Source organism: Nicotiana attenuata, unplaced genomic scaffold, assembly GCF_001879085.1.
Source record: "Nicotiana attenuata strain UT unplaced genomic scaffold, NIATTr2, whole genome shotgun sequence".
NCBI classification, from domain to species: Eukaryota; Viridiplantae; Streptophyta; class Magnoliopsida; order Solanales; family Solanaceae; genus Nicotiana; species Nicotiana attenuata.
Window position 1 is genome coordinate 590,612 of NW_017670366.1, and position 72,089 is coordinate 662,700.

At 39.2% G+C, this 72,089-nt stretch overlaps 1 protein-coding gene across 1 annotated transcript; it reads left to right on the top strand.

Moving 5' to 3' along the window:
* The first annotated feature begins 17,681 nt into the window (after positions 1-17,681).
* LOC109238445 (nuclear cap-binding protein subunit 1) lies at positions 17,682-41,390 on the top strand. Its single transcript, XM_019404918.1, has 19 exons — positions 17,682-17,938; positions 18,064-18,123; positions 19,459-19,515; positions 20,435-20,506; positions 22,537-22,599; positions 23,335-23,511; positions 24,444-24,575; positions 25,182-25,248; positions 27,908-28,107; positions 28,559-28,629; positions 28,827-28,911; positions 34,229-34,297; positions 34,442-34,560; positions 34,682-34,820; positions 36,499-36,996; positions 39,733-40,032; positions 40,141-40,316; positions 40,440-40,551; positions 40,909-41,390. The coding sequence occupies exons 1-19, from the start codon at positions 17,855-17,857 to the stop codon at positions 41,014-41,016; spliced, it is 2,589 nt and encodes an 862-aa protein (XP_019260463.1). The 5' UTR covers positions 17,682-17,854; the 3' UTR covers positions 41,017-41,390.
* Positions 41,391-72,089: the final 30,699 nt, after the last annotated feature.

Below are 72,089 nucleotides of genomic sequence, written 5' to 3' on the forward strand. Positions count from 1 at the left end.
TCTGCTTCCCCTAAGGTTCGACTTACATAGTTAATGGGAAATTGCGTACCTTGGTCTTCTCGAACTAGGACACCACTCACCGCAATTTCCGATACCGCCAAGTATAAGTAAAGTTTCTCATCTGCCTTCGGAGTGTGAAGCAATGGTGGGCTCGATAAGTATCGCTTTAATTCCTCTAATGCTTGTTGACATTCTGGGGTCCAGGTGAAATCGTTCTTCTTCTTAAGTAAAGAGAAAAATCTGTGGCTTCGATCCGATGACCTCGAGATAAATCGGCCTAAAGCAGCTATCCGCCCTGTTAGTCTCTGTATGGCTTTTACGTTGTCCACGACGGTGATGTGTTCGATGGCCTTGATTTTATCGGGGTTGATCTCGATCCCCCGATTTGACACCATGAAGCCTAGGAACTTGCCCGAGCCGACGCCGAAAGCACATTTCTCAGGGTTGAGTTTCATGTTATATTTCCTCAAAATCTCGAACATTTCCTGCAAATGAGCCAAATGGTCCTCTATGCGCAGGGACTTAACTAGCATGTCATCAATATAAACTTCCATTGACTTACCTATTTGTTCTTTGGAGATCTTATTTACTAGGCATTAGTAAGTAGCTCTTGCATATTTTAGCCCGAAGGGCATTACGTTGTAACAATATGTTCCATACTTGGTGATAAATGAGGCCTTCTCCCGGTCTTCCGGGTTCATCTGAATTTGATTGTACCCGGAATAGGCGTCGAGAAAGGTAAGTATCTCGTAGCCAATCGTGGCATCGATCATGCGATCGATGTTAGGCAGTGGAAAAGAGTCTTTAGGGCATGCCTTGTTCAAATCCTTGTAATCTACACACATTCTAAGTTTGTTCCCCTTTTTAGGGACTACGACTACATTGGCTAACCATTCAGGGTATTTTACCTCCCGAATGGACCCTATTTTGAGAAGTTTAGTTACCTCATCCTTTATGAATGCATGCTTTACCTCAGACTGGGGTTTGCTCTTTTGTTTCACCGGTTTGAACTTGGGGTCAAGGCTTAGCCAATATGTTGTTATCTCCGGTGGGATCCCTATCATGTCTAAATGGGACCAAGCAAAACAATCCCTTTTTCCTAAGTTCGGAGGTTAACCCCGTTCCCAGGTATACCTTTCGCTCGGGCAGGTACTTGATCAATATAACCTGTTCCAGCTCATCGACAGTTGATTTGGTAGCGTCGGAGTCTTTGGGAACAATAAAGGTTCGAGGGGTCAAAAAATCCTACTCTTCTTCTTCTATCCCCTACTTTCCCGATTCGGTCGAGGCTGGTGGCTGTGATTGCTATTTGGTTTCCTGTTTACCTTTGACACCCGACCTTTCTGTCAATACCGGAACTACCTCGTCAATCGCATACATTTCCTTTGCAGCATGCTGCTTCCCGTACATTGTTTTTACACCGTCCGACATCGAGAATTTCATCATTTGGTGGAGAGTCGAAGGGACTTTTCTCGTATTGTGAATCCAGCGCCTTCCGAGTAGGGCATTGTATCTCATGTTGCCCTCGATCACGTGGAACTTATTATCTTGAATGGTTCCATCCACGTTCAGCGGTAGAGTAATCTCCCCTTTAGTTGTTTCACTGGCCATGTTGAAGCCGTTTAAGACTTGAGTTGAGGGCACAATCTGATCTCGTAGGCAGAGTTGCTCCACGACCCTCGATCGGATGATATTCGCTGAACTACCTGGATCCACTAAAACACGCTTAACTTGAACTTTATTTAATAAGATAGAAATTACCACAGCGTCATTGTGTGGTTGAGAAATGCCTTCTGCTTCTTCATCATTGAATGATAAAGAGCCCTCGGGCACATAATCCTGGGTCCGCTTCTCCCTAGTAATTGATACCTTAGTGCTTTTGAATACCGGCCCTTGTGGAATATCGACCTCGCCGACGATCATATGGATGACATGCTGTGGTTCCTCCTGTTCATTTTTCCTGTTGGCGTCCCTGTCTCTGAAATGATTCTTGGCTCGATCGCTAAGGAACTCTCGAAGGTGGCCCTCGTTGAATAGACGGGCTACCTCCTCCCTTAATTGCCTGCAATCGTCGATCTTGTGACTATGCGTGCCATGATACTTGCATATCAAATTTGGGTTTCTTTGGGAAGGATTGGTTTGTATGGGTCTGGGCCACCTAGTATCTTTGATCCTTCCGATTGCCGAGATGATGCCTGATACATCGATGCTAAAGTTATATTTCGATAACCGAGGTGCCTCTACGGGATCGACATGCTTATCAAAACCATTTTTGCTCATAAGTCCCTGAGAATTTTATCCTCAATCATTTCTTTGATCATTCCGAGAGTGATTGCGCCCCGAGCCACTGTTTCTCCGATCTGCGGTATATGGTTGATATCATTCTCTGTTCGACCTTGTCTCCCTATCGATGTCCCTCGGGGTTTTAACTGCCAACCTGTTTGGATGTACTGAACCAGAAGGGGCTCCTAATTGGCCGTCCTCGACCCTGATCTTCGATTAATATCGATTGTGCACATCTGCCCAAGTTACAGCTGGATACTCGACCAAATTTTGCTTCAACTATCGTGATGCTATCGAACTCCGCTCGTTCAACCCCTGAGTGAAAGCTTGAACGGCCCAATCATCTGTGACCGATGGTAAATCCATGCGTTCCATTTGAAATCGGGATAGAACTCCCTCAGCATTTCGTTATCCCTTTGTCTTATCTTGAAAACGTCCGATTTTCTTGTTGCGGCCTTTATGGCCCCGGCGTGTGCCTTCACAAAAGAATCTGCTAACATGGCAAATGAGTCGATGGAATTCGGTGGCAAGTTGTGATACCAAATAATTGCTCCCTTTGATAGAGTTTCCCCAAAATATTTCAACAAAACGGTCTCGATCTCATCGTCTTCTAAGTCATTTCCCTTTATCCCGCATGTGTATGAAGTGATATGTTCATTAGGATCGATGGTCCCATTGTATTTAGGTATATCCGGCATACGGAACTTCTTAGGAATGGGCTACGGAGCTTCACTCTGAGGAAAAGGCTTCTGCACGAATTTTTTTGAATCCAAACCCTTTAAGATCGGGGGTGACCCCGGTATTTGATCAACTCGGGAGTTGTATGTTTCCACTTTTTTTGTCATTATCTTCGATTTCTTTTCTCCCGACTCAATTCTTTTGGTGAGCTCCTCGAGCATTTTCATAATTGTAGGATCAGTCCCTGATCCGTTACCATTCGACCTTTCTGGCACTGGCTCGGTACGACGAGTGATTTCCGGCTCGACCACAGCCGGAGTTCTATGTTGACTCTGAAGCCGAGCAATAGCGTCCTGCTGAGCCTGTAGCATCTAGAATATTACCTAGAGACTAACTCCTCTGTATCCTACACCATGTGTTCCTTGGACACCAGATCGGCCTTCCCTGCGCATACTCCCTTTTGGGTCTACGCCTAAATCCGCATTCAAAGCAATATGCTGACTGATATCGACGATCGATACTCCCCCGAGAAGCCGGTGGCACCCTGGCTCTTGGAGCAATTATGTTATCCTTTTCCCCGTGAAATCCAAGACCATCATCGCCATGTACAGGTGCGTTTTGTGAGTTTGACATGTTTTAACCTGAGAACAAAAATTCTTGACAAGAACAAATGTGAAAATAACGTGTGTTATCAGAATCAACACTGAAACAATCACTATTATCCTTAGCCCCACGGTAGGCGCCAAACTATTTACCTAGAACCCGAGTAACAATTAATTTATATTGTGGTTTTAAGGATATGTGAATTAATCCAATACCAATTGATAAACAAGGAATTAAATAGATAAAACAGAGAATGAAATAAGTCAAACCAGTGTACAAGCTAAATCTCGGCCTCAACCTTTGACAGTCTCGAGGTGGGTTAGTAAGAACAGCAAATTATAAGGCAACTCTCATGAAGAGTAAACAAGAAAATGATGAATGTATATTCTCTTGTCAATCAACCGTCCGTTACAAATGAATGGGCTCCCCTTTATACAATAGGGAGTTCTAAATATGGTACACTTCTAATTACAGTATGAAATCATATTGGACAGTTGTCTAACCGCCAAGGACCAATCCGTTCCGAAATTCATGCCGTGATCTTCGGGCCGTTGCGGGTATCTCGCTCTTTCTGTTACTAAATCATAACGGTATTATCTCGAGTAGGCCTTCTTCCGACCTCGGCAAATGATATCGACCTCGACCTCGATATTGGAAAGGAGCCTCGACCCCGAGCTCGGCGTCCTAGCCTCTCGACGTGGTATCACCTTTTCCATCGAAGAACGAAATCGGGTAGCCTCGATTTTCACCGTATACAATAACAAAGAAAGTCTGCATCGTGATGCGACGTCAAATAAGGCGCTTCCTGGGAGGCAACCATGGTTTTATTGTAATTCGTAGTGCCACGACATTAAATCAAGCGCTTGTTGGGAGGAAACCCAATTTTCTTATTTTCTTCTAGTTGTGAGTTAGTAAAAAAAACATGTGGAGGCAGCAGCAAAGTCAAGCTCGCTTCGCAAGACCGAGACCAAGAATGTTGAGGAGCAAAATTGTGGGAGCAGCGAGTGTGTCTTACTTCGCAAGACCGGGACCGAAAGAGAGGGAAAAAATAGAATGGGCATCGAAGTACCCATGGCTTCATGATACCGAGATCAAAAGAGAGAAAAAGAAAATAGAGGGGGCAGCAAAGTGCCCATGGCTTTGCGAGACTAGGACTAGACACAACTAAAAACACTGGCACATCATCTCTCTTAAACCCTTTATCTTTCTCTTTCTCACTTAAATACAAACACGCACAGACCCCTCACTCATCCATCACGCCACCACTGTCCACCCCGACGCTGCCCATCAGGTAAGCTCTTTTCTGTGTCGTCCTTCCTTCCCTCTTCCCCAACGTCAATCTTCCTTCTCTCTCTCTCTCTCCCTAGGGTTGCTTTTAGTTTTATTTATTTTTTCCATTTTTAGGTTTGAGTTAAATTTTGTTTGGGCACTGGGGGCTTGTTTGTTGAGTTGTTTATAAACATATTGAGGTGGGAAATTATAATTCCACTGCCTCACTCAAATTGGGAGGGTATAACATAGGCAAATTGGGAAGTTAAGCAAAATTTGTGCACATAAGGTGTTCGATGAAATGCCTGAATGAAATTTTTGGTGAGGTTTAGTGAAGTCTGAGTAGCTAACCTGCCTCTATATATTGGCAATACTAACATCTCTTAAGTGTGAGGTGGTCGTTGAGTGTCTTATGAACTTCAATTGTTCTCTTTTGTCACGACCCCAGTTCGCCCTCCGTGAACATGTCGTGATGGCACCTAGTCCCTACGACTAGGTAAGCCTAACAGTGCGGAAATTAATATAACTTGCGGAAACATTTAATTAAATTAAGCAAAACTAGAAGAAAAACGGTATATAAGTGCCACTTGGCATATACAATCTCAAAAATAAAACACAGAAGTCTACAATCTCATCCCAAAACCCGAAAACTCACGGGAACCACAGGCTAAAAGAAATGTAATACGCTGCTCTAACTTCAGAATGTCTAAACAACTGAGAGAAAAGGGTAGATTAACTACTATAGCTGGAATAGAATAGAGACTCCTGGTCTGCGGACGCGGCAGATATACCTCGAAGTCTTTGCTAGATCTCTCCGCCTCGAGGATAGTGCGCCTGAGTGGAGGTACCTGGATCTGCACATGAAAAACATGCGCAGAAGGGGCATGAGTACACCACAGCGGTACTCAGTAAGTGCCAAGCCTAACCTCGGTTGGGTAGTGACGAGGAAGGTCAGGACCCTACTGAGATTAAACAATATAAAATAAATCAACAGTATGAAAATAGGCAGTAATAATGAGTACAGCAGTGGAATAAGACAGGCTAAACAAAGCAATATCAAATACACAACGGACGGAGTAAACACGGAATAAATATGACTCAATACCAATGGTAACAATGAGGATCTCCCAGGATACTGTCCTGTAGCCCTTTTTCATCAACTGCCTAGTGGATCTCCCGGGATACCGTCCCGTAGTCCAACTATCAATGTGCGGGGGAATCTACTGGGAATCTAACCCGTAGTCCCGAAGTAAACAAACAAGGGGGGGAGCTACCGGAATCCCACATCCGTAGTCCCAATGTAAATGCACAACCACAACCAGAAGATACTCAGAAATGAAGTTCAAAAGACAAGCAACAGGTAGTACTAACCTAGCATGCTTCACGTAGCACAATCAAGGCAACTTAAACAATTAGGCAAGTTGAATCAACTAAATATGCTTTTCTAATCTAACACAGGTTATAATTGCAAGTAAAATAAGGCAAATATGAAGGAACTCAGTCTCAATATCTTCAGTAAAAACCGGATTTTCAACAATTAGATCAAGTACGCGCTCGTCACCTCACGTACAAGGCACTCAAATACCAAATATCGTATCCTAAGGGGAAAGGTCCCCCACACAAGGTTAGACAAGCCACTTACCTCGAACCGGCTCAAAATCAACTAGAAATCACGCCTTTGCCACGAGTATCCGACTCCAAATGGCCCAAATCTATTCAATTCAATTACACACTGTAAATAACATCGCAAGCAACTGATCCTACTAATTAATTCAACGCTAAGGCGTGAAATCAGGTAAAATGACCAAAATGCCCCTCAGGCCAACGTCTTGGAATCGAATAATTTCACATTTTCAGAACCCTCGTACTCTCACGAGTCTAAGCATATAAAAATCTCCCAAATCGGAGGTCAAACACCCACTCAAAACTCAATAGTTTAGCCTATGAAGTTTTACCAATTTTTCATTCAAAAATCCGAAATTAAGGATGAATTCGTGATTAAATTAATGGGTATTAAGCATAAAAGAGTAGAGAATCATTACCCAATCGTTGCCCTCGAAAACCCCTCGAAATTGCCCCCAAATCCGAGCTCCCAAGCTTGTAATTTGATAAAAATGGCTAACCCTCGTTTTTGAAATGTTAAATACTGTCCAGACATTTAACTCATCGCGAACGCGGAGGTGAGCTCGCGTTCGCGGAGAAGGGAAATATAAAGTGCCAAAAATGCCCTTCGCGATCGCGAAGGGAAGAGTGCGAACGCGAAGGCCTGGGTTCATGAGTTACGCGAACGCGTCGAAGGGCACGCGAACGCGTTGAAGAAAAGTGGGCTCAGCCCTCAGAGCCCGGTAGAACTATGCGAACGCGGTGCGTTGGTCACGAACGCGAAGGGTTAATTGCCCCCCCCCCCCCCAAACTACACTACGCGGACGCGGACGGGAGGACGCGAACGCGAAGAGGAATAAACTCAGGGCTACGCGAACGCGATTGAAGCGCCGCGAACGCGAAGAAGAAAGTGAGATCTGCAACTGCTGAAGATTTTCTGCAACTTTTCAAACTCCAAAATGCTCCGTTAAGCATCCGAAACACACCCGAGGCCCCCGGGACCTCAACCAAACCTACGAACATATCCCATAACATCATTCAAACTTGCACCAATCCTTAACCCACCTAAAACAACGCCGGAAACTCGAATTAAACAAGGATTTGAGCCTAAGAACTTCAAATTTCATCAAAACACGCTTTCAATCAAAAACCTAATCAAAACACGTCCGAATGACCTGAAATTTTGCACATACATCCCAAATGACATGACGGAGCTACTGCAACTTCCAAAATTCCAATCCAACCCTCGGATAAAAAACTCACTATCGGACCGGAAACTTCAAAAAATTCAAACTTCGACAATTCAAGCCTAAATGAGCTACGGACTTCCAAAATACATTCCGAACACGTGCCCAAACCCGAAATCACCTAACGGAGCTGACGGAACCATCGGATTCCCATTCCGAGGTCGTCTTCACACTGTTCCGACTACGGACCATTTTTCAATACTTAAGCTCTCATTTAGGGACTAAGTGTCCCAAAACTCTCCGAAACCCAACCCGAACGTCCCAGCAAAACAAAATAGTTGAAATGAACTTAGGGGAAGCAGTTAATAGGGGATCGGGGCGTTAATTCTTAAGACGACCGGCCGGGTCGTCACATCTTTCTAAGGCAAGTATCATTCGCGGCCAACTTAGGCATGACTCACATGTTGCCTTACCCATGTACTATTGAATTGTGCTAATTAACATGGAATAACTATAAAGCTACAGACTGATGCAGAGGGGCCCCAGACGGTTGATTTGAGTACTACTGATGGCACTATTGTAGAGGAGCCAGGGTTAGCCGATGTGATCGAGGTTCACTACCCGTCCTCACCACGACCCGAGTGATTTTAAGGAAGTTTCCGACACCCACTCTACTTTTGATCTTGCTTATTTGTATTTTTGTGATATTGTGCAACTGAGGACAATGCACATTCTTCAGTGTGGGGTCGGGTGTCAGACTTTAATTTTTGTGGCATGTGCTTAATTGCTAGTGATACATTTTGAATTGCATGATCACACTATGGCCATTATAATTATATAATTGTAGTAGTTTTTTGTAGTGGCTTAATCCCGGATTTTCTTTAAACTACGGTTCTTTCCTGAGGATGCCATTTTCTTGAACCGGGTATCTTTAGGTAGATTTTTTTTCAAAATTTATAAAAAATTATGGACTTTTCTTGATGATGGATTACCTAGACAGTTTTTTTGAGGGACGAAAGTCTAAAGAAAAATACAAAAAGATTTTTTTTATTTCTCTTTTATTTTATTTTCTGGTTGAACTGACAATGGAATTGGAAGAAGCTTGAGTAATTTGTGCTTTTGACTTATTTTATATCGAGGCTTAGGTCTGGCGCATTTGAACTAAGTACTTTCTTCATGATCTCTATAATTACATGCCTTGACAGAATGTGTGGCTTTCTTTTCACATCGAGGCTCATCTTTTGACTTTTGTGATTAATTCCCGTGTGCTGAAATTTTATGATGACTTTGCTAGTTGCTTTAACTCGAGAGTCAGGTTCGGACAGTCCTAAGTGAGACATGTGCATTGCGTGAGGTGAGATTTTGGTGTACTCTATGCCATCCTTGCTAGTCTAGAACTTACTCCGTGTGTGAGTCAAAACGAAATGATTAAGTCTTGTAAGTTTGGGAAGTGAAGGCTTTCCTTGATTGACCATTTAGCCTATTTGCCTACTAGTGTTGATATTATCTGTAGTCATCCCTTTTGATCTTGTAGACCTTTTCTTTGGCAACCCTGTTACAAGCCGAATCCCCTTTGTTCTTAATCAATCTTGTTGAACCTTTACCTCTGAAAATACTTAAGTATGTAGAAGAGTAAAGAAAGAGATTGAGTAGCTTTTGAGTGGAACTATAGAAAGGCCGAAAAGGTACACTTGTGTACAAACAAAAAAAGGTACTAGCCGAAATTACTATTGGTAATACTGTGTTCGAAATCAGAAAAACAGAGAACCATTAGTTTAATAAACAAAAACAGAAAAAAAGTAATTCTGAGCCCACAAGTTGCTTGTGTGTCCTTAAGAAATTTAATCCCCTCATTGTTGCCCAAGGTTTTAGATTAATTCCTCCCAGGATAGAACGGAATAACTATTCTGCAATATTGGCAATCGAAACTATAGAATTTCAGCGAACTCAACAGACAGAGCAAGTCACACTTGACACTTATGTTTATTTGAAAATAATGCAAATAGAAAAGAGGGGAGAATTTTTCTGATTTTTTCATGTCTTAAAAATGAGGCCAAGCCTCTAAATTTATAGACAAAGGAAGGGTGAGATGGAGAGGTGCAATTCAAAAGGTGCCTCTTCCATTTTCCATTCACACCCTTTAAAGAAAAACGCAACAATCCCCCACATGAATGGAGAATGGGCATATGTGTAAAAACATGCATGAAAATACAGTGTGATTCGCAAGTAAGGATTAATCGCATCTGGATAAGTAGGTTTCCCTTTGAACTTTTTGTAGTGAACTTATGTCGGATATACTCGGTTAATCGGTAGAATTGATATCTTTGAACCGTCGAGATTTGGTGTATACCTAGACAACCATAAGTCACACAATCAACCCTTAACCGTCTTTGGTTCTCATTGTTGTGTTCGTTTCAGCCATGAACACCACCTGGTTCATAAGTGCGTAGAGAACTGGCCTTACAGAATTCTCCTTGAAGCGGCTTACACTTCACACTTACATAGGTGATTCCTAAACGTGTTATCCCGTAGATACACTATTTGATATACCCTATATCAAACTTAGAAATCATTAAAAAATGTCTTAACATTTTATCCTTGTTACTGAACATTGCCTTCATCACGAGAATGGACTAAAATATTATATTTGACAATGTTGAACCGGTCATGCATAACTTTGTATGCGCTCCTTGAACCTAGATCTCGGACCTCCAAAAATCTAGGTAGAGTTACCGCCATGATGACTTGTCCTCGGCCATAGTCCCATTCCCTTAGATGATTTCTCAACTCCCTCTCTAGTTAGGCCTTTTGTAAGCACATCCGCCACATTATCCTTTGATTTTACATAATCAATTGTGATAATTCCACTAGAAAGTAGTTGTCTAACGGTTCTATGTCTGTGTCTTATGTGACGAGACTTTCCGTTATACATAAGCTCCAGCCCTTCCTATTGTCGCTTGACTATCACAAATCTTTACATATAGGTGCCAAAAGTTGGCAAAATAGAAATATCTTTAAGAAATTCCGGAGCCATTCAACTTCTTCACCGTCCTTGTCTAAGGCTATAAACTCAGCCTCCACTGTAGCGCGATCAATGCACATTTGTTTGGACGATTTCCAATACATTCGCTCATCGACCCACTGTTTAGAGTCGGTTGAAACCGGTGATTGGATTATTTTCATCACCATACCCCTCTATTATCGCGGGATACTTATTGTAGTGCAAAACATAATTTGGAGTATACTTCAAAACTCGTTTCATTATCATGAACGTTTCAATGCAAACTTCCTTATGTTGTAGACCTAATACGTCTCGACTTTCGATTGCATATCATATTATTGACTACACTTGATGTAGTAATAGTATATTATAACAACAGCTGGAATGATTGGCATCAGTTGTGACCACAATCTTTTAATATATAACACATTTATCAATCATTCCGTCATTTTCAAGCATTTGCATGCTATTTATTCATACGTCTATATAATATGCAAATTATAGCACCTTCATTTATGAAACAAATCCAACTTGCAGTGAATTTTGGTCATGTTCATCGGTTGGTTCACCTCATTATAGACCAACGTATTAATACATTCGTTCATCGAACGGTCATGTCCATACAAAAAAGTACAGACATATCTTTCTATGAAAAGTCACAACCTTCAAAGTGACATCATTTCATAAAAGAACTAAACAATATAAATTTTCCAATAAAGAAAATGATCTTTCGAGAAAGGCACGTGACCAACTTCCAAATTAGTAGTTTCTATCAACTAGTCTTCATTAAGACTAAACAACTGATGAATTTAACAACTACTATATCAATGGGGTTCAAAAATTATATCATTTAGACATTACGTCTAACACTGGCTTTTGTCATGCATAAGCTCAAAGCCCCCACATTTTAAATATTTCATCAACATATCATCTTCATATAATCAAAATAATGACTATATGACTTGAAGTATTCTTAGTGTAAACACATTTGTTTACACTCATTAATTTTTGAAACCATTTGACAATATTATTTGGTCAAATCTCGCATGTCATTGTTTGGGTGACTTAACAAGTCGACACACCTTCTTTTCTTTTCGGGGAATCACGAACCCTTCAAGTTGTTCCATATAAATTTCTTCCTCCAAATCTCCATTTAAGAAGGTTGTCTTTAAGTTCATCTGATGGATTTTAAGGTCATACACGACGGCTAACGCTATTAACACCTTATATTTTTGAATAGTACCATCAACTTTCATTTCCTTTATGAAAATCTACGTAGAAGTCAAAGGTTTATTTCCTGGAGGAAGATCAACCAATTCCCAAGTATGATTACTTAATATGGATTCTATCTCATTATTGACTGCCTCTTCTAATATCGTGCTTCCGAGGAAGACAATATTTCTTTAAACGTTTGAGGCTCATTTTCCAACAAGAATGTCAGAAAATTCGGTCCAAAGAAAGTAGTTATCCTTTGACGTTTACTACATCTTGGAATTTTCTAATTCAACATACTTTCCTTTGCTTCTTCCCGATTCCGCTTAGATATTTCACTAGACGACTCACATTTTCTTTTATACGGATAATATTCTCAAATAATTCAGCATTATCTGATTCGATAACCGTATTAATATGAATGTCAGTATTTTACGATTTATGAATCGAAAAACGATATGCCTTACTATTTGTTACATATCTTATCAAACGGAATCAACGGTGTTCGATCCGATTTTGAGTTTAAGAACTTACACTTTTACCCAAATACCCCCCACACTTGGAAATATTTCAAGTGAGATTTTCTTCTTTTCCATTTTCTTTTATATGGAATGGAATGTGTCTTGCTATGGGTACGTGAATGAGTATTTGGTAAGCTGTAAGCATAGCTTCCCCCACAAGTTTTGGGTAAACCAGAACTTATCAAATAGGCATTCATTGTCTCCTTTGACGTTCTATTCTTTCTTTCCGCAATCTATTAGATTGCGGTAACTAAGAGGTGATCGTTTGGTGAATAATTTCATATTCCAAACATATTTCTTCAAAAGGATATTCATATTCAACGCCCATATTACGTTGTTGAGCCAACCACAAGAATTGTTGTTTGTGTCACGACATAGCCAGAATTAATAAATGGTGAAGTTTTTTTAATCTTCAAACCAATATGACACATTAATAAATGGTGAAGTTTTTAATCTTCAAACCGAGTAACATCTGATATAACTAGATCAAATAAACAATGAAGTTTTTAATCTTCAAACCGAATAATATGTGACACAAATCAAATTTAATAAACGGTGAAGTTTTTTTATCTTCAAACCGAATAATAAATTGGAGTAGAAAATCACTAAGATTTTAATCTCCAAAACGAGTATAAAGTCAATTAGACTTTAATCTCGACAAATGAGTAGAAAATCACGAAGACTTTAATCTCAACGAACGAGTAAAAAATCACGCAGATTTTGATCTCGAAGCAGGAATAGAAAATCACAAAGATTTTATTCTCCATAACGGGTGTAGAAAATTACGAGAATTTTAATTCCCTTTCCAAATGGTTTTTTCATCTAAACCATTATAACACTTTAAACAGTTTGATCTCTTTCTCTAATCAAACACATATATGTTCATCTTAACATATNTACACTACTAAACCTATATTAACCACTTTTAAACAGTTTTGATTCTACTTCTTACAATTACAAACTACATATATGTTCATCTTAACATATATTATATTCACTATCTACAAAAATACTTTAAGTATTACTGTCAAGCCTAATTCATGTTTTACAACCTATATATATTTATGCATGTACCCCAAATTGCATATATTAAACAAATTATACAAAATCATTTAGGTCAAAGGAATAACAAAATTAACCGTAAACACATGTTATTCCTATCATACATATAATTCCAAATATATTATATGAGATCATGATGTAATAAATATCCACCGTAACATTTATATCAATTGCATTTCATCATAAACACAAAGGGTCGAAATTCTTAAATTAATTAAAAACGGAGTTAAAAAATTAAAACCCAATTTTATTACTTTCTTCAAGATTCATTGCTTTGACGTTGTCGCTCTTGACATATATATCATAAATCAATGTCACTGCCCCTAACAGGACCTTACTGACTTGTAACACTTTTTTTGACCTTGTTTGAGAAAATTTCATATTAATATCCAATTTTCACAAACCATTAAGACTAACCGACTCTTTCTCACTGTGATTATTTCAACGACTTTGGAGTAAGCCACAACATCATCTATATCTTATAATCCCAAAGGAAGATGTAATATTAGAGTCGTCACATGAGTCTATAACTTTCATGTATCAATTATGAAAGATTCCAATTTTTTAAGAAGATACCAAAGTGGATGGAGAGCCTTGCTTCTTCTACGTAAGTAAATTCAAGTACTTTGTATTCCTTCTCCTTCAGTTAGTAGTTGTATCATTCATAGAAGTCCATGCCACATTATTCTTTCTTTATAGAAAGATTTGTATATTTTCCATGATTTGGTCCATCGTTTTTGTAANCAAATAAATAAAAAAAAATAAGGAAATAGATTTTCCTTCCCAGACATGGCCACCGTTTCTGATGCACAAAAAATAAAATCTCATTACCGTCTTTGCCACCAAACTAATGGTCAGAGACTCTGGCTCTTAAAATAGATTGTAGCGTGTATTTTCTTTCTCGTTACTCTTGGCAAAATAATGTTNATATAAGAAAGATACTAAAGACTCCCTGGGTTTTGAGAAAATCAAAACAATAGACTTTATATCTTGAAATGCAACTAATAGCGTCCTTTCATGTACAGACGCCAAAGAATAACCACTAATGGCAATTTTCAAGGCATCTGCCTTGCTCTACTCACCACCGAACGACTAAAATTTTTTTTTACCCTCTAATATTTGTTTGCTTCTCAACTTTTCTCTGTTGTATAGTCAAATTCCTTAAGATTATTGGTAATACTGTGTTCGAAATCAGAAAATCAGAAAAGCAGAGAAACATTAGTTTAATAAACAAAAACAGAAAAAAAAATAATTCCGAGCCCACAAGTTGCTTGTGTGTCCTTAAGGAATTTAATCCCCTCACTGTTGCCCAAGGTTTTAGATTAATTCCTCCCAGGATAGAACGGAATAACTATTCTGCAATACTGGCAATCAAAACTACAGAATTTCAGCGAACTCAACAGACGGAGCAAGTCACACTTGACACTTATGTTTATTTGAAAATAATGCAAATAGAAAAGAGGGGAGAAATTTTTAGATTTTTTCATGTCTTAAAAATGAGGCCAAGCCTCTAAATTTATAGACAAAGGAAGGGTGAGATGGAGAGGTGTAATCCAAAAGATGCCTCTTCCATTTCCCATTCACACCCTTTAAAGAAAAACGCAACAATTACCAAATTAAGGAGAGTGAAAAAAGGGATAACTGAAGAAAAAGAAAAAGAATAATACCTCCATATCTTTGTCTATGCTAGTAAATATCTATATGTTGATGTGCTTAATGAAGAAGGGCCTAAATGTGTACGGTTTTATGGCAAGACATTGAATTGTTCATGACAAGAAGGTGTTTGGAAGTTAAGTGTAGTGTATTAAAATGCTTAGGAGGGTTAGTCACTATTTTTTCAAATATATCCTACCCGTCCTTTAGCCTACATTACAACCTATAAAGTCCTACTTGATCCTAGACTTTGCGAGCTTAAATTAGTAGAGACTTACACTACGGGCATGCCTATGGTACGAGTTTTGGTGGAATAAGAGTTTATTTGTGAGAGTGAGCAAATTCTTTCGATCTGAGAGTCCTTAAAATATACTTGAACTATATTGAGTGTGTGGACTACTTTCTTCGTGGTTTGTTGGTGAGGGCGCATAATTTGCAAAAGGATTGGTAGAGACCTTGCTTTTTTGAGTTGGCACACGAAACGAGTCATGGTGTGGAATGCATTAAAGTCAATTTGAGGCGAGGTTATTAGAAAGAGCCACATGAATATTTTAAATAATCTCGGCATGAGTTTAAAATTTGAGGAAAGGTATGAAGAGTGTATATGCTAGGTTCTAAGTATTGATACAAACCATTGTCATTGGTGTGATGCTTGAGTATGTTTTGAAAGGTGTTTCTTGCTAATGTGCTTAATTTCAAGTTGCTCGAGGATGATTTTAAAATGTTTAGGTGTGGGGTGGTGATAAAGGGTGAAAAGTGCATGTTTTGAGTGTGTTTGTGTATTATTTCCTGTGTGAGTTGCGGGAGTTCACACAACTTTTGAAATGAAAATATGCTCATTGCGTGTTTCTTATGTGTAGGAACAAACTTGTGCGGAAAATGATCAAATGGGAGAAGAATTGGTGAAAAAAAAAGCTGAAGAGAAAAGTTCCGGACAACGAAGTGAGATTCACTTCGCCAGACAGGGACCGGAGCAGAAGAAACCAGAAAAGTCTCGGACAGCGAAGCGAGGTTCACTTTGCCAAACCGGGACCGGAGCAGAAAAAATTAGCTTTTTCAATCCGAATTAGGAGAAGCCAAATTCGCCTTAACTAAACCTAAACCATATAAATATGAGAGTTAGCCACTTATGGGAGAGAAGACTTGGAAGAGGCAAGAACACGTTTGGAGCAAAGAGAAGGATTCAACTTCACATTTTTCTCCCTTTCTTCCTATTTTCCATTGTTATGAATTCTAGTCTTGTATTTGTACAAACAATGATGAATAGCTAAATTCTCACCTTGGGTTTGATGGAACCTATTGAAGAATGATCTTTGCACTGTGTTTAATATAAATTTGCCATTTACTTTTGTCTACTTGTTCAACTATATTATTTTTGTTGTTGATTGAAGGGCCCTCAATTGACTGTGCCTATTTAGTGTGCACTGCTCGAGAGAGAGTACACATTTAGGTAGTTGTTGAACAACACCAGTCCTAACGTATTTGAGAGATCAATACAGAGGGTTTAAAGGCGAGATTAAATAACGAAATGTTGGTGCGATCGTAGTGAGAGGTGAATTAGTGCCAGCTAACGTAGTTCGAGAGAATACGTCAAGTAAATTATGGTAGTTGCTCGAGAGAGAGATACGACACCTAAAGTACTCACGATCGGTAGAGAATATTTGGGCGAATTTATTGAAAACGTAGCGGGGGAGATTCCGACATTAGGAGAAATCAAAACCCTAATCTTTTCCAATCTTGTCTACAATATTTGCGCTGTTAGTTATAAATTACTGCGTTTTAAATACTTTGCTCTTAGTTAGTAAACACTCAACTCATTGTTCAATATTCCTGAAGGTTGATTACTTGAATTATTGCGAAACTAGTAGTTGTGATTAGTAGGTTAATTCCATGTGGGATTCAACTCCGAACTTGTAAACCAGATTATATTTGCAACAACCGCTAGACCTCTTAGGAGGCATAGTTGGGCGTGATCAGTATACAATAACAACAATAACAAATCCAGAATGGTCCCATAGGTGGGGTCTAGGGATGATAGTGTATATACTGACCTTATCCCTACCTTATGAAGATAGATAGACTGTTTCCGGTCGACCCCCGGCTCAAGAAAAACATGTAAAGAGAAGAATCTATGTAAAGAGAAGCAGTAACGATAATAAAAAAATAAAAAAAGTACTAGATATGCAGCTAGAATTTAATTCAAAGGTGAGAGGGAAGTAAGGGTAAGATATTTTTCCAAAGAAATTTTCACAGAGATTGCAAAGATAGATGAGAAAGATATTAAGTTTTAATTGTTAAAGAAAATGACATAAAACACGAGTATATTAGAAATTACTACAGTCAGACCTCTCTATAATAACATCAGTATATAATAATTATTCACTATAAAAGTTAAAGTTTTATGGAACCAATTTTTATGCTATGTTATAATATATATTTTCTATAACAACACTTGGCTGTAACAACCAAAAATATCTGGAACAAATGAGAGAGGTTTGATTGTGCAATATTTTAAAATTCAAATATTTTATTGTGTTAAGAGGTATTTTCAAATGAGCTTTTGGTCCAAACGGGACCTTGGATGGAGCTGGACCGGGTCGGCTATTTCAGGTCTTTCGCATAAGGATTTTGGTTAGTTGTAAGAAGGGTATATGGGAGTGACGAGAATTTACTGAGGACCAGAGGCAGAAGCGCAAAACCCTGCCTTCCACTTCAATTCACTCGCCTTCTTCTGCATCCACTCGGCATCGTCGCCATTCATTGTTGTAATTGTAAAAAAAGGAATGAGCAGTTGGAAGAGCTTGCTTTTGCGACTCGGCGAGAAGTGCCCTGAGTACGCCGGAAATGCCGACTTCAAAGACCAAATTGTCAGTACACAACTTGCTCTTCTCTGAACTATTGCTTTTTTTCCTAAGATGAATGTTGCTTTCACTTATTCTAACGGTTTTTCGAAGCTTGCTTTTTAAATCCTTATAATTTTGCGATATTGCAGGAGGCATGCTACAGTGCAGTTCGCCGAGAATTGGAGCATTCTGGAGATGATATTTTTCCCGTAAGATGTTATCCTATTCCACTTATTGCTCACTGTTGCTGTTTTTGGGTTTTCTTCTTCTTTTTTATAATGTAGAAAGCCCCTGTGAGTTAGTTGGCCCAACCCTAATTGTGCCCACTCATTAGTAAGTATGACCACACCTCCACTCTGCTCCCCCACTTAAATACCAAGATTCAGTTAGTAGCGGAACTGGTAAGGTGCACCTAACCCATCATACTTCATGCTCTGCGCCCTTATCACTCAGCCAAAGCCCCTGGGAGCCTGCCTCCGGTGGCGGAGCCAAGATTTTCACTGTGTGTGTTATATAAATATTTTTTTGTTACCTAGTTACAATGTGTAACTTTCGACGTTGACACCCTTGAATACATGTGGTTGTCTGCATCTTCTTGCTCATTGTTGTTGTTGTTTATCAAGTGCGAACCTAGTTTCTGATTCATCTGCTTTTCCCCTTGATAGTTTTTGCTCAATGTGTCAAATAGAGCATTATTTCTGTCTTAAGTAGTGTTGGGCAAAATTAGTGGTAATCAACCCTCTTTTTTAGACCACATGTAGGGGCTGGTGCGGGAGGGAAATTGAAAGGGTTCCTCCTTCCTGTAGCGACCAAACATGATATAACCTTAGAAAAGAAAAAAGAAAATGGTCTATGTGATTTTTCAATTCCTTCTCCTTAGGCTTGTTATATATGAAAATGTTCTTGCTCAGCTGAAAGGCGATGCTCCTGGTGGTTATCGTTGGTTCAAATAATAGTTAGATACTGATAAAATGGAGGAAGTTGGAATTTAATGCCGCTGGAACTGCAGTTGAGGTCCAAAGTCATTGCTTCAATATATTTAGAGCTGTTACATTTCGGAATATTTGGGTTCGCTTATAGCATCTTCAGTATAACATAAAAAGAATTTTTTTGATTAGTTTCTTATGTGTGTAGTGAACTGAACTCATAAAATGTCAACGCGTCCTCCATGTGGGGGTTCTACTAGTTGTGAGAAATTTTCTTGGCATGTTGCCCTGCTTTATAATGCAGTGTTTTTGGCATTATGTTTTCATTGGGGTGTTTACATGTGATGTAGTCGGAGAACCCGTCTTTGCAGCTATCTCTATAATGTATCCAGTCACTCCCTTTATTTATGAAGAGTAACCCCCCCCCACCCCCCCCCCCAAAAAAAAAAAAAAAAGAACTCGCATTGCCTAAGAGTTGTTATTTCAGTCAAATCTTTGCACTATTGCTTTCACTAATTAAGAGAGATCAAGTTTATGCTTCCAAGGAGGCTTATTGATATGGGTTGCTACTCCTGAGTTGTGTGCTAAATATGTGCTTTCTTGCCTATACCTTGGCAGTTCCTTCTCCAGTGTGCTGAGCAATTGCCTCACAAGATTCCTCTGTATGGAACGCTGGTAGGTTTTCTTCTGACGCCCTTTTCTCGTTCGAGTTCCCTTTAGTTCATGTTTTTTCCTGTTTCTTTCTTATTTTCTATCCTCTTACCTTTCTTCTTCACATACCTGTGAATGTATATGTGGTGATGCCGGATAGGCAATTGATAGTAAAAATATTTTTAATAAAAGCAACACTGGTTCAGCATTTCACAATTGAAGCTTAAGAAATATGTGCAGCTGATAGTCTTTGAAACTCTTTTCAGTAAGGCTCAAGGTTCTTTTGACATTACCTAATTTTATTCTTCTTATTAGGAGTAGACATATCGTAGATGAATCAGGAACATGATTCGATGGGAGAATATATTTAGGATCTAGTATCATTTAAACAGATTCTTGTTTTTGAGATGGGACGTAGGCAAACTTTACATTGTTACTATATCTCTTCTCATATATTTTCTTATCAATACAATACAGTGGAGCAAAGAATATGTATAGACCATTACTAAATAATCTGTACAGGTTTTGCGCCTTATTGTTTTTTGCTACACTTATATTAGGTGTTGTGCTTGCCAGGAGTCCTTTTGGTGTTGTTGGAAACTTGTATGTTACTATACGGCTATGTGAAATTTAGGGAACTTCTAGTTTTGTAAATCCCATTAATTGTCTTACAAGTCAAGATCACTGAGCATTGGAAAGAAATGGTTTTCAAATAGAGCAAAAAGGATGTAGAAGATTAATACAATTGACTTAAGTAACTTTAGGTGAGGCATATATAATTTTGATTGATCGATTGAATTATTGGGGTATTTTTCATTTCATGTTTGTTAGTTCCGCATACTAATGGTTTTTCTGTTTCCTTTTAACTATTTAGTAATCTTTCTGTCTCTTCTTCTTAGTCTTCTCCTTCTCTCCGCCTCTTACCATGTCTGTCCATCTGCAGGTAGGCCTTTTGAATTTGGAAAATGAGGAATTTGTCGCGAAATTAGTGGAGAATGCTCAAATTAATTTACAGGTCAGCAAGCCCCAACATTTGATTATTTTTGTATACATTGGGAAGAGAGTGACCTTACCTTCTTAAAAAAAGTTTGCTGATAAGGGAAAATTGGTCTTCTTTATCTTGTTTTTACATCTTATATCTGTTTTTATAAGTGAAAGGTGGTCTTCTTTATCTTGTTCTTTATCTTTACTCCATATCTGATATTGCAAACAGGTCTTTTTATCCTGTGGTTATCTGTTATATTTTTGTTCATTAGTTTTGCACTACTAAAACAACTTGCCAACTCATCTGGATTCTTTTTTTTAAATTTTTGCTGCTTTCACTAGTAATACAGCAAACCGGTGCTTAAAATATTTAGAATATGGTATATTGACTGCCTCATGTGGGTAGTGCAGAAAGCAACTTTGTTATATTATATAATCAATTAGGAACTATGGAAATAAAAGAAGGTCTTCAAGACCGAGAGAGATATGATGAGCACGAAGAGCTCAATTTTGTTTTAACTTATAGTTTAGGTATAAAGAGGAGATTCCTTTTTGTATCCACAACTACTATAAGTTAAACAAAACTGAGCTCTTTGTGCTCGTCATATCTCTCTCAGTCTTGAAGACGTTCTTTTATTTCTATAGTTCCTAATTGATTATAGAATATAACAAAGTTGTTTCATGCACTACTCTATTCTCTTTGTTCTCCAACTAACTACTGCATTTGCCACTAGTCTGGCTTTTCTCACCGAACATATTTGACACCCCCCCAAAGACCAAACAACAACACACACACGGCCCTCTCTCTATATAAACAAGGATAGACAAGCATCTCTACTTTTAAGTTGAGTTGAATAAACATTATGGATCACAAGCCTAAGGTTATATTTTGACTTGCAAATGTTGACACCATTACTTGTACCTAATTTAATTCACAAGCAAGGATGACACTTGCAGACCTGAAAGTTGAGGATCTAGACTGTTTTTACTAGGGATGTTGTTTGACACCATTATTTGATCAGTTTTAGGCTTTTAGCCATTATGCTCTAGCTTTAGTATCTGCTAATCACATCCAACCTAAATATAAAATCTGGATTTATGTCAGATTCAGTTTTGCTTTATTGCCTATGCAATTAAGATGTTTGAATTAACCAAGTTGTCTCTTGCTTGCCCATGGATTCAGTGGTAGTTTGAAATGTTGTCCTATTCTGTGGTGTATCATTGATATGGGTCTGGTACGGGTTGCCCAACTCCTAGCTCACTCGGAGATGAATTCTACTCTGTGTTGATGATCTACGTGTTGTGCAAAATCTAGGTCATTAACCCTATTTAACTAGTGTCTAAATGTTTTGGGTTCACAGATTGAAGAGAAGGGTTAACAAGGAAAAAGATGTTTAGTGGTTTCATAATGCTGGTAAAAGGATAATAATTTTCACAGAGAAAAGTATAATGCCTTCTAGGTGTATCTTCTGGAAGATTTTAGTGGAACTATAGATCACTTATCAGAAGATCTGAAGAGAACGTGATTAAAATTGTTTTAATATGTTTGAAAAGGCTCGCTTGCACATGACATATAAAAGAATGGAATAACTACATTGAACAATATAGGCTTATATTCTTTTGTTAGAGAAAAAGACAGTAGTAGAGGAAAGAAAATGCTAAAACCTTAATTTAGTAAAGTCTTAAGTAAAAAAAGTTTAGGTACTGCGGGTATTCTGGTAGAAATATTTTCTTGGACCGCCAAATTTGAATTTATCTCACATTTTCTGTTTCTTATATTTACTAAAGCTAGCTTTGGACGTTGAAACCACCACAGAAATAGTCGGGTTGAAACGTGAATTTGTGATTTTACTGTTTGTATCAAGTGTCAGTGCTGTAAAGTAACTGGATCAACTGTGATTAGTTTTGGTGCTTAGAGAATTCTGTTGTTTATATGCTTTTGGTATTTCCATCGCTTTGTGGAAGAAGGGGTATGAGAGAGAAGTTAGAGGAAGTTCCATCAATGTTAATTTTGTAATCAACAGGATCCGTTCGACAATTGCTGTTTTTCCTTTGTTTCAGGATGCCTTGGAGACTGGAAAGTGCAACAGGATCCGTATATTGATGAGGTTTCTGACTGTTTTGGTATGTCCAAGAAATCTGCCTCCTTTGATTTTTTCATGATCTATTCCAATTCCAGCTAAGTCCTCTGAAGTTTTTCTATTCTGTTTCTATTTGAGTTCGAAAACTAAGTAGTCTGAGAGCAGGGCGTTTGGTCGCCTTTTGGTTAAGGTGTGGAGATATTTCGAAAAGAATGGAAGTATGCATAAAGTACATTTACTTTAGTTATCATCTATAGTTCTGATCTTTGTTAGAAATTATGCCACCACCACCACCACCACCACCAACATACCCAGTATTATCCCACACCATGGGGTTTGGGGAAGGTAGTGTGTACGCAGACCTTACCCCTACCTTGTGAGGATAGAGAGGCTGTTTCCAATAGACCCTCGGCAAATATTGTAATGTTGAGAGTGGGATTTGAACCCACTGAGACATTATGCCAGCATTCAGAAAATTCCTCGAGACCAAGTTCATTAATAACCATAATTTGCATCCTTCCCTTTTTCTGCAATTTTGTTTTGATTTTACTCTGGCAATTAGGACCGGGTAACTAACATCATGTAACATTCGTACATTAAATTGAGTTCATTTCCTTTTTCACTCATTCTCTGTTTAACCTGCAACCTTGCATCACATTTGTTCGTGCCTTCACAGATAATTTTGGGTATAATCTGATGTAGCGAGTCAATTGATAGACAAAATCGTTTTTTGTAGTTTCAGTTATTACTGATTCTAATACATGGTTTCTGTGGTTAGATGTGCAGCAAAGTTATCCAACCGAGTGCATTAGTGGTTATTTTCGAATGTTTATTATCATCTGCAGCGACTACTGTGGATGAGGAAAAAGGGATTCCCTCTTGGCAAGCACGTGCTGACTTTTATATAACTTGTATTTTATCATGCCTTCCTTGGGGTGGAGCTGAACTTGTTGAGGTAACAATATGCATTTGATATAAATACCAAAACTTGACAATTCTTGCCTGCAATTTCCTGATAAGCTTTTTTTTTTCCTGCTTCTACTTTTTCTGGTTACCTTCTTCTTTTATTTTTCTTTCACGAATCCGAGCAACAAAAGCATGAATCTTAGTGAATTCTTGGTAGCAAGGCCATTATGCCACTTTATTATGTTGCCACCCAAAATTGTAACTAAAATATTGAACTGCACGTGTTGGGTTGGACTGATTGGCAATATAGAAGGAAATTAGGGAACTTTATCCCCAGAAAAGGAGATAGGTAAAAGATTTAAGGCAGCATCCGCAATTAGTTTGGTGTTGAGGCACAGTTGATTGATCTCAGAATTAAGACATCTGTTAAAAGGTGCAAAATGTGGTAATGCTTTTCCTTTTCTGTTGCTTACAGTAGTTAGTTAATTACAGTAGTGTCGCCGTGTTTCAGATTTCAACACATTAGTGAGTTCATTACACATTGAGTCTCTCTCTCTCTCTCTGGAAATGGTAAAGTTTTCATTAAACATCGAGTTAGGCCTATATTGTTGCTTTATGCATTTATACTGCATAAAGTCATCATCATGAAGGCCCTGAAGCTTGTGCGTCAACTTATATTTGTATTATTTAATTTTCTTTTGTATGGTTCCTACAGTCAATATACTTTTTTTAATTACGAGGAATTAAGACAGAATAATTCAACGTGTCATGGTGATTGTCAACCATTTTGGTTTTTCTGTTTTCTCATGGATTTTGGGTTTTCAATACGTCTGTATATCTTTTCTGAGGTTATACTTGTGGTTCTTTTTAAGTTTCATATGCGTCATTTTTTTCCTCTCTTAATCATATGCATGTTTTTTCTCATTTACTTTGTTTTTCTCACATAAATCTGAATTATCTACCTCTCATGTCAATTTTCAGCAAGTTCCTGAGGAGATTGAAAGGGTTATGGTTGGAGTAGAAGCCTATTTAAGTATTCGAAAACGTGTATCTGACGCTGGGTTTTCTGTCTTTGAGGATATTGAAGAAACCAATAATGCTGTCAATGAGAAGGTATATTAGTAATAGATTTGAAAACTTTCCCTTTTAAGTTATACTAGCTTGTTCCTTTGCACTGTCGGCTCTAATTTTCTTTTATCCCAGGATAGAGGATAGGAATGTGAAAGAAGAGCAAAGTTTATTTCGTCACTACGAGACTCAGCTTATTTATTTTAAAGACCTTGCATCATATAGCTTATGTAACACAGTCATGGACATTTGTAGCATAGAGACAAAAGTTTAAGATTAGTGGGCAGACATGAATTTCTTCTCTATGTACTTAGCCCACGAGGAAGTACAATTATCACTATCAAACACACCAGCATGGTGTTTAATTATTGTCAGTGGCCAGTTTGAGTCAACTTGAGTGTGCAGCCTTGGCTTTTGTGTCTGTGCTTTCTAGTATATAACAGGTAGTTTCCACTTGTGACCCTTGATGGGTTGTCATATCATCGATTGGATGGACTTGACTGATAGAAAGAAATTGCTAAACATGAGAGATATTTAAGATAAACTTAGTGAAGATTGCTCTTTAATCAGAATAGTTTTTTGTTTTTTCCCTATTATTATTTATATGCAGTTATGTTTGTACTATTAAGAGTTGAAATGTTTGATTTACAGGATTTCTTGGAGGATTTGTGGTCTCGAGTTCAAGATCTTTCTAGTAGAGAGTGGAAACTTGATAGTGGTATTTGTACTTTCCATTAATTTTAAAATTGTTCTGATCCTTTCCACTGTCACCATTACAAACTGTTCCTATTTTGACAAAGAAAAACTGCCTCTCTTCTGCTCCAAAGAAGGCAAAACACTTACGTAAGAATGGTAGGTGAATTAATGACTATATATCATCCATTGCTATTTTTCTCTAAATAACAAATTAACAAACATAAATTTAAAATCCTGTAGGGATGTATAATGAGCTGAGCTGAGCAAATTTTAGACTCAATCTAGTTGATTCTATCCAAACGGGATCTCAGCTAAGGCTTGATAGAGCCACCATTTAGCAGGTTTGATCTCGCATGCCAATTTGTTCAGGCTCGGGATAGACTCTGAAAGGTATGCGAAAGGAAGCAATTCAGTGGACAAAGTTGTGTGTAGTGAAGGCAGCATGGGCAGAGGAAGCATACACGCAGTGGAGGCAGCAGCCGACACTGTGAAATCCCTTGGGGGAGGGAGCAGCGGACTAGCAGTTGTAGAACACGGAGCAGAATCTCGTGTCGCGAAGCTCTGTATTCCATAGATTGGAAGCCAAATGGCCAGTGAGATCTGAGCTAAACCTAAGAGATGAGAGGACTTTGGGTTAAGGCTCGAGATGGATGATGTTTTGGTCTTGAGAGGAGAGATTCGAATTTCAATCTTGGAAACTCTTGCTACACATCTCTTTCTATATATTTATGAAAATCTAATAGGATGGGAATATTATATATATATATATATATATATATATATATATATATATATATATATTAAAAAAAGAGAAGACAAGGACCAGATTGGTTTCCTAGCCTTTCGAGCATATCATAGCCGTTAGAATGTCCCACATTGGTGAGGGAATATGTTGTTGTCTCCTTATATATTCTTGGGCAATTCTCACTTTATGAGTTGCAGTTGAGATTTCGTTAGGTTCAAGATCCATTTTCTCTAATTTTTTTTTCTCCTTGTCTCTTTTTGGTGCCCCATGTAGTTCCTGTTTGTATGGAAGATTGTCTTTTGTGGGGAAGCATGCAAGTTTTTTACTTTTTGTATACTACTTATATACGAGAGATTTTCTCACTAAATAAAATTATTTACCTTATAATCTAAGTTGTTCCGACACGGTAGTTTAGGTGCGGCACCCGTGTTGACACGATACTAGTATGGGTGTGCGATGGGATCTGTACCGGTTTTGGTCAAACAATTTTGGGTACTTTGACCACGAAGGACGGAAAAATTCGAGACGAGATACAATTTGATTCCTGAAATCAAAACCAAAACTAAATTTGAAGAAAATAACATACATTATCTAGGAAATTAATCCTTACTTATCTACAACTTGAGAATAAAAAAGAAATCCACACTTTACGAGCTATACGTAAGTATTCCACAAAATTTCTCATAATTTAGAGATATTTCTATATTTTTATTTTTCGAATTATTTTTAGCTAGATCTCCGCACCTGTATCCATACTAGGATTCGTATCCCCAAATCTTAGAATTTTCATCTCGAAGGATCTGACCTCTAGAGTCTAGATCTGCACCCGTGTCGGACACCCACACCCGTGTTCGAGCAACTTAGCTTATAATATTAAAAAAGTCAAATTTTGCATGGTATTAATGCTAGATTCATTTCTATATCTGATTTACCCAATGCTGTGCCCCATGATATATTGTCCACACTCCAGTTGCCAAGCCTGGATGTGCTAGAGGGGTGTTAGAATGTCCCACATCAAGGAGGGAATTCATTGCCTCCTTGTATAGTTTTATTGGACAATCTTCACCTCATGCGCTATTTTTTTAAGGTGGAGTTAGGCCATGGTCCATTTCTTACAATAGGGTTTAAGATATGCTTGCATTCATATTTGAGCCTCATGAGCTTGGGTGGGAGCTGAACTGAGCCGAGCCTAAATCAAGCTGTGCCAGGTTGTTTGGTGAATAGTTTTGGGAAACAACCACAACCCTTGCATTAAGGTAGGCTGCCTACATTACTCCCGGGGTGCGGTCCTTCCTCGGACCCTGCGTTCAACAGGATGCTTTCTACATTGCGTTGCCCTTTTTGTACCCTTACTCCCGTCAATGAGTAAAACTTGTAAATTGGAATCAATACAGACTTAGCTAAAGACAGAGCACAATGAAAGAAAAAGATCCACATAAGTGATACTTATTAGTTAGGAGTAGGCTTTAAATTTGTTAGAGAACTTTTAATATTATATGGTTTTCAGTATATATATATAAAACTTATTTTCACTACTACTATTATTTTATTTTGGCATGATGATGATATGGGTTGAGCTTAAAGAAAGAAGTTAAGATTCACATCGCCGATCCCAACTTTGTTTGGGACTGAGGCGCAGTTGTTGTTGTTGGTGTTTCTTTTTTGATGACCGAGAAGTCCGTCCAGGATCAACCCTTAGGACCAACCGCAACCTTCGAAATTCGAGGATAATGCGCCTGCTGTTATACTGTTCTCGCTTGATTGTGGGACTTGTGACTTAGGTCATAGATTCAAATCTCGCATCATGTGAACTAAGCTATTAGTGCATGTTTTTGCAGTTCATTTTTCTCTTTCCCATTTCGAAGTTAATGTTGAAAGTGTGACATTTTATCTTGTCTAACTTCTTTTTTTTTTTTTTTTTGTTTGGGAAAACTAGTTCCCAGACCGCACCTCTCTTTTGAGGCACAATTGGTTGCTGGAAAGTCTCATGATTTGGCTCCACTAAGCTGCCCCGAGCAACCAGGTCCTTCTGGAGTTTTATCTGGAATTGCCTTCGGTAGACAAAAGCACGAAGCTGAGTTAAAATATCCTCAGAGGATAAGGAGGCTTAATATATTTCCATCAAATAAAACTGAGGTAATTGATTATTTTATATTGTGATGCTTAAATTGATCCTAGCGAAGGAAAACATGATGGCTGATTCACTCATAGAGCTTTGAATTTGCATATATCCAGCCATCCATGCATATTAGATATCATGAAGTTCTTATTTTGTTATATGTCCTGTGGTTGTGCTACCTGTTTTCCCTAGAATTCCCTTGCTCTACTTCCTCATCCTCCTCTCAGGAAATTTCCCCCCTATTGTCACAATTTATCTTTTATGTAGTGTAATTTTAGGGATTAAAGTGGTTTAATTGCTACTATAGAGCATGCATGTTGGGATTAGTCAATGCTAGTTGGTTTCTATGAATAGATGGCTTATGCCGAGGATATTTTGTTTGACGGTTGTACTGACTATTGGGGATGAGTTACTCTAACTTATTATTTTTACTTGCTCATCTTGCCTATTCTTTTTGTTGTTTTCCAGGATATTCAACCCATTGATCGCTTTGTTGTGGAAGAGTATTTGTTGGATGTGCTTTTATTCTTGAATGGATGGTTTGTTGACTCTCCCAATCTTGGTTCCTTTAATTTTAAGAAGGATTTCTGTTTCATTTGTTGTGTTTGGGTTTAGGGTTTAATATTACAGGTGCCCTTGTGTGTCTATGCTGCACCTAGTCGCTATGTGCCTTTGTAGTATCTGCTGAATTCGACGAGTTTTCTTATTCCTTTTCTTTTCGGTTTATGCAAGCTAGTCGAAAGGAATGCACTTCATACATGGTTGGGCTGCCTGTACCATTCAGATATGAATATCTTATGGCTGAGACAATATTCTCTCAGGTAAGAACTGATGCACTTGCTTACTTAATAATTGACTTCTTTGTCCCATGATGTGTATATCTTTTCCATCGATTTGATATGGCATTCGGCATATAAAATGAAGACATGTTGTAGGTGTTAGTATTAGAAATTAGTAGACTTTATCGGTGTTATTTCCCTTCCTTCATAACTCCTCTCTCTCTCTCTCTCTCTCTCTCTGTCTCTCCCTCTCTCTCTCTCTCTCTTTATATTCTATTCTACTATTCTATAAGTGGGAGTTAAGCAGCTCCCCATCAAAATGCTAGCTTATGGTCAGAAAATTCATTATGTGAGCATTCTGGTGATTTTGGATTACTTTTGTGCATTACTTGATTGTTCTCTGTCTTTAATGCTTTCTTGTGGACCAGAAATGACGGAATAAACCAGGAATTTTTCGTTCAAAAGTTAACTACGACCTGCTTTTTCCAATATGGGCCCGGGAGGGTGTTTCTGTAAATGTCTTAAAATGCAGCAATGTTATTGGCCAGAAAACTGCTTTACTGTAGCTGTCATACAAATGTTTTGGTTTCTTGACCAGTTTACCCCATTGCTCACTTCATCTCTATCCTTTCTTACACAATCAGTTTCTCTCCCCCCCAACTGAATTTCCTCACCTGGACTGTGTCCTCCACCCCATTATTTAGCTCTGCACTTCAATTATTTTAGCTTACTGTTGCTGATTACTTATCAGCTATTTTTTTGATTGCCAACAAAACAAAAACCAAGTTTCTTCCCTTTTTGCTCTTTTGAATTTATTTGCTAGGACGTAGGATAAACAAACTATAAGAAAAAGAAGAAGAAAAGGTAAACAAATTCTAAAGATTGTTAAAAATGTCAAACAAAGCTCACTTGTTTTCTCATCAACAATTATATTTTCATGTATTTGCCTGTCACCAGATTTACATATCGTTCTACTTTTAGCATGACGCTGGCTACGAATTATTTTGGACAACTTTGTTGCATTTGAAATGTTTCTTTAAGTAATTCACTTAACTTTATCCTTAGAGAGATGGCAGAGGAAGGAGACAAATATTGATTATGTGGCAAGCAAAAGTAGAAAATACATGAAACAATGAAAAAATAGCTTAAAAATTAGAAGATGAAACTTATGAACTAATTACTATCAGAAACTTATTGGTGTCTCTTTCTCGATTTTCCCTGAAAATTACTGTGCCCTTATCAGTGGATTTTACCCCAGCTGTTTTACTTTATACAATTAAATATATACAGCTAAAAGGATGAGAGAGTCATATCAAATATACACATATACGCCTTAAAGAATTGTGTTAATAATTGTATTAATTGTTCGTAAGGAAAAACGGGAGGAAATGAGTGTTTCAAAATTTAGTTCGACTTGCTCTAGAATTATGTCATTAAAATGCTGAAGTAAAATAATTGAATGCCTATGAAGGTAATGACATTCCCCAGCGACTTGCTGAAATTAACATTGAAATACAAAATGTAGAATGATATTTTTGATGGGGTGGATAACAATGACTTGGTTAGTGATGTCCAGCTCAGTCTCATTTCCGATTATAACAATTGAATAATGTTATGATTCATGCTCTACCTAATCCAACCTTTTCTAACGCGAGCTTGGTGAATTTAGTCATGATGTATCAAAGAAGCAAGAAGAAATATGCTTCTAAGTGAAAACACATTCAATAAAAAATTACAAAAAGAAAACTTGTCTCGCATGAATATTGAAAAAGAATATCTTATATTTAGCAGTTCCTATTCATGTATTAGAATGTACTTAACCACTCGACAACTCTATCGTAAAGGAATATGTTGCCTTGACATTAACTTCAGTTCCCTGATAATTGTAAACTAAAGCTGCGATTAATTTTTTTAATCATACATAAATATGCAAAAAATAGAATTAGTCCATTTCATAACTTGGTTTGTGTTATATCTCTCTAATTAAGCTTGGGCCCGTGCTAGCTTCACAACAATAACAACAACAAGTCCAGTATAATCGCACATAGTGGGGTCTGGGGTAGTGTGTACACAACCTTACCCCTACTTTGTGGAGATAGCGAGGCTATATCCAATAGACCCTTGGCTCAAAGAAGTATAAGCACCACGTTAAAGAAGAGAAAAACAAGAACCGCAACAGTGAGAAGTCATGTAAAAGCAGCACAAATAACAACCAAATAATCATGTGACCGCAATGAAAGAAATGACAGGTAGTTATAGAAATCTAATGCCAACAGAATACTAAAGTACGTACTAATACTACCGGTATGATAGGGGGAACACTAAACTAACTACCCTACTACCCTAATGTTCGACCTCCACACCTTCTATCAAGGGTCATGTCCTCGGTCAGCTGAAGCTGCGCCATGTTTTGCCTAATCACCTCACCCCAATTCTTCTTCGGCGTACCTCTGCCTCTCCTTACGCCTTCCAGTGCCAACCTCTCACACCTCCTGACCAAAGCGCCTGTGCGCGGCCTCCTTACATGTCCAAACCATCTAAGCCTCGCTTCACTCATCTTGTCCTCAATTGAGGCCACACCCACGTGCTAACTTCACCTAGTTTATATAAAGGTAACCTTGAATTTTCTCCTAGTGACAAGTTTGGTTTTTCTGCCAGTGGTGTTGTCAGCCTGTCACCTTGCTCTCTGTATGCTCTTGCTAATTCATGAATAGTTTATACTCACATCTCAACCGAAACCAAATGTGCACCACTTTGAATCTAACCAATGTCCTAAACAAATGTTGAAGCTTTTTGCCTATGGTACACAACAAATTCATGTGTCATCAACACCTACGCAAACCCCCCAGAATAAAGCTAGTGCCTCCGTCACAATAAAAAGAATAGTAACGGAGACGACCTGTCTCTTTGTCTTATCGCTTTAGCTGCCAAAAGATGTGCAAAAAGTGCCACTCGAAGTAATGGAAATATTTTCCGTGTAACTGCAAGTTTTCTGTCCAATTTCTCCATTTCTGTCCAATCCATTCTTCCAAGCATGTAAAACAGAAAATGCTGAGTAACATTTCCTTCTCAATATCCAATTTGCATAACACTCCCAGCTCTACTTTTTAATCTTGATTCCTCTAATTCATTTACTTTCAAGAATGTCTGTGATTGTTCTTCCTCCAAAACATGCATTTCCAGAGTTGGAAAATACATTGTCTATAGCTGTTTTGAGCCATTTTGGATATAATATAATTATTTTATTGATGTAAACCAGTCTTCCTTGAAACTAGCACAATAAAGCACGAATAAGAATCTTCTCAGATGACCCATATATTGGAGTTAATTAAGGCATTCCATGACATCCTTTTCTGTTATATCTCAGCTCCGATGGAAAAATGTATGGAGCAAAGCCCTCTTGTCATCTGCCTTATCTCCTAAATAGCTCTTTACTCCTCTTTTATTCTTCCCTGTCCAATTCCCTCTGTGAATACCTTTCAAGTAGAGTGGTGGAATTGTATCCTATCTGGGATTGGTCTCTGTCATGTCCTTTATAGAGCTTATATAGAAATGTACCACTCCTCCAGAATTTTATGGTCCTCTTAAATATTGATTTATCAACTTGTGACTTCTCAATGAGTTTGAATGTTTTACGGATAATAGCCATTTTGTGGAGGAATCTAGTTTTGCTATCCTTTTCCTTCAACCATTTCATTCTTGATTTTTGTCTCAAACACCTCTTTGGCACCAATGTGACAATGTTCTCTCCAACTGCCCTTTTAACCCCTTTCTCCTTGTGCATTGTTCCCCCATCTCTTTTTTTCCTTGCCCATGTAATTCATCATACTATTTTCCATCATTTAAAATATTTTCGCACTTGCAATTCTTTTAAGTCATTACCAATGATTTCATTTGACTACCAGTGCGCTTTCCAGTCTTCTTGATGCTGGTAGCTCGTCCACCAATTTTTTAGTCTCTTCTTGAGTCTTGCATGTATTTCCAATCTAAAGGAGGTGGCCTAGCGGTTTGAAGACCTGGAGTCACTACCCTGTAACCAAGGTTCAAATTTCAACAGGGGTGACACTAGGTAAAATTCTTCTCTTTACCCAAACATTGATGGACAGATTACGACAAAACCCAAATAAAATCCAAATAAAATCTTATGAGGAACCCCATGGATTAGGGGAGCACACTTCCATTGTGGGAAAAAACCCTAATAAAATCTTAAGAGGTTGGTTCCCTGCGGCCTGCACCACACGCGCCATGACATGTCCATTATATATAAAATAAATCAAAATCTAAAGGGGCTAATTCCCCTGCTCTTGCACCACAATTCAGTACTATCGAGTTCTGAGCGGATCCTGGTTTTGGTTAAGTTGCTAAAATGAGAGCGAGCTTTTCTTCCCTTTCTGCATAAACCGTGATGCTATAGCATGGCAAATCTCGTGATATTACCTTGCACCTGATAGTGGGAAATCAATGTTCATGTTTGTTAATCTTTTATATTTAGAGACAAAGGAAGTACATTGTTGTGAATAAGTAGAAGTTCAAAAGTAGAGCTGTGCTTGAGTAACACACCTCGTGTCTGAATCAACAAAGTATTTGAAAAACGCAGTTTAACATGTTCTCTAGATTATAAATAAAGAAGGAAGCAGAATATCTTTTCTCAAAATTTAGTCGCATTAGAAGATAAAAGTGGTGAAATTTGTGTGTTCTTCTATTTTGCATTAGAGGATAGCTGTAAGAACCGCATTATACGATGCATCAACTTGTCGGACAGAATATTGTGATATCAAGTGCATATATGAGCTCCTCATGCTGGACCATTGCAAGATGTTAAGAAGTCAGGAAGTTTTAGTGATATTTTAATAACTGGGATCCGATGTCCAGGGTATCTGCTCGGAACTTCATTTGATGCACATTTGGATTAAGGAATGTTTGTTATAGCCTTGGCTTTCTCATCTCTTGCTCTCAGAAGAGTAATATATATATATATATATATCTTTGTGCGTCTGTTCTATACCTACAGACCTTAACTCTGAGAAACCATATCTATAGGCGCTTCTTGAAAATATCGTTTTTGATGGTCATCAACCTGAACTGGCAGAGTTGAACCTAATGTTAGGATGAACGACATGTATTTGATTTATTTATTCTCGTAATTTTCTTTTTTTCTTTTTGTTGGGGGAACTAAATTGCAGGGGTTAAGTTTTGCCATAACCATAGCAGGTTATACAAGAATTGGAACCTTATTATGGATGGAGCATGTTCTCAGTTTACGTTTTATTGCTTCGAATTGTTCCTTGCTTCATCATTGATGCCATGATAACATTATGGGGCTTCTTCTTCATCTCTCCTAATATCTTTTAGTTTGCAGCTTCTTCTGTTACCTCAACCGCCATTCAAACCGACATATTACACATTGGTTATCATCGATTTATGCAAGGTAACCCAACAACTTCTAGAGCTGTAAGCTTATTGTAAATTTGTTTCTGGAAATTCCCCTCGAGTGTTATGGAACTCAAAATTTTTCTAGTTAAAGATACTTCCACGGAAAAGCAAGTCTCTGACTGCATGTTTCTCTTTTTAGGCTCTGCCAGGGGCCTTTCCAGCGGTTGTAGCTGGGGCTGTCCGTGCTCTTTTTGATAAAATAGCAGATTTAGACATGGAATGCCGAACACGTCTCATCCTTTGGTTCTCACATCATTTGTAAGTTGAAATGCTACTCTTCTGAGGTGTTAATTCTAAATTAACTATTACCTTCTTCCATTATTGAGTTGTGTTTATGTACGGGCAGCGAGATCACTCTCTTTGAGATTTTGTCTTGCAGGTCAAACTTTCAATTTATCTGGCCATGGGAAGAATGGGCTCATGTGTTAGATCTGCCAAAATGGGCCCCACAGCGCGTGTTTGTTCAAGAGGTTTTGGAAAGAGAAGTCCGTCTTTCATATTGGGACAAAATCAAGCAGGTATCTGCTTAGATAATTTGCAATTCTTCCTCAGTTAGTTAAAAGAATGAAATTGGCTGATATTATGACAATACTAGGTAGCATAGATATCATTATGGGAGAAGTTGATCGTTGAAATGATAATTGATACAACAGAAATAGAAACTATCAATTCTTTTTCCAAATTGGAATCCTTAAAAGATCATATGGATGCTTTTCCCTATTTTGACTCTTGTATTAGGAATCACAATAGGTGTACTAGTAATTGTTTGGTTAGAAAGAGAAATATCTGCCGGAATACAACAACGTATCGGACCTGAATATGCTGGCCCTTTAGGAATTCTTCAAGCTCTAATGGAAAATTCCACCAGCTAATTGCATATTGATACTGAAAAACTTAATCTTGTCATTTAAGTTCTCAAATGAGTTATACCACACTACTGGTGTGCAGTAACAAGCTAGATGTTTGGCGCTTAAGTTATTTCAATGGCAATTGTGTTACCTGATTCTTGGAAAGAATGTCGCAGCAAGCACATATTTATATTTTCTCTTATTTTCTTGTGACCTTCAATAAATTGTCCTTTTTATTCTTTGCGTTCTTGGCAGAGAGCTGGAAGTTCCTTTGTAAAATAAGTAGATTTGAGAAGTACTTGAATACTTCACTCAGCAGGAAAAGAGGGCATACAATAAAGCTTTAAAAAAGTACCTTTAATTGGATTAGAATATTATGTGAACATATATTATTTCTTTCACATAATGTTTGGGGTAAAATTTTCCATTATTTTTGTGTGTACACTCTTCAAAGCAATAAAATTTAGAATTTGTTCTGAAGTGCTGCGAGACAAATGAATTAATTTGCTTGGTATGGTTCTTTGTTGTTTTTGGTGTCAATATGTAATGCAATCTTTGATTGCAAGTTACTCCCTCCGTCCCAGTTTATGTGACACTCTTTCCTTTTTAGTTTGTCCCTAAAAATACATCTTTCTATACTTAAAAACAATTCAACTTTAAACTTCCCATTTTACTTTGAATGAGATGATTTATAGCCACACAAATATCTATGGCTTTTTTTAGACCACAAGTTTCAATAGTCTTTCTTTCTTAAATTCTGTGCCCAAACAAACTACATCACATATTAATAGCTCAAAACAGTATTTTGTGAAATTGGTAGATGTTTGGCCTGTTTTGTTAACAGGTTCTTTTCGATGATCTAGGCAAAAGTTGACAAGATACATTCAAGATGAAAGTTTTGAGCAAAGAAATCCAATAATTGAATTGCATGAAGTAATAATGAATATTCGTTTGAGAATGTAATGCACTGGGTGCAGAGTATATTAGGTGATACTGCTGTTGCTTTTACTATAAGTATCAATTTATAAGTAATTATATTGTAAGTTCCAGTAAAAGGTGTATACTTAATGGATGTGTTCATTTAAATTCTGCACATGTATCCCATGTTTGCATTTTCTTTTATATGAGCTGCTAATTGAAGTACTGCATGAACATGTTTTTCTAGGAAAATATTTTAATAGAATCTGTGATTTTACCGCTATAACATTTGATAGGTTTTAGATGGAGTAAACACTAGAAAGAAGTTAGTGACGTAGTTCATTTTTTCTTGGGAAGAATTTAATCTATTTCCTTATGCTTCTTTAATGCAATTTTATTTAGATTTCTTCTTTCCCTCATTCTTCTACAGAGCATTGAGAACACCCCTGCTTTGGAGGAGTTACTTCCACCGAGAGGTGGACCACAGTTTAAATATAGTGCAGAAGATGGTACCGATCCAACTGAGCGTGCGCTCTCTGTAGAGCTGAAGGACATGGTGAAAGGTCGGAAATCTGCCCGGGAAATGATTTCCTGGGTAGAAGAAAATGTTTTTCCAGTCCATGGTTTTGATATCAGCCTCAGAGTTGTTGTTCAAACACTTCTTGACATTGGATCCAAAAGCTTTACTCATTTGATTACTGTCTTGGAGAGATATGGCCAAGTCATCGCAAAGATTTGTACTGATGATGATCAACAAGTTAAGCTGATTAGTGAAGTAAGTTCTTACTGGCAAAACAGCGCTCAAATGACAGCTATATCCATTGACCGGATGATGAGTTATCGGCTTATATCTAATTTGGCCATAGTGAGATGGGTTTTCTCTTCACCGAACCTTGATCGATTTCATGTCTCTGACAGTCCATGGGAGGTAAATCACCCGATTTAACTGGTGTGGATTCACTTTTTACGGGCATACTTATATTCATTCTCTTCTGAACTTTTTAAACGTATGTTCTCTTTGTAAAAACTTCACCCACTTTTTGTGCTGATGTGCTTAGTTTATTAGTTCTCCAGTCCAAGTAATGCATAAACCCCCCACCCCCCCGCCCCACATTTTTTTTTGTAAAGGTGAACCTTTTAAACTCCCTAAATGCATGGGGAACCTTATACACACCAGATATGAAGCGGAAGATCACTTAGGTTAGCTGGTACTTTGTGTAAGGGCTCGGGTGAACATGTCGACCATCTCCTTTTAGATTGTTGAGTAGTCTCGAGGTTATGGTGGGAAATTCTAAGATGGTTTGGAATGCTTTGAGTGATGTCGGACATCGTGAAAGAAGTAATTTCAATTAGAATTGTGGTAGACGGAGGAGAACACATAGGCCATGGAATGTTGTTACACTAGCACAATAGGGGAGTTTTTGAAGGTGTAGAAATGAGTTTTGTGCATTTGAGTAGCTTCTTACCCCTTATTTCTTTTTTGTGAAGCCATGAGGTTCCTTTATGTATATAAGATTAGATGTTCGTAGGAAACCATATCTTTGTGTAGGTTTTCTACTATTTGGTATACTTGTATATAGGCTTTTCCTGCCCAAACATTAATGATGTTTATTACTTTATCAAAAAACACAACCATCTGTAGCAAGTACCCCATGATTTCACCTTAGATTATTTTTAAGCTTAGAAGTGCATGACATTCCAATGTCATTAGTTACAAATAAAAATCAGAAAGATCTCCATTAGTGCAGCACATGTCATTACGCCAAATAAAAATAAAAATGCTAAAAAATTCTTCCTCATTCCACATAAGTTTCATTAGTTACTATTAACCCCAAAATAGTTTTTCTTTTGCCTAAGTACTTTCTTCTTCCCCTCTACCACTATCACTCTACTCCATTAAATTCTCTCTATCACAGCCTCCACCACCAATAAAATACCATCTAGATATACCATCATCTTTTTTGTTTTTTGTATGTTAAAGATTGGTTTTGCATTTGATCACGCTAGCGCGACAGAAAAGTATTCACAACAATTACTCCTCAGTCCCAAGTAAGTTGGGGCAGCTATATGCATTCATACTGACCGTGTTTTCTATTTAAATTCATCTCAAGTCAACAATATACAAAATAAAAATAAAACAAACTCTCCATGTTTCTTACTAACGGGGTTACTAAACTCCTTGATAGCATAGTTGCATAGGACCTAAAGTAAATGTATTAACATGACTATATAATCTTTTTCTTCCATTATGTTCTTCTTTTGCTAAGTCTGCATTAAGTCCAAGATATTGTGGGATTTACGAGATAACTTCCTTGCATGTGATTTTAGGTCTTTGTCTCCTTTTAACACCTTGACTGACCATGGCTTCACACCTACGGACCGCTGCATCTGGAGGTCGCCATAGGACATGGCCAAACCATCTCAAGCAACCTTCTCTCATTTACCCTCAGTATCTGCTACTTGCACCTTCTGGCGAATGTGGTCAAAATAATCTTGTCTAATCTTGTACGACTAGACATCTATCTTAGCATCCGCATCTCTGGAACACTATCTTGTGTGTGTATTGGACTTTAGCATCCTAACATTCACTCCCATATAACATTGCAGGTCTTACAGCTACACAATAGAACTTACCTTTTCGTTGGCGTATTTGAATGTTATCTTCACAATTGGATTCATTCTATGGTTCTTTGTTTATGCGGTTTTAGTTTGAACATGTGATAGTAGATGTGAATGAAAACATTGGAATTCTTTTCTTTTGTGTGTGTGTGTTTTGATTTGTAGGACGTGATCCAGATTTTAGTGGTGGTAAAAATTCGGGAGGAAGGTTTAGCTTGTACTTGTTGAGGTCTTAGACCTGGAGGAGGATTTTGGAGTGGTTGAAATGGAGGAGCTGATGGTGGAGCAGGCAGTAGAGGAGGATGTGGAGCTGGTGGTGGGGTAGGTTGGGATGCTGCAGCTGGAGGGGTGTTGGAAGAGGTGGTGGCTTCATTGTGGGTGCTGAAGGGAGGTGTGCGCGGTGAAATAGCAGTATTTTTTAAAAAAAGAAAAAGAAAAAGGAAGAAAATGATAAAATGAAGAGGATCTAGACCCTTGGATCATCATTTGGTCAAATCTGGACCGTTGAATTCCTTTTAGATTTTTTTTTTTTTTTACTTTTAGCCTTTCAAGCACAAGAAAAGCTGGGATAATCGTGCCTGAAACATGGTGGAATTGTGGGTTCTAGCTGTGAAATTTTCAAAATTAAGGTGTGTAAAAGAAAATCCTGTGCAAATTCTTTTTATTTTGGCGGGTGTGAGGGCTGGTTTAATCCCCTTAGTCATACGTTTGAAGTTGATTCTATTGTGGGTTTTTCTGTTCCTGCTTTGGCAGGATTATTTCTTACTGTTCTCAATTCCCTTTTCCTGCATTTTTGTCTTTCTGCAGATCCGCTCTTAATTTTATGATCTTGAAGTGTGTTTGGCCATTACTGCGTTTGTGAGAAAATCTCCGTTCTATATTTTAAAGGAAACTTGCAACCTTTTGTCTTGTCTGAATATTGTGATATGCTTTGTGTCCTCTCTGCATTACTAGTTTTTTTTTCTCTTTGCCTTTGCAGCTCTGCTTTCTGCTTTGTTATGATATATTGTATTTGATCCATGACTAAGTGTTTGTGTGACTTTAGATCCTCAGGAATGCTGTCAGTAAGACGTATAATCGGATTTCTGATCTGAGGAAAGAGATTTCATCCCTTGAGAGAAGTGTTGTCTTGGCAGAAGAAGCTGCATCTAGAGCCAGAGATCAGTTGGATTCTGCGGAGTCTAAGCTGAGTATCATGGATGGGGAACCTGTTCTTGGTGAAAACCCCGTAAGAATAAAAAGGCTGAAGTCATATGCGGAAAAAGCAAAAGAGGAAGAGGTGTCTGTTCGTGAATCTTTAGAAGCAAAGGAAGCTCTTCTTGCTCGAGCAGTTGATGAAATTAAGGTATTTTATGTTGTGGTCATGGATATAGCAAAAGAAAAAAATCAACTTGTATAATTGGATCTGGAATGAGTGCTTAAAATGCTGCCAAAAATATGTGTGGTGTTACAGGTTTTGATCCTTTCATTGTATAAAGGCTTCTTGACTGCTTTAGCGGAACCCCTTAATGATGCATTCAGAGATGGAACCTTGCGGCCCTCTGGTCAGGCAGATGAGATGAACATTGACCTTGAAGATTCTTCTGTAATGGACTTGGACAAGGATGATGGTGGAAGACCTAAGAAAAGGTGGTGTATCCATTAATTATACCTCTTTATTGTGATGTAACTAGGACAAGGTTTTTGTGCTTATTCTGTTCTTTTCTTCTTTTTGCTTCTTAATTATTTTAATCTTGTGTTGGTGAGTTACAGTCATCCTAATGGGAGCAGAGAAATAAATGGCTATAATCTTGATGGAAAACAGCAATGGTGTTTATCAACTCTGGGTTACCTCAAGGCCTTCACCAGGCAATATGCTTCGGAGGTAAGTACTTGTCATCTAACAATTACCCTATCGGACCTACATTTGCTACCACTAGTTTTGTCTGCCAAAGTGATGGCGCCCTTTTCTTATAAAGAAAAATGGCTAGAGTTGTGGTGAAGAGTGAAAAGACCCTTTTATAAATAAAGAAAAATGCCTAGTGTTGCAGCGAAGAGTGAAAATAAAAGCAGAGGTTCAGCCTCGCAACTACTCAGAAGAATTCAGTAATCTGCAGCTAGATATCCGTCTAATATCACTGAGAGTGTGAATTACTCCCGTGCTGCAAACTCATGGACCTAACCGTTAGAGGTGCTTAACCTGATCTTTCTTTCTTTGTTTCATTTGTTTGGTGATCTGCAGATATGGCAGAATATTGAGAAGTTGGATGCTGAGGTACTAACTGAAGATGCTCATCCTCTATTTCGAAAAGCCATATACTGTGGCCTGCGAAGACCTTTGGATGAATGATATATAACTTGGTTGGCTTGCGCTTGATGTTTTTGATGAGTTATTCTCGGTGTATCATGAGTATTAGATTTTGTTATGTAGATTAGATGCTCATTTTAGTTGAATGTAAAAATAGTTGGACCAAAAGCAAACAACATTAGTAGGAAATATCGTGTATTTTTCGGACTGTAGAATTCCTTTCATTTCGGTCTAATTCAGGCAATATTTCCCGAATGATTTTGGATTACAAATGCATATTTATTCCTTCGTCTTGATTTATGACTAGTTATGCGACCTTCATGTGGGGTCATTGTTACACACTTACACATGTAAGACAAAGACCAAGTGTATTAAATGATGGGATAGGATGAAATGCTATGCGCATGTTTGGCTCATATTTTATGTTTAGCATCGCAGTTATCTGTATCTATTTTCCAGCCTTGCTTACTCACTCAGTCGATGTGTTTATTTTTGCTAAAACACGTAAGTCGACGCATTCACTTGATCTGATTTTCAATCTTAGTCCTTTTTATTTCTTTTAAAATGCCTTTGTGGATTATAAATGTGCTATTAATATGTATATCTTATGGATAAGATAGTTGAAGAAAAGAAAAAGAAGGAAAAAGATGAGCGGAAAAATTGGAGACAAATTATTAAATGTTCTAAATAGCGTATGGATGGATTTTCCTAGAAGATATCTATCTTTGCACTATTCAAGATTGATTTTGTATTACCTTTTCTTGCCTATAACAGCATGCAATTTATTTAGGTAATGACCACCAAGAAAGAGAAAAGAAAGAGTTCTACTACATCTGTTATTAATTTTACTTCTTTTTTTGTTATTTTATTTTGCTAAATTACTTTATTTCGTAACACGTTATCAATACAATTGCCATCTTCATTTTCGCAAGCACATCCTAGTTGTGTTTGATTCTCCTTCAGGTATATCACTATATATCCATTTGGTTTATGGTAATATATATGCACCAGTATGCTCGTTATTAACAAATTCATATACTGTTAAGCATTTATTTTAGTTGATCATGTTACTGAAGTTCTCTTACCTTGCTTATTGTAAAAGAAAATATAAGACATAGAATTTAAGTGCGTTAAACTAACAAAAACAATTTAATAAATATGTGTGGACTGCGTAGAGCAAAACATATCTTTAAGATATTTTATAAAAAATGAAAGTAGTGGGTGAGAAAGTGATAATTGTACATAATAGTTTAAATTACTTTTAAATTGATGGAAAATAACATTTGAATACATTCCCTCTTATATTAACATATATAGTTATTCCTCAAATCCCCACTTCTAATAAAATGCTTTTCTTTTACCATACTGAATCTCCATAATTCTTGCTTATTTGACATATACATCATACCTACACCATTTTTTTTAATGCTACATGTTTAAAGTCATCAACTTAATTAGTTGTCTGAAATTTTTTATTACAAGTAAAATTTTCATTGAAAACTATTTTTATTCTCTCTAACCATTTACTTTTATGAAAGTTTCAATATGTCAAACTTGTCAAATCTAGAATTCGTGGCACTAGACATTGCCGGGAAGAACTATTTATCATAGGCACTTGATGCTTAAATTCACCTTAATGCTAAAGGTCTTGGGAATACTATTATATAAGGAAAAGAAGCATCAAATCACGATAAAATAAATGCCACGATTTTCCTTCGTCATCATCTACATGAAGGGTTTAAAACTGAATATTTAAGGGAGAATTACACAAAAATACAGTCCACCCATGTACATTGCATCAGAATAACCCAGTTACAACTTTGCAAATCTGTAGCCCATTAACAATAGGCCAAAGTTCGAAAAATAAGCATTTTTTCTTCTTGTTTTTTTTTTTTATTCTGCAGATCTTCAAGCACAAAAATTTTGTGATTTTTTATTCTTCTTCCCCAAGTTTGTATATATTCCTATTCCAGCTACAAAAAATTCAAATTCATATATAATGCAACTTGAAAACCTTAAATTTTCTTCTTTTCCAAGTTCCAAATAGCATAGATAAAAAATAAAAATTGAAAAAATTATTGCATGGTCATGATTTGGCAAATAAATCAACAAAAAAGTCGATTTATGCATAGATTAAACATTTAGTTTTAGATTTAACTGCACATGTGCATTACATGTATAATGATGTATAACTTTGTATAAACTTGTATATACAATATGTAATAATGTATATCAGAAAAATAAGACAAAGAAGAAAAAAGAAGAAAGTGTCAAACATCCATGGATGCCTATTATACACATATAACGTATATAATTAAAAATATAGATAATTTATACAACATTGTACGCAGATATACACACTTATACATATTTATACAATATTGTATAAGTGTGTATAAACACTACCTATACAAATTTATACTAGAAAACACCTTCTGTCCATCACCACATTACAGATTTCGGTGGTTGTTGGTGTTGAATTTTTCCGGCGAGTTTTTAGCATTCAAATTTGGGCTTCACCAGTTGTAAAAGATGAAACAAAAACTAAGAGAAATAAGAAAATATGAGACGAGATTGCCGGAGATGCTCTTTTAGGCAAGATCTGATAGTTTTAGGCCAGATCTGATAGTTTTTGGACTGATATGCCAAATTTTATTGCGGTTCCTTAACCATTTTGTCAATTAACTCAAAAATCGAAATCGAATTGACAAAGAATGCGAGGATTAAGAGCCATTGTGCACATCTGTATAGAGCACAAAAATTACTGAAATGTTACAGTAGTTGTTTTTGTTTCTTCACTTGAGTGCTCAAAAGCAATTATCACGAGTATATAGAAAAAAATCCTGTAATTTTTAGGGAGAAGGAAGGAGAGATGAGTGAAGAGAGATTGAATATGCTGAGAAAGAAGAAAGAAGAAAAGAAAAAAACCCTAAAAGTATGTCTTTAATATTGGGCTAAAGAATGAAAAGTTTCTTTCAAATTATATGCAACATGGGCCATATCGGGTAAAGACTTCAAACCTAGGCCATTTTTAGTTGGTCTGCTGGGCCAAGTGATTAAATCCGTAATTCTTTCAATATTTAATCGTAAAAGATCCATTTGAATTATGGATTAATTTGAAAGATCGATATGACCACCTAAAACTTATAGTATTACCGAAAACTCGGTACGAGTGGATAAATTTAAGGTTGCAAGATTTTAAACCCATGAGTAAAATTCTGCAATTTTTAAAGTAAGTTCTCTATTAAAAATATATGGAGAACACTATCACAAATAAAGACTTATTGAAAAAAATATTTTTCACTTTTCACGCTTCAAGTGTGGTGCTACAACAACAATATTGTGAAAAAGGTTTTAAAAAATATTCTGAGTTAATCACATGCCAACTTGTGGCAAAGCAGAATAATACTCTATTAATAAAAAATCAAGAAACTCGTCCCACTAGATCAGCTCCATTGCCGGAAGTGAATGTTGTAGCAGCATATGATAAGTCTAAAAGAAAATGAAATAATTATTGTGGTCGTGGATATGGTCGTAAACGTGGACATGGCATGGGACGAAACAATTATCGTCATCATGGTGAAAATAAAAAGGAGAACACTAAGGGTTCTCAAAGTAATCTTTCAAAAGGTAAAATTAATATTTGCACCGATGTGGTATTAAAGGTCATTTGGCACGTATTTGTCGTACGCCAGATCATGTTGTCAAACTTTATCAAGCCTCCCTAAGAAAGAAAGAAAATAATGTGGAGGCACACTTGACCTTTCAAAATAATGATGATAAAGCAGGTCCCTCAAATAAATATGATTCTGAGGCACATATTGCATATAAAGACGATAATTATGGAGGCCTTTCAAATATTACTCATTTAGAAGCTGGAGACTTCTTTGAGGATGTTGACTGGAGATCTAATCATCTTACTGGGAATGAAGCTATAATAAAAGTTGTTATTTTTCATTTTATGTTTGCAACTAGTTTGTTGTTCTTGAGTGTATTTTTCTAATGTATCATGTCTTGCTAGTTTCTACATTCCTAATGTATTTCTTAATGTTATTTTTCTGTTAGTCTTTCATATTTCTTATGATCTACTTTTTTCTTTTTTTTTTAAATGAAAAATATGAAAATTTCCCAGTCTTCAGTTGGACTCAAGATCAATAAAGATGATATATATCTTCTGGAGAGTGCTACAACACATTATGTTAAAAGATAAAAAATATTTCTCTTGTTTGGTAATGAAAGAAACCAATGTTAATACAATATCTGGTAGTACAAGGCTAATTGAAGGTTCTGGAAGAGCCAGCTTATTACTACCAGGAGGAACAAATTTGGATATTGATGAAGCCCTATGTTGTAGTAAATCTCATAGAAACTTATTAAGTTTCAAAGATATTCGCCAAAATGGCTACCATATTGAGACTACAAATGATGAAAAGATTGAATATCTTTATATTACTACAATAAGGTCTGATAAGAAATATGTGCTTGAAATGTTACATGCTCTTTCCTTTGGCTTATACTACACAAGTATTAGCAGGATTGAAACAAATGCCATAGTAAACGAGAAGTTTACTAATCAAGATAATTTTATTATTTGGCATAACTGATTGGGCCATCTTTGTTCTACTATGATGCATAAAATAATTGAGAATTCACATGGACATTCAATGAAGAACCATAAGGTTCTTCAATTTTAAAAATTCTCTTGTGTTGCATATTCTCAAGGTAAGTTCATTACTAGGCCCATCACCAATTAAAGTTAGGATTGAATCCCCTACATTTCTAGAATGTATACTTGGTGATATATGTGGGCCATTCACCCTCCATGTGGACCATTTAGATATTATATGGTTTTGATAGATCCATCTACAAGATGGTCACATGTATGCTTGTTATCAACTGGCAATATGGCATTTGCGAGAATGTTAGCTCAAATAATAATGCTAAGAGCACAATTTTCATATTATGTAATTAAGACAAATCGTCTTGATAAAGCTGATGAGTTTACATCCCAGGCCTTTAATGATTATTATATATCAATTGGATAAAAATTGAGCATCCGATTGCTCATGTTCATACTCAAAATGGTCTAGCGCAATCATTGATCAAACGCGTCCAATTAATTGCTAGACCAATGCTTATGAGAACAAACTTCCCATTTTGGTATTGGGTCATACTATTTTGCATGAAGCGGTACTTGTGCGCGTCGGGCGGATAAGTTATCATAAATTCTCCCTATTACAGTTGGCTTATGGTCATGAGCCAAATATTTTCCATCTGAGAATATTTGGATGTGCGATATATGTTCCAATTGCTTCACCACAACGCACAAAGATGGGTCCCTAAAGAAGGTTAGGGATATACGTTGGGTACGAATCTCATTCTATTATTGAATATTTAGAACCTATGACTGGAATTTATTTACAGCAAGATTTGCTGATTGCCATTTGATGAATCAATCTACCTAATATTAGAGGGAGAAAATAAGCAGCTAGAAAAAGAGATAGATTGGAATTCATTATCACTATCTTATTTAGATCCTCGAACAAATTAATGTGAACAAGAGGTTCAAAAAATAATTCATTTGTAAAATATGCAAATCAACTGCCAAATGCATTTACTGACCTACCAAGGGTGACTAAGTCACATATTTCAGCTGCTAATGCTCCTACTCGAGTTGATGTCCCGACAGGATAATCAATTAATCCAAATGAGTCTAAGCCACGCTTGAAATGTGGTAGACCGGTTCCAAAGATAAAAATCATCGAAGAATGAAATGAGCAAATAATTAAGGCGATCATATATAAAGGTGGTGGTTCAAGAAAAGCCTCGAGACATAACAAATGATAAGACCTCATGGGAGGTCCAAGTACATGAAAATAATGAGAATGAAGAGATCTCAATATGTCTCTACGGTAAAAAGGTGGAACCGAAATAATATTATTGTCGATAATGTTTTTGCTTATAATGTTGTTGTTGAAATAATACAACAACATAAGGATCTTGAACCAAAATCTATCGACGAATGCAGATAGAGAAATGATTGACCAAAACGAAAAAACGTTAGTCAGGCAGAATTAACTTCACTTGAAAAATATTAAGTCTTCGGACCTATAGTTCGAACACCTAACGGTACAAAGCCAGTAGGGTACAAGTGGGTCATTGGAACTCCTGGGGAGCTTCCTAAAGCAGTAGACTGTTTAAAGAAAGAATTTAAAATGAAAGATCTTGGAAAGACAAGATTTTGTCTTGGTGTACAAATTGAGTATATGAAAGATGGAATTTTCGTCCATCAATCAGTATACACCGAAAAGATTTTAAAGCGATTCTATACGGATAAAGTACATCCGCTGAGCATCCCGATGGTTGTGAGACCACTCGATATAAATAAAGATCCATTTCGACCTCATGAAAATGATGAAGAACTTTTGGGTGTAGAAATACCATATCTTAGTGCAATTGGGTCATTAATATATCTTGCCAATAATTTCCGACCAGATATAGCTTTCTGTGTAAGCTTGTTAGCAAGATTTAGTTCTTCTCCAACACAAAGATACTGGAATGGCATTAAGCATATATTCAAATACCTCTGAGGGACCATTGATATGGGTTTATTATCTTGCCTATAATTTTTGACCAGATATAGCTTTCTCTGTAAGCTTGTTAGCAAGATTTAATTCTCCCCAACACAAAGACACTGGAATGGCATTAAGCATATATTCAGATATCTCTGAGGGACCGTTGATATGGGTTTATTTTATTCAAATGAATCCAAGTCAGCATTAATTGGTTACGCAGATGCAGGATATTTATCTGATCCACATAAAGCTCGATCCCAGACAGGCTATTTATTTGCATGTGGAGGTAGAGCCATATCATGGAGTTCAATGAAATAAACTATGGTTGCTATTTTGTCAAATCATGCAAAGATAATAGCCATTCATGAAGCAAGTCGAGAATGCGTTTGATTAAGGTCAATAACTCAACATATTCAGGAAATATGCTGTCTTTGTTGACAATAAATATCCCAACAATATTGAAGATAATGCTGCGTGCATAGCACAACTAAAAAGAGGATATATTAAATGAGACAGAACAAAATATATTTCACCAAAATTCCTTTTCACTCAAGATCTTCAAAAGACTAGTGAAATAGGCGTTCAATAAGTTCGTTCAAGTGATAATTTGGTGGATATGTTCACTAAAGCATTGTCAACCTCAACATTTGAGAAATTGATATACAAAATTGGTATACGTCGTCTCCGCGACATTATGTGATGTTTTCATCATGGGGAGTAAAATATGCGATGCACTCTTTTTTTCCTTAACCAAAGTTTTATCCCTCTGAGTTTTCTTGGTAAGGTTTTAATGAGGCAAGTAATGCATATTGGAAATAACTATGTACTCTTTTCTTTCACTAGAATTTTTTTCCAATGGGATTTTTCCTATTGAGGTCTATGAGTCATTTTTTTATATATATGAAAAATCCAAGGGGGAGTGTTGTAAATAGCGTATGGATGGATTTTCACGTTGTAAATAGTATGAGGATGAATTTCCTACCAGATATCTATCTTTGCACTATTCAAAATAGATTTTATATTACCTTTTCTTGCCTATAAAAGCATGACAATTTATACAGGTAATGACCACCATGAAAGAGAAAAGAAAGAGTCTACTATATCTGTTCTTAATTTTACTTTTATTATTATTAATTTATTTTGCTAAATTGCTTTATTTCATAACAGTAAAACAATTAGTTGAGGGGAAAAAACTAGCCAAGTTGGCTAGCTTCCTTGACACTGTAGTAACGTAAATTTTGACACCAAGCTAACAGACTAGCCAACAGTAGACAAATTAATAAGTTAACAGTGTACTTTGTTTACCCTAAAAAATAAGTACAATTATATTTGTATGAGATTTAAAGGATACGTGGTTAAATTCAATACAAATGATCTAAGAACAACAAGAAATTAAGTTTAAGATAAAATAAAAGATCAAACCAATCGTAATGTGATGATCAAGCTTGATCTTGGGTTGAATACTGAATTTCGACCTCGATCTGACCCTCGATATAAGCTCGGACTGCTTGTCTAGCCTATGCTTTGCAAGTCTACATAGGGTACAAGATCGAAAAGAATGCATTGGATGGATGCCCGGGCATTGAGAAGGAAGGATGCTTTCAGAGGCGAAAGGCCATGGGGAGATATCGTCTGTGATCCATGGATCTCCGATCGGGAAACCGTATCCAAGCTCCGTGGCTAGTCTGTGCTCTTTGGACTTTTCAAACTTAGCGAACTGAAACATCTTAGTAGCTAAAGGAAGGAAAATCAACATTTAACTCCAGTTACGACTTCCTCTCGGTCGGGCATCTTCTCTCTTGCTTCGCTTGAGTTTCTCACTGTGGACCAATTTCTATCACTTAACTCAGAACGTGCGAATAAGAAAAGAGAACAGATGAAGAACACTTTGAACAATAGCTAGAAGATAGAAATAAACTTTTATTGCTTTGATTTACTTGTCAATAATGTGTCAGAATAAAAGAAACTTTTCCCTTTATATAGTAGAGGAATTTCAATCCTAGTACAAGTCCAAATAAGGTAAAAATCTTCTATTTTCGGTAAATGTCGATCCGCAGTCGATATCGGACGAGATTCGCTCCGTAATATCCGGTTGAGGGCAATATTGCGGCTCCTACTTGTCATGCATAACCGTTCTCGCATTTCCTGTTTTCTAGAAACTTTACTCGGTCTGGACCCATTGTTTTACTGTGCCCGATCTCAGGTACTTTCCGTTACGAGGGGTCCTTCGGCCTTGCTTATAGTCACGTCCAATCGTACTTCCCTCTTGTTTCCTTATTAGGGAATTTGGGGAAACTTTTGTCCCCGATTTTACTCGTACACAGATAGTCCCCTCTCTTTTCGGAGAGTAGATCTATCGAAGCGATGGGAAGCGATGAATTAACCCTGGTCCCTCCTTCCGTACGCTACAACTGAGTGGATGGGTCAGTGAAACATCCCATCAGTCGCGTTATTCTGACTTCGGACACGTGTCAACCGCCGATTGACTGTCCCTGAATGCGAAATGTCACGCATTGATTACCCCTAGTGGGCACATCGAGCCTCTTTAACGGCACAACATGCATTGAACCGGGTAAGCTTCCCCTTTCTTTCCCTTCACGCATCTTATTTAACTTCAGCATCTCTTCATGATCTTATCGTTTTGTTTTTAAGGTTTGGTGCTCCACCATGAAAGCTTCCTTCGGTCTTGAATGGAAGTCAGCCAGCTCGAGTTCAATCTCCAACAGCAAGTCCGTTAGAAGGACATGTATAGGGTTCTCAGTGAGAAAAAAGACGAGGCCTTCAAGGATCTCCCTATTCTTCGAGCCGAGCTGGAAAAAGCTCAAAAGGAGGCTTTGTCCGTTTGGAGCATGCTGAACTGGTCGAGAAGGTAAGATTTTTTAGATTAAAATTGAGAGGTTACACGTAGTGACTAAAGACGCAACCTCACAGGTCCAAGAGAAGATAGACTTGATTGACCAGCTCCGGGCCGAGATGAACGAGCTCAAAACTTCGACCGAGATGCTGAGGAGCAGGATGAACCTTCTGTCCTCGAAAAAGGAGGCTACAAAAGAAGAGTTGGCGTCGGTCAAGGACCAGCTCTGGGTGGCGAAGGATAAGGTCGATAAGTGGTCTCGGCTAAATGACGAGCTTCGGGCACAACTAGATTCAGTGGTCTCGGAATGGGACGACCTCGGCCCGGCATACACTGTGCTGAATCCAAGTTAGAGGCAACCTCGATTGATTCCTCCGAGGTCGAGGAGATGCTGGCCCAATACAAGATAGATGTAGAAATAGCCGAGGCCCGCTTAATAACAAAGGTTGAGTATGTAAAGTGGCTTTCCCGGAAGGAGGCGAGATTCATGCTCGGGGATTTGATATGCCGGCCGAGATTGAAAAGGCCAAGAGGCTCGAGGCTGAGGTAAATGAGCTATACGAGCTCGAAGGTCTCGAAGGTTCCGATGCTGAGTAGAGCTCTGGTGAAGATTAGGTGGAGATGCCTTAGCTCCTTTTTTGTTTCCTTTTGTATATTTTTTTTGTTTATTTTGAGGCCGTTTTATCGTGCCTTTGTAAATTTATATATATATATATATATATATATATATATATATATATATATATATATATATATATATATAAAATTTTCCCTTCGGCAACACTGTGTCTTTTATTTTCCAGCATCTGTTTGAAATTTTTTATTTGAAGATCGTCATTAATGCCTTATCATAGAATTGGACGTAATCTGGAGTACCCATTCTTCGGAATCCCAAATGAGGCCCGGTTTCGATAATAACTCCGAGTTGTTCGTGGCTTCGAAATCTTGATAAAAACAAAGGCCTTTAAGATACTTGAGTGTTTTAGTCATGCACGAAAGTGTTTTGCCAAGGGTAATCCTTTAATAGGTTTTAATCATACGTAAGGGCCTTACTTTCTAGTACGGACTTGGATGTATTCGGCCATTTTAGGTTGGCCGTAGGCTTTCATGTTTGGGCCCTGCCTAATAGGCTCGGTGCCTCCGGGATTCGATAGCCCAGGCCACCCAATTTTTTTATTGGGCGACAGTCCCCGAGTTGGGGTAGCCCGTGGGCTCTAGTATTTAGGATCCGTTATTCGTTCTATGTAATTCAATGAATGCATTGATGGTGAAAAATGCGTAGTGACAAAATATAAAGGGCAAATTTCTTTTGTTGCTTTGTACTTAGAGTACATAATCAGAGGCGCATAAGCTTTATGCCATGGTAAGAGTGTGCTACATGGGTACGGTTCGTTTGACCCTTACAATGAATCCTAATTTCCAAGCCTTGGCTTTTCATATTAAGTAATAAAACCTTCTAAAGATCCTATCTTAGGGGGTAATGGCCCCCAGTACTTGAGGCCGAACATGTGAGGGCTCAATACTGTTGGTCCAGTGTAGATGATCAGTAGCTTCCGACTTTAGGCCGGCCTTCAAGGCTAAAGTAACATCTTTTAGTGTTGCCTCGTTAAAAACCTTGTCGTAAAACCCATTTAGGGAAAAAGTCGATTCAAGGGAAAAATAGTATAACACGTGGTTTCAGACCTAATAGTCACATTTGCCCTTGGCCGAGTAACAGCACAAGTTAGTCCGTAATATAACAAATTTAAAAAGGGAATTATGCTCATACCTTAGCAGTAGTACCGATTTAAGTTTGCCACGTTCCAGTTGTTTGGTAGTTGTACATCGTTCCCCGACTCGAGTTTATATGAACCTTTCCCGGTTATTCTGACAACTCTATACGGTCCTTCCTAATTCGGGCTTAGTTTCTCGTCGTTTAGGTTCCTGGTATGTAGCGTTAATTTCCTTAAAACCAAATCCCCGACTTGAAAATGCCGAAGGTTAGCTCTTTGATTATAGTACCTCCCAACTTACCGCTTTTGGGCGGCCAACTGGACCAGGGTGGCTTCCCGCCTTTCATCCAATAAGTCTAGACTCGTGGTCATGGCCTTGCCGTTTGACATTTCGGTAGCATACCGGAACCTGAGGCTCGGTTCCCCCACCTCGACCGGGATTAAGGCTTCTGCGCCATACATTAGAGAGAGCGTGGTCGCTCTGGTAATCGACTTCGCAGTCGTTCAGTATTCCCACAAGACTTTGGGCAAGATTTCCTTCCATTTTCCTTACGAATTGGTGAGTCTCTTTTTCAAGTTTTGGAGTATAATTTTGTTCGTTGATTCTGCTTGTCCGTTCCCACATGTTGATAAGGTGTTGATAATATCTTTTTGATTTTTTGGTCTTCGAAAAACTTACTTACCTTGCTGCCAACGAATTGTTTTTTGTTGTAGCAAACGATCTCGACCAATATCCCAAATTGACATATTATGTGATCCTAGATGAAGTCGATGACCTCTTTCTCCTGGAACTTCTCGAACACCTGATCCTCGACCCACTTGGAAAAATAATCGATCATTAGTAGTATATATTGGGCTTTATCGGGCGTCCATGGCAGGGGACCAACGATGTCCATCCCCCATTTCATAAACGCCCATGGCGACATGACTAGGTGAAGCATCTCTCCTGGTTGATGAATCATTGGGGAGTGTCTTTGACACTCGTTGAATTTCCGTACGAAGTCTTTCGCATCTTTCTCCATTTCCTTCCAGTAGTAACCGGCTCTGATTAACTTTCGAACCATGGAGTCTGCCCCCTCGTGGTTCCCAAAAGTGCCCCCGTGGACCTCTCTCATAGCGTATTCAGCCTCTCCCGGACCCAAGCACCTAGCTAATAGGACGAAGAAGGATCTTCTGAACAATTTTCCCTCGACTAAGCTGAACCTGGCAGCTTTGGTGTGCAGGGCTTTTGATTCCTTGGGATCCGATGGCAATTTTTCTATCTTCAGGTAAACTATATATTTGTTTCTCCAATCCTAAGTAAAACTTGTCGAGTTTACCTCGGCGTGACCTTTTTCTAGCATCGAGTTCATCAGTTGTACCACTATCCTCGTGTCGAATTTATCGGAGTCGACAGACGATCCTAAGTTGGCCAGTGCATTGGCCTCACTATTTGGATCCCGAGATACATGTTGTAAAGTCCATTCCTTGACTTGGTGTAAGGTCACCTGCAACTTGTCCAAGTACCTCCGCATCCATTCCTCCTTTACTTCGAACGTTTCAGTGACTTGATTTAGACAAGGAAGGAGTCAAATTTGGCTTCGATCACTTCATCCCCCAGGCTCTTAGCTAGTTATAGGCCTGCAATCATAGCCTCATACTTGGCTTCGTTGTTAGTCAATTTTGCAGTTTTAATAGACTGCCTAATTACGTTACCCCTAGGTGATTTCAATAAGATACCGAGCCCGGACCCCTTCACGTTGGAGGCACCGTGCATGAATAGGGTGCAGATCCCCCAGTTAATACCCGAAGTGAGCAGTGACTCCTTTTCGACCTCGGGTATCAAAGCCGGCGTGAAGTCGGCCACAAAGTCTACCAAAATCTGAATTTTATGGCGGTCCGGGGTTTATACTCGATATCATACCCGCTAATTTCTACGGCCCATTTGGCCAACCGGACCGAGAGCTCGGATTTATGCATGATATTTCTAGTGGATATGAGGTCACGACACATATGGGGTGACACTGCAAGTACGATTTTAATTTCCTAGAAGCGCTTAGTAAGACGCGTGCTAATTTTTCTAGGTGAGGGTACCTTGTTTCAGCATCGCCTAGGGTTCTACTAACATAATAAATAGGAAATTGTGTACCTTCTTCTTCCCGGACCAGGACACCACTTACCACTACCTCAGAAACTGCCAAGTAGAGGTACAGTTGTTTGTCCGCTTTCAGAGTGTGCAGCAAGGGGGGGGGGGGCTCGATAGGTATCGCTTGAGTTCTTCCAAATCTTGTTAGCATTACTGAGTCCAAGAGAAGTTGTTCTTCTTTTCAATAGCTAGAATCGATGACTTTTATCTGACGATCTCGAGATGAACCAGCCTAATGCGGCTATCCACCCGGTCAGTCTTTGTACTGCCTTGATGTTGTCGACTATGGTGATGTCCTCTATGGTCTTTATTTTGTCCGGGTTGATCTCTATTCCCCGATTAGATACCATGAATCCGAGAAACTTTCCCGAGCTGACCCTAAATGCACACTTCTCCGGGTTTAGCTTCTTGTTGTACTTTCTCAGTATGTCGAAGGTTTCCTGCAAATGCTTCAAATGGTCCTTTGCTCGTAGGGACTTAACCAATATATCATCAATATAATCTTACATTGATTTTCCTATTTGTTCTTCGAACATCTGGTTGACTAGGTGTTAGTATGTGGCACCGACATTCTTTAACCCGAAAGGCATTACGTTATAGCAGTAGGTCCAAATTTGATTATGAAAGAAGTCTTTTCTTGATCGCCCGAGTCCATCCAAATTTGGTTGTACCCGGAATAGGCGTCGAGAAAACTAAGTATCTTGTGTCCGGTAGTTGCGTCGAACATTCGATCGATGTTAGGCAAAAGGAAAGAATCCTTTGGATACGCCTTGTTTAGATCCTTATAATCCACACACATTCTAAGTTTATTTCCTTTTAGGCACGAATGCAACATTAGCTAACCAATCCGGGTATTTATCTTCCCGGGTGGAACCTATTTTCAAAAGTTTAGATACCTCATCCTCGATGATTCGTGTTTGATCTCGAACTGTGGCCTTCTTCTCTGCTTAAACAGATGGAACTTCGGATTCAAGATCAATTTGTGAGTAGCTACCTTCGGTGGAATCACTTTTATGTCTAGACGGGACCAGGCAAAATAATCGGCGTTAGCTCTAAGAAATTAATAAGTTCTTTCCTGAGCTCGGGGGTTAACCCCGTGCCCAGGTATACCTTTCGATCCGGAGGGTGCTCGATCAATATAACTTGCTCCAACTCCCTGATCATTGATTTGGTGGTGTCAGTGTCATATGGTGCTATGAATGATCTCGGGACGCTGTAATCAACCTCATCATCTGCTCCATGCTCCTATTTTTCCGGCTCGGCTGAGGCCGATATCATTGATTGTTATTTAGTTTCTTCTTCTTTGGTCGGTTCCCTGCTTTTTGATGTCAAAACCGCAGGCACCGGAACCGCTTCATCGACATTAAACATTTCCTTTGCGGCTGACTGTTCTCCGTAGATTGTTTTGACTCTTTTCGAAGTGGGAAATTTCAGCCCCTGGTGCAAAGTTGAAGTCACAACTCTCATGTTGTGAACCCACGATCTTCCAAATATGGCATTGTACCTCATAACTCCTTCGATCACGTAGAACTTTGATTCCTGGGTGGTCCCGACAGTGTTTACCGGCAAATCTATCTCACCCTTCGGGGTCTCGCACGCCATGTTGAATCCGTTCAAAACCCGGACCGCCGTTACGATTTGATCCTGTAAGCCTAGTTGTTCTACGAACCTTGATCTGATGGTGTTGGCAGAGCTACCTGGATCAATCAACACACGTTTAACCCGAAATTTATTGATAAGTACGGATATTACCAATGCATCATTGTGAGGCTGTACAATGCCCTCGACGTCTTTGTCGCTGAACGAGATGTCTCCTTTTCAGGACATAATCCCGGGTGCATTTTTTCCTAGTGATAGAAATTTTGGTGCGCTTTATCATTGAATCTTGGGGGACATCAATTCCCCTAGTGATCATGCTTATTACGTGCTGAGGCTACTCTTGTTCGACCTATTTGTTGGCATCCCTATTTCTGAAGTGGTTTTTGGCTCGCTCGTTTAGGAATTATTGAAGATGCCCATTGTTGAACAATCGAGCTACTTATTCTCTTAGCTGTCGGCAATCTTCGGTCCTATGACCGTGAGTACTATTGTACTTACACACCAAACTAAGATCTTTCTGGGCAGAGTCGGACCGCGATGGTCTTGGCCATTTAGTCTCTTTGATGCGCCCTATGGCTCACACTATACTTGTAGCGTCCACGTTGAAATTATACTCTGATAATCTTGGTGCCTCCCTACTCCCGAGCGACCTATCAAACCCGCTCTTTCTCATCAGGCCCCAGCTGCTTGATTCTCTATCATATCTCTTCTCGTTCCTTGTCGGGTGGCGCCCGAATCTGTTTTCCCTCCGATCCGTACTGTATGGATGATATCGATCTTGGACCGGCCTCGGCTCTTGATCGATAATTCTCTTAGACGCGTCGTCGGTTCTGATGGGGTAAACAAATCCTGAAGGGGCCCCGAGTCGATCGTTTTCGACCCTGATTTTCGATTGATATCCATCGTGGATATTGGCCCAGGTGACCGCTGGGTACTCCACCAAGTTTTTCTTTAGCTGTTTAGAGGCCACAGAACTTCGGGGGTTGAGCCCTTGAGTAAATGACTGAACGACTAAATCATCCGCAACTGGTGGAAGATCCATCTGTTCCATAAGGAACCTCGACACGAACTCCCTAAGCATATCGTTATCCATTTGCTTGAACTTGAAAAGGTTTGACTTCCTGGTCTCGACCTTGATGACACCGGCATGTGCCTTTATGAAAGCATCTGCAAGCATAGTAAACGAGTCGATAGAATTCGGAGGCAAGTTGTGATACTATATCATTGCTCCCTTGGGCAAGGTTTTCCCAAATATTTTTAGCAATACCGACTCGATTTCGTCGTCTTCCAAGTCATTCCTTTTGATTGCGCATGTATAGTAGGTTACATGCTCATTTGGATCCGTGGTCCTATTATACTTAGGAATGTCGGGCATTCGAAACCTCTTCGGGATCGGCTTCAGTGCCGAGCTCGGGGGGAAAGGCTTTTGAATGAACTTTTTGGAGCCCCATCCCTTTAATATTGGAGGCGCTCCCGGGATTTGATCGACCCTGGAGTTATACGTTTCTACCTTCTTGTCGTTGGCCTCAATCTTTTTCTCGCTAGACTCCACCCGTTCTGTCAATGCGTCGAGCATCTTCATCACCTCGGAAGGTTCCCTGAGCCTGAATTCGCTCAGTTTCATGGCAACTTGTTCACCCCTCCAAGTATTTTCCCGTGACTGCTTGGGCTCAATCCTATTAGGGGCGTAGCTCTGGTTCTGTAGCTCCGCTATCACCGCTTGCTACATTTTGAAAATCAACCGAAGGCTCACTCCATCAGCTTCGCCTTGTGGCGCTTCTCGAGCCGTTGGCCGGGGTCCCCCGCGAATGTTGTTTTCGGGATTAGTCGGTAGATTGATATTGATGGCCACCTATGAGTTAGCATCGACTGGGTCAGCGGCAGGGACGCCATTGGGATCGACATGGGGCACATCATTGCTTGGTATCACGTTATTATTCTCACCATGGTGACCTGACTTAGCGTCAACGTTCAAGTGAGCAGACTGAGAATTTGAAATTCTTAGGCTAACATGGAATCGAAACTTCGAAGAACAAGCGTAAAGTAGAGTGTGTTATGGAGATTCGTATCAAATCACCACTATTATCCTTAGCCCCACGGTGGGCGCCAAGCTGTTTTCACTTAAAAAATGAGTCATGATTAAATTTTTACACGATTTAAAGGATGCGTGGTTAAATTCAATACGAATGATCCAAGAACGACAAGTAATTATGTTTAAGATAAAATGAAAGATCGAACCAATCGTAATGTGATGTTCAAGACAGATCTTTGGTTGACAGTGAAATTCGACCTCGATTAGACCCTCGATATGAGCTCGGATGCGAATAAGAAAAGAGAACAAATGAAGAACACTTTGAACAATAGATAGAAGACAAAAATAAACTTTTATTGCTTGGAATTGAGTGTCAATAATGTGTCAGAATAAAAGAAACATTTCCCTTTATATAGTTGGGGAGCTGCAATCCTAGTACAAGTCTAAATAAGGTAAAAATCTTCTTTTTTCGGTAAATGTCGATCCGCAGTCGATATCGGACGGGATTCGCACTGTAAAATCCGGTTGAGGGCAAATATTACGGCTCCTTACTAGTCATGCATAACCATTCCTGCATTTCCCGTGGTATAGAAACTTTACTTGGTCTAGACCCGTTATTTTACAGTGCCCGATCCCAAGTACATTGTTCACTCCTCCCAGGTTCCGATACGAGGGGTTCTTCATCCTTGCTTATAGTCACATCGGACCGTGCTTCCCTCTTGTTTCCTTATTGGGTAATCGGGGGAAACTTTTGCCCCCGATTTTACCCGTATACATATTTAACATAGTTTTAGGGTGTCGCGCCCCGTTTTCTCGCAAAAAGCAGGTTTCGACGTTGTGACAACTCTTTTGGATGGGAGATAGAGTGCTAAGAGAAGAAGGGTCGCCACATAACGGTTTTTGAGGTGCATTAGGGTACCTATTATGCAGATAACTCTATTTGACTAGTCAATGCCACCAAATATCGGGTAAGGGCTCAAATTAACTCAAAGAGAAGGTGTTAGGCACTCCTCGAGGTCCACAATTCTGGGTCCCGGCCGAACTTAAGACTATGTGGATTATAATTAGGCAAGATAAACAAAGAGAGTAAGGGTCAAAGAAATTTATTATAACACAATAAGGATTACAAAAATATATCTATTAAGTCTATATTGGATGACTAAATGTATAAAGAAAAGAAGGGGGGGGGGATCCTAAGTTTTTTAGCCTAAAGTATCACCCCGTGCAACATAAATAATACGTCGCAACTCCCTTGAGGTAGGGAGTCACTCATATTATTCAGCGGGCACAAACTATCATCTCCTACTACTCGATTACTATATTAAAGTTGTTTACCTAAGAGCGCTCTAATTCAATTCTAAGTCGTGCTCTATGCGTGCACTACCCGTCCCATGCCTATGGTCCAGGAGGCATTGGACTTCTGTTTAGGGTGGTTCTAGACTTTACTTAGGCTGCCCAAAAATGATGATACTAGGCGACATGCAAAACAAGTTAGACTTCAAGTAAAGGCAATTAAGGGCTCGAGTTAGCCTCCACACTTAAGCAACAAATGCACGCAAAACAAGTTCTCACATTAGGCGTTGGGTAGTTTCAGAACTGAGGACAATTAAAATTCATTAAGCCCTATAGACATGGTTTCTATGTGACCTTGGATTCGACCATACAAGTAGCTTCATATGCAGGGCGCCACTTATAGACATGATTCCCAAACAATTGTACAGTTATTGCATGTTGACTATTGAAATGACAGGTTACAAGTTATTACACCTATAGACGTTGTTTCTAATCGACTTGTGTAGTAAGGGACAGTGGAAACTATTGGAAATACTCATAATTACTCGTGTTTATCCAATGGGCATGTTTTCTAATAGCGGCATAAGGAAATAGTGTTTGAAAATTCAGCATCAACACTTTAGAACGGGTAGTGATACCCTATAGGCAGGATTTCTAAAGATTGGCAATTGGAACTAATTTTTGTTTGTTTGTATTTTTAGCTCCTATAGGCATATTTTCTAGGCGAACATTATGATACAATAGCAAATAAAATAATTAAAATTCTATAGGCATGATTTCTAGTGGATATGCTGCAATTATGTGAAGTTAAAGAATGGTCATTTTCCTATAGGCACGTTGTCTAGTAACACATAGCAGTAGTCATAAGAATAAATAAAGCGCAAGTTGTGCAAGTGTGTGATTCTCCTAATGGCATGATCTCTACCAGTGTACATGGAGACTGTATAGCATGTATGGCAGGTTGGATGAAATAACAAGTAGATCATACGAATCCTATAGGCATGCTTTCTACCCTTTCATCCAAACATTAGAGTATACCCGTTTTCGTTTATTACAAAATTATTACAGACCCAGTAATGAATGTGATTACAAAAAATTATACAAGCGATAACGGTAGGCCCACATCAGGCCTAAAAAAGATACCCAGTGTTGTTTGGGCCTTCCACAAAACTCTATCTTCACCAATTAGCATACTCAGGTCCCAACAGGAAACCATATCCATCATCACAACCCAGAAGCCATAGAGGAACTCAAGCTATACTAAATAGCCACAGATATACCATATGACCCCAACATTGAATTACACAGAAATCACTTAAACAAACTAATTTGCAGATTCAGTAGATAGAAGGAGGAATGAACTGAGTGTCATAGATAACTCAGGTCTCAGAAGTAAAGAGAGTGGCCAAAAGACCACAAATACTAGTGTGTCAGAGTTCACAAGGATCTCAAGTGGACCCCGAGCAGTGCTCATACTAGGGAGGTAAATAGTAAGAGTCTTGGTGGCCTTGGCTTTCAGCCGGCCGAGAATGATAGGTTCAACATAGCATAGATAACAAATGAGAGTGAGTGGACAATGGTTAAGGGACAGAATTTGAGGAAATACACTTATAGTTTGAAAAGTAGACATACCAAAGTTGAGAACATAGAACAGTTAATCAAGAAGGTCAACAAGACTTAGAAGCAGGTTCAACCCTTAGCAAAAATAACACATTGGCAGAAACGTATTGAAAGAGTTAGGGGAGAAACAAGTTTTCAAGATTAACAAGATTATCATACAAAGGTGCATAATACCAAACAAGTCTAAGTAGAGCACTAACTTAAAAGGTTTAAAGCTTAAAGGTCCAAATTATGCTAAGGATTCATCAAAATATCATAAGACAACCATGTTAACTTATATCATGAAGCACAACAGTATCAAACGTGATAGGGAAACACAAATTGAGATAGACATTCCAAAGGTCCCAAATAATCACTAAGGCTACAGTATCATGAGAAACAAAGATATGCTAAGGTACATGATAACAGGGGAGAAATTCATAGTTAATAGTGAGGATCTTAACATAGATTAGAACACATTAGAGATTCGAGTCAGCCATTATAGGAATTCAGAACAGAGTAGGAAATCAAGCTCATGTCAAATAGCAAATGTAAACATTCAGGTATCAACACATTGAACTTAAGAGGGTCCAAATCATTCAGGTGAAGCATATTTAAAATAACACCTCAGAACTGGCAGCCTTAGGTGAAATTAAATGCTAAAGGGGTTCAAAACAAGTGCAAATCTAACAAGGTTGTACACAGAAGTAACCCAAAAACATTTTAAGCCATAGATTTCAGAGGTAAGAATTTGCAAATCATGAACTCATAAGAACGAAGTTGTAAAGGCCAAATGACTTACTAGTTAAATGGACAACAAGAAAGAACAAATTCCACAATGTTCTGAATGTCAACAAAGAGCAAGAATCCAGAATCTTAACGCGTCAAAGTTCCCAGGGGCTTCAAAGGAACCCTGGGCAGTGCTCGCACCAAGAAAATGTTGAAAAATCGAATCCCGATGGCCTTGTCTTTCAGCCGGCCAAGAATCAAGGTATAGAACAAGAAATTGAGAAAACAATAAAGTAATTGCTTTAGTTTTTAGTGAATCTAATGATTAAAGGGTCTGTCTTAAAGGGGAACGGGCAGGGGTTTATACAGTAGTAGAAATTGAAGGAACAAATTTGGAAAACAATCAATTAAGCACAAATAAGGAAAGAGAATATCACATGCAAATCAAAATCAGTAAAGGAGATGGAGAGCCTCAAACCCTAATTGGGTTCAATCATTTGAAACTCGAACCAAGAGTGCAAATCGCTCTTTGTTGAGCGTATATAGACGGAATAACGCCCAAGATCAAAGATTCGAGCCATTTTAGTTCGATATCAGAAGTGATACTTTCCCAACTTAGGCAAGCACCTAAGTAACATTATAAATGAACGACCAATTGTGAGAGAAGATTAATAAGGTAAGTATATCATAGGTGTATTCCATCTCCAGGTTGGAATCGGAGAGGAACTGGGGTGTGACGGCTAGGGTTCATGAAAGAGAAGGGAGTGGAGAGTGTTTTAGGGCGGTTGGGCAGAGTGAATGTGAGTATTAGGGTTGGGGTGGATAATTAAAAGAGAGGGTTAATCATGGGCCGTTGATCTCTTAAGATCAACGGCCAGGATTTTAAAGGGACTGGGGCGGGTTATTTCAAATGGGTCACGCCCGGATTTTAAAAGGGCTACTTGGATTGGGCTAGAAGGTTGGGCTAAAGATTTGGGCCAAAATTGGTCCGAAAATTAGCCTAAAATTGGGCCAGTTTTTAAATAGGAGATTAAAGGGAGAATAATTTAATAAATCAATTAAATAAAATATAAAAAATACCACTTATGCAAAGTGATATTTTAAATAATAGTAAAATATTATAAAAATGCAATATATTATTTTGACCTTGAATAAAATAACAAATGTAATACAATTGTAAAATATAGGCTATTATTGCAAGATTGTGAAAATCGCCAAAAATACTAATGTAATTATAAAAAAATAGAGTAAAATATATGAAGCAAGTATTATAGATGCAAAATAATAATTTTAGGTAATTAAGTAATCACAAAATAATTGAAAGGAGTAATTAATAAATTATTCAAGTAATTTAAATGCAGGAAAATCAATTTTGAAGATATAAAAAGTATGAAAAATTACAGAAAAATGCTTGTATAGATTTGTAAACTAAATAATAATGCAAAATAATGTTTTGAAAGTATTTATATTATTTGAGAAAACATGAGGGCAAAATTGGGTATCAACAACTGCCCCCCTTTACCCGGGAATGATGAAAGAGTTATCTGGTAAAGAAAATGATGACCAATTTTGGCCGAATAGAATGAGGAATGACGTGATTTGAAAATATGTAGGCCGAACCTTGGTTCCTGAGTTGCCTACATATCCCTGGTGCTACAGGAATCGACCGTGTGTAGTTCTGGATCCAACGGTGAACGAAATCGATGGAGTTGTTATAAGAATGGTCGTATGTTTCAGAAAGGGTTATGTTTACCTTGAAAATGGTAATAACAATTAGATTTGATTTTTTGGTTCTAAAAATATGTGATCTATTTTTATGCTAGTTGTTAGGCAATAAATGCTAAGTGAAGGGTTAGAAATTAAGATGATAGCTTGTAGATAATGTAATAATCAAACCGAATGGCTGGAAATCGGGGCCTCGAGCTGGCGATACGGGGCCTCAAGGTCGAGTCGGACGCCCGGCTATGGGCGGTCGCTGAAGGATTAATAGTTATGCGAGCTGCGATGGTGGCCTTTTATGATCAATAATGAGCAATAAATGATGGACAATTAATGAAACACAATGAATATAAGCAATAAACGTAAATAATGAGACCAAGAGAATGTGTTTAAGTTAGAGAGAAGAGAATGTTCTTGTATTGGATGTAGTGTGTTGTATATTGTCCCTTTACAAAATGACAAGGGTCCCCTTTATAGATGAGGGGGAACCCCAATATAGTACAAATGCGTTTATTAAAAGGACATGAGGTTGGCATAGCCATTTAATGCCACTGTACGGGCCTGAACTAGCCCAGTAGGCTAGGTCAGCTTTAATTATGTGCCTTGTAAACTTGCCGCTAGTGCGTCGTAGCCACTGGTTTGCACTGCCTCGAGGCCGATCATTATGAACCCTTGGGGCCGAACTCCGAGCTAGACTTCGAGCCTTCCAGGGGTGGTTTCTTTGAGGCGCCCTAATGATCATAAAATCGAGCCCTCTAATTTTTACGTGTACAGGTAGTCCCCGCGTTTCTTAGAATAAAATGATAAGAAATGATTTTGACACTGATCCCCTCGAGCCTCTTGTGACGATGTCATGCTTATGATGTTAGCTTTTGCGATAACTGAGACGTCCCATCGATACGTCTTTCCTAGGAACATTTGATGTAGCGCCAGTTTACTTTCTCAAGGCGATAATATCGCCGCTGATCCGTCTCCCAACAGGCATTGATTGTGCCGTCGGTACGTTTCCCAAAGGCATTGGTTGCGCTGGTTGTTACGCTTCCTCCTTTCTATAAATGGAAGCTTTATTGAATCAAAACTTCATTCAGTCATTCTTCAATAGCCTTTGACTCCTTACTTCTCTTCATCTTCATCCAATTTTATTTCCCATGTTTAAAGCCTGTAGCCGCAAGGTCATACGACAGTGCTCTCGCCAGTTGTGTTACGGCTCTTTCTCAGAGCTTTCTCCTACTGAGTGGGATCGCTGGTTTGTTGTTGTTGTTGTTGCTGTCGTCGTTGGCTCGAGACGATGAGGGGGGACGCCGGATTTCTTCCTACTCAGGAAGATATTCGAACTTTACACTGCTGCTCCGGAGGATGTTCGAGCTTTACACAACTGCTCACCTCTCTACTTCGGCTTGGTGTGGCGCTTCACTCTTTTTGCTTTCCGTGGAGTGAGGTGGTGACATCTACTAACTGTTGCATCCCGCACCGGTGCAATGTCTCAAGAAGTGGCTTCACAATAGTAGTGCCGATGAGACCCATACTTGCCAAAATTTTCACCCAGCCACTTCTTCATCTTTTTCTGCTTCTTCATCGTTTTCTCCTTCTTCGTACTTTTCCACCTCGGAGGGGGTTCTTGAAGGCATCATTCGGAAGGTCGATATGGGTCCCCGAGGGAATGGTTGTCGCAGAAACGGCTCCCGAAGATGTATCCTCGAGAGTAGATTAGACTTTTAGACGTTATTTTTTGTTTCTCTGTAAGGACCCTTTATAGGCTTTTGTAACCATGTGTAAGGACCCTTCGTGGGATTTTGTAATCATTATTTACTAATGAAAAATGTTTCTTTGGTTTGTCTGTGATTTATGCCGGATTCCCTTTTATTTGTGTTTGCAAAGAATCAGAGCATGTGATTTTGCCGATCGGTCCAAATACCGGACCTGGGCGTAGGAATTTCCTCGGTTCTTGATTGGTAAATATGATTTTCCCTGGGATCTTTTTCCGCTCTTCGGACCAAGTCCGGATTGACTCGATACAAACTTAGGTCATCGGGACCGGCGACTTCGAATTGAGTGAGAGTGAGGCCTCGATTTTTAGAACGAAACTTAGGCCTTTTAGACCCTGTCGATAATCCTCAAGGGATAGTTTGCTTGAGCCTCTGAGAACAAAAATAGCCCTTATACTTTCGCAGACAATGCCCGAGTGAGAGTTCGCTCAAGCTCGGGCGACCTGAAAACTTGTTTTGGACTTAGAGTGAAGATATCCTTAAGGCGTTATAGATAGACCCCGTATGAGGGTACGCCTGGACTCGGATTGCCCCTCAATTAAAGTAACCGAGAGGATGTTTAACTTGATCCGAAGGCAAAAAATAGCCCTAAGGCTTTATTAGTATTTTTCGAGTGAAAATTGGCTCGGGCTCAGGTAGCTCGAGGACCAGAGAATCGGGTCACTGACCCGCATTCGCAATAGCAGAAATCCTCGAGGTAGGGCACCACCTCGAGGTCAGGCTTATATGAGTAGCTCCTTAGAGCTTATCTTTCATTTAGATAGAGATCCTCGAGATCGGGCACCATCTCGAGGCTTGTAATGATATTAATGGCTCCTTAGAGCCTATCTTCATGGAGGCAGAAATCCTCAAGATCGGGCACCATCTCGAGGCTTGTAATGATATTGATGGCCCCTTAAAGCCTGTCTTCATTGAAGCAGAGATCCTGGAGATCGGGAACCATCTCGAGGCTTGTAATGATATTGATGGCCCCTTAGAGCCTGTCTTCATGGAAGCAATGATCTTCGAGATCGGGGTACTATCTTCGAGGCTAGGTCGATGCGGGGTCCTCGATCCCCAAAACATCGTACGACAGTGTTAATCGTGTGACATGGTTATGAAACGACCGAGGTGATCCTACCGGTACATCTTCCCAAAGTGATAATGGCTTAGTCAGTATTTTTAATTTGGCCTTTGAACCAGGCGGACAGTTGCCGTTTGCTCTATATATAGGTTTGTCTTCCCTCCTTTGAATATTCCGCTATTCTGAGTAGCTATCCTCCTTCATAGAGTTATTCTTCCTTGCGTTAGGTCTTTCACCATTTAGCATTGAAGCCTTTGCTCAAATTCTCGCTCAAATTCTCTGATTTTACCACAGTTATGGCTGCTACGCCAGGATCCGTTTGGCAATGAGAAGGAAGTTCCACCTCTGGCTCCCGCCTAGTTGATGGTGCGCCGCCGGTGTCAGGCGAGCCAACATCGAGATATTTTGTTTCGAGGAGGGACTTTTTGTCGGAAAAACCTCCCAATGTTCAGCGCCATTGGGAGTATGCCTCGAAGTTTATTTCTTTAATAGGAGAGGGGCACCTTGAGTTAGTGAGGAGAGATTGTGGATGGGGGGAAAAGGTGGTACTGCAGGTACCTTCCCCTGAAGAGAGCATCATGGATCACGTCGAGGGGTTTTTGAACGTATACACGTACCCCTTTACGCTGGGCCCCACTGATAGGGTTGTGCTCGACTTCTGTCGAAAGTATGGGGCTACCTTTGCACTGGTTCATCTGTCGTTTTGGAGGATAGTACTAATGATGAGATTCTTCGCGGAGGAAGCATGGCTTGAGTTCACCCTTAGTCATCTCATATGGCTATACCAGCATTTTCACCATGGAGGCCTGTTAACCCTACGGTGCCGATCCACCAGGCCCTTCATTGTTGATGATGAAGAAGATGGGGATTGGGGATGGATGAGTCAATTCGTCCGAGTACGGACTGTCGACGTTGTCCCCGCGGAGTTTCTGCCATTTCCCGAGGATTGGAATTTTACACGTAAGTGGTACACTTGTGCCTTCGTTTTTTTGCTTATGGCGGAGGCAGGCTCCGTAAATGCGCCTTTATTTCCCTTTCTGCACCAATTCCATGGATGCCATACGAGGTCCCCGACCTGACGGATTGGGCTCGGAAGTTGGCGACCCACTCAACTTATGATGATCATAAGTGGCGAGACTTGTCCAAGGGTAGATGGGAGGCAAAACACCACGGTACGTGCTATGTGTTTTGCTCCTTTTTTGAAAGGCACTTTCTTTTTATGCGTACTAACTCCGTCATCGTAGGCATTGGGGAGTTCTTTGAGGTGAGATCATGCTTTTTCGGAGAGGGAGAAGGGTCGTCAGCTTCTGGGCCGAGGAATAGTAATAATAAGCGAAAAGGGCCTTCACAGGGCGATGATGCTTATAGCAGGATGAGTCCAGCCCGGAGGCTCAGAGAAGGTGCATCAGCCGAGCCTGCAGCGCCCGAGATCTCTGGCTTTGGAAAAACGGTCCCTCCTCCGCTGCCATCTTCTTTTCCCGTCGAAGGTACATCGAGGAACGAGGATTCTCTGCCGTCGACTTCTTCTTCCGCCAAAGGTACTTCGAGGGATGCTCGAGGCCAGGGGCCGCATATATCGAGCGATCGTCTCCCAACCGGGAGCAGTTTTACTGGGGTTGATGGAGCCAGACTAGTAGACGTGCGCTCGACTTTTGAGGAAGCTCAGCGGCCCTACTCTATGGTGAGTTTTGGCCGATCACATCGGTTCTTTCGCTTTTGCAATTTTTTCTCTCTTATCGAGTTTCTCCTTCATAGGCTTTTAACAAGCTCAAGTCTGAGCTGCTTCGTCGTGAGGCCAGGATACGAAAAGTCGTGGATGGGGAGAAATCCCTCAGGATTCTTTGTGATGAGAGAGAAGACGAGTTGGCACACTTGCGGTATGAGGCTAGTCGAAGTCTGGACTATGAAAGCTACCTCGAGGAGTAGGTAATTTTTGTTCCAAGGGAGTGCGTGTTTCTTCTTCTATCTTCTAAGGCTAACGTTTTGTTTTCTTTAGTTACAGAAAAGATGGAGGACCTGGAATGCCTTTCGAGCGAAGTTGGTCAAGCCAAGTGTGAGTGCGATGAGCTAAAGGCTCGGGTGGACGCCCAAGTTGTGGCTAAGAAGGATGCTTTGGCCAAGGCTTCCGCCTCGAAGTGCAGCTCCACAACGCTCGTGAGAATAGCTCGGTCCGAGCGGACATGATTACAAATCTCGAGTCTGAGCTTCTGAAGATGAAGGCCGAAGTTGTGGATGCTCAGGCTGAAGCTGGAGCGATCCAAACTAAGGCTGATAAGAAAATGGCCGCCTATTTAAAGGATGCTGCCGACACTCGAGCTGAGCTGAGAGGGGCTCTTGACCGTGAGAGCAGAAGCATGGAGTATGCTCGGTGCAAATCTCGAAGGGAAACCCTCGAGGAGATCCACGCTAGGGACTTTGACCTCTCGGAAGAGAGAAAGTAGCCAAAGGCGGACGAATATGATGCTAAGTTCCTTTTGTCCGATGCCGAAGATAGCGAGAAAGAGGCCGACGGGCCATAGTCCCTGAGGGGGACGTAGGCTTAGGCTTTTTTTTTCATTTCAGTCTTGTGTATGGTGTTCCTGGAAGATTTTGTAAGTGAAGCCTTATGTAATTATAGAGGGAAAACTCTTTTGGTTCCATTCTTCTTTGCATGTGCACGTCTTTGTTTGCTTTTAATTTTGGCGCTTTGTCAATGATTGGACAGATAAATTGGGTCTTGGGGTAAAGAACCCTTAGGTTTCGACATGGCCCCGAGACTTGTCGGGCCGACCCGTAGGCTCTTTCGCATTTGCCTTTAGGCATTCTCGACTGTGTTTGGGTTCGACCTTTTAGTCGGGTTTCGACTTTAGTTTATTGATCTTCAAGTTTTTGAATTTTAAGCTGGCCCTTAGGCTCTTACGCATTGGGTCGGTACGACCTTTTATATGGGCTGGCGACAGTGGCTCTTACGCACTGGGTCGGTACGACCTTTTAGTATAAGCCGGCGTTTAAGCTCTTATGCTTTTGCTTTTAGGCATATTCAGTTAACTTTTTTGGGCTCAGTCTCCGAAACGGGCTTCGACTCGAGCTCATTGACCCTTAAGTTTTTGAATTTAAGGCTGGCCCTTAGGCTCTTATGCGTTAGGTCGGTACTATGGGCTGGCGGCAATGGCTCTTACGTGTTAGGTTGGTACGACCTTTTATATGGGTTGGCGGCAGTAGCTCTTACGCATTAGGTCGGTACGACCTTTTATATGGGCTGGCGGCAGTGGCTCTTACGCATTAGGTCGGTACGACCTTTTATATAGGCTTTATTTTTCCCTCGTTAAGGACTTTTTGGAATTGTGTTTGCCTGACTCTTCGACGATTCGATAAAAACCTCGATTGTGAGTAGTTATGTGGCGATGAACGAGCACCTTGGGAGGTTTTGCTCGATGGCTAAGTGTTTCGAAGCCTATAGTTTGGAGCTGACATGGTCGAAGCTCTTTTACCTATGTCGAGGGTAGCCTTGTTTAACCAGTTCTTTTCGAAGTACTTTCGAAGTAATTGAAGGCATGTGATTTTATAGTGACGGTCGGGCATCCCCGAGTCGCGTTAGTTTGGCTGGTACAGCCTGTGACCGTAGTCATTGCGTTTGGCTGGAGCCTTTCAGTCCCCGAGTGAAGTAGTTTCGGCATCTATATAGAGGGTATGCCTTTTTAGGGGTCTTACAAGTTCGAATATATAGCCTTAACTTTAAGGTTGGGATAATGCCTTTTTGTAAGGTCTTATAATTTTTACATGCCTTTGAGGTCTTACAGTTTTGGTTAGTTGGTACAAGTATGGTTCATGCCTTGCTTGAGGTCTTACATTTTTGGTTACTCGGTATGAGTATAGTTCATGCCTTGCTTGAGGTCTTACAAATATTGTTACTTGGTACAAGTATAGTTCATGCCTTGCTTGAGGTCTTACAGATATTGCTACTTGGTACAAGTATAGTTCATGCCTTCCTTGAGGTCTTACAGATATTGCTACTTGGTACAAGTATAGTTCATGCCTTGCTTGAGGTCTTACAGATATTGTTGTTGCCTTATACAGGTCTTACGAGGCCGAGGTTGCCCACACGGGGTCTTATGGCCTCGGGTTTTTGACAAGTTAATGAGGTGGCGATTGGCGATAGTCCCCGAGACATTGAGGGCTTCTTGACGCCGGTTCCCGAGACATCGAAGGCTTCTTGACGCCAGTCCCCGAGTGTTCGGAATGCAAGTCTCCGAGTGTTCGAGACATTTTGGGCCCTGGAGCCATTTTTGTAAACTTGATATTGCCTCGTTGAGGGCTTACGAGTTCTAAGCTTTTGACCCGGAGGTCATACGGCTTTGAGTTTTGACGCCAGTCCCCGAGTGTTTGGGACATTTTTGGCTCTGCAGCCGTTTTTTAAAAAAATAGCAAACTTCTTTGGAACGTGTAATGTTTTGACGGAGGGGAAAGTATTTTTTGATTACTTGGTACAAGTATACATGTTCTTGCTGTCAGGTGCTCGGTTATTCTATACGGGCACGGTTCGTTTGATCGTATGTCCTGGTATATCGTTTTCCTATCGGGACCCCATTTAGCATGTCTCGGCTTCTCCGAGGAGGTGACCTTCCGGGGGGATGCCCCCCAGTATTTGAGGTTGATCGAAGAGAAGCCTTGAATACTTGTTGAGACTTCCTTAGGTAGCATCTAGATGTTGCCTCGTTAAAAACCTTGCCGGTAAAACCCTCCTTGGGATAAAAACCCGGTCGAAGGAAAAGAGTGAAACGCATGCTTTTGTAACCTAAGGCCTTCGAGTTGGAAAGCGCTTTAGCTGTTTCGATCGGATACCTGCACACAGGTTAGTGTAAAATGTAACTAAAAGGGGAGATGATCATACCTTAGTGCGGACGGCGCTTCGGGCCTTGATATGATTCAATCATTCGTTATGAGGACGCGGTACGGTTATTTGATTTGTTTAGTCGGTCGTATACGAGAATGTAGCTTGTAATTGCTATTTTACTGTTTTCTTATCCTTTGGCTCCTTCGACTGTGGAGTTATTCGTACCGGTGCCACATCGTGCACCGCAAACATCTCTTTTGCTGCATGTTGTTCCCCGTAGACGGTTTTTATCCCATCTTTTGTCGAAATTTCATCATTTGTTGGAGGGTGGATGATACTGCTCTCATGCAGTGTATCCATGGTCTCCCAAGCAAGGCGTTGTACCTCATGTCTCCTTCGATGACATGGAATTTGGCATTTGGGTAGTGCCGGCCACGTTGACCGGGAGGGTGATTTCCCCTTTCGTTGTTTCGCTCGCCATGTTGAACCCGTTTAGGACTCGAGAGGCGGGCACGATTTGGTCAAGCAGTCTGAGCTGCTCTACCACCCTTGACATGATAATATTGGCCGAGCCACCTGGATCCACAAGTACACATTTAATTTGAAATGTATTCACAAGAAAAGAGATTACCAATGTGTCGTTATGGGGCTGAGATAGAGCCTCAATGTCTTCGTCGCTGAATGTAAGGGTGTCCTCGGGTATGTAACCTCGAGTTCGCTTTTCCCTGGTGATGGATATTTTTGTTCTTTTGACAACGGGTTCCTGCGGGATGTCGATTCCCCTGACAATCATGTGGATGACATGCTGTGGCTCTTCTATTCCGTTCTTCTGGTCGCCACTCTTTCCCGAAACTGAATTTTTGGCTCGATCGCTGAGGAATTCTCGGAGGTGACCTTTGCTGAGTAGTCTGGCTACTTCTTCCCGAAGTTATCGGCAATCCTCGGTCCTGTGACCGTGTGTGTTGTGAAATTTACACACTAAGTTATGGTTCCTTTGCAAAGGATCTGATTGTACAGGCCTTGGCCACCTGGTGTCTCTGATTTTACTGAAGGCGATTACGATATCTGAAATGTCGACGTTGAAGTTGTATCCCGACAAGCAGGGTGCCTCCATCGGCCCTGTGTGCCTATTGAATCTAGCTCTGCTAATAAGTCCCCGAGGATTCTGGCCTCGATCCAGCCTTCGGTCGTTGCGGAGTATCTTGTGCCTCGGGGTGTTTCTTCTATCTTCAGTGT

What these genes read in the sequence shown, in the direction of transcription:
- LOC109238445 (XM_019404918.1), top strand. Translation starts at nt 17,855, where the DNA reads ATGAGCAGTTGGAAGAGCTTGCTTTTGCGACTCGGCGAGAAGTGCCCT. An exon ending in AGAGTGGAAACTTGATAGTG is followed by an intron (nt 25,249 to 27,907) that starts GTATTTGTACTT and finishes TGGGAAAACTAG; the next exon opens with TTCCCAGACCGCACCTCTCT. An exon ending in TCTCTGACAGTCCATGGGAG is followed by an intron (nt 36,997 to 39,732) that starts GTAAATCACCCG and finishes GTGTGACTTTAG; the next exon opens with ATCCTCAGGAATGCTGTCAG.